We start from the raw sequence: 72089 nt of genomic DNA, 5'->3' as shown, positions 1-72089 counted from the left end.
TGCAAAATAAGGCAATGAGAAAACCATCAAAGTACTTTTTCACTTGTGAAAAATAAATATCATCAATAGCATATAGTTTGAAGGAACAGAAATAGGGAAACCCACTTGACATCCACAGGATGTACTGAGTAACTTACACTCAAAATGCACCATAGAACTTTGGGCCATTTTTAAAATTTTTAAAGGTGTTTTGTTGTTGGGATATCCACTTTATTCGGAGAGGAAGATCATCCACAATATCACAGCAGCAGTCAAACTGGTGCCCTGGGGGTTGGTCCTAGAGAAACATGCAACCCCCAAAGGCCTCCATGGGGTTCTTTGCCACTTCTGTGAAATTGTCACATGCCAATACATGCTCAATATTCATTGTTAGAAATTACCAGATTATTTTCATTCCTCCTTACCATCTCTATCTCAATTTCTTTGGTCAGTTAGGTAACTGGTTTGTTCCACAGATTAAATCTATTGAGTGCTTACTTTATGCTGGATACTAATCATAGGATCTTCCTCCAGCCACCCACAGAGTGTCAGGGCTGCTGGCTAGGTAAAGAGGTGGATGCTGAGAGAATGCAGTTAACTCTAATGGGGAACAGGGGGAAACAGGAAAGGCTTTGTGAGGGAAAGACTAAAAAGGCCTTTAAAGGAAGTAAAAATTCACCAGATAAATAAAAGAACTCCAATTTAACCATGAAAGGTTGTAAGCCATTACTTTGAAAGTGCCAAAAGATTGACAGAAATGAAGATCTTGTCCTTTGTACATGTGCCACAAAGGCCAAATGTATAGTTATCTCATATTCTGATATTCACATGCAAATGTATTTTTTAAATGCCTAAATCAGCACAAAATTTGGGATTCTTAATTAACTAAAACTAGTCATCCTAACTTCTATGTCAGTTTTTTCATTTCAAAAATAGGGAAAACTGAGTGACACAGAGCATACTATAAAATGTGTGTTATGAAGCTGTTTGGAAACGCAGAGTATTCTATTTATAGTTGACAAAGCTAGGCTTTCTCAAAGCTTTTGTGGAGGAATTGGGGGGAAAAAAAAGAAGAGAAAGGTTTTCATTTACTAAATGGTGGAAAGATACAAGTAATACTATAATTAACTAAGTGATGCCCCTCTCCACCTGGCTCTCAGGAGAACAGGAGGTGTTTTTTGTGTAATACTTCCATTGATGAATCATCAACTTACCTCCCTTTTAGCCACACATACACATACACACACACATACACAAAATATCATTTAACTTCACTTGTTTTCAAATTATATTCATGTGGAACATTAATATTTAACTGTCATACATTTGTCATCAAGCAGCTATAATTGTAAGTAGAGGAGTAGTTTCAAATAAAAATGCTTAAATGTTAGTTTAAGCCTAATAATGATAGGTTTATCATTATTAGTTTAGGCCTAATTAGTTAGTTTAGGCCTAATAATGATAGATTTATCATTATTGGATTACATTCCCAAGACAAGACCAGACAGATAAGAGGCTGTATAGAAGAGCAAACCCATTTAGGTAAGCTTTCTTCTTCTCTTTCTCCCTTTTTAGGCTTGTTTATTGTTTTACTAAGAGGTTGATGGTGTCCAAAGCTAAGAAAATATGCATTAGTGGCGCTTTAAACCAAGTCACAATGTCACCACACATCTGGTTTTAGATTTTTTTTTTTTTTTCTTTTTTGAGATGAAGTCTCACTGTGTTGCCTCAACTGGCTTTGGACCTCAAGTCTCAAGTGATCCTCCTTCCTCAGTCTCCTGAGTAACTGGTACTATAGGCGCATGTCACTGTGCACAGCTTGATTTCAAATTCCTTTAACAAATAACAACAAAAACAAAAACCAGAAATCTAGTGATATAGGACCCTTGCCCCGAAGTTCTGATCATCAAGGACCAGTGAATTAATTTGGTTCCATGCCACCGTTGGACACACATAGATGTCATTTGGCAAATAAGGTCATTGGACTTAAGTGGATCATAACCAAAGAAATGTGATTGGACCATCTATACATCTAATTTTTGCTGGGGTGAAATGCAAACAGATGTTGTACTGATGAAAGTGCAATGGTAGCAATCTCATTTCTAGAAGATGTTTTTAACTATAGCAAATTTCTGTGACAGTAGAGTCTGCATGATACTATAGTTAATAAAAGCTGAATAAAGATCCCTGACCTCCAGCCAGATTATCCAATGGAAGAAAAAATATGCTTATACATTATAAATTTTTTTATCAGAAAGGTCTGGTTGGCCACACTGAGCCTCTACGAATTTGGGGTCATTCCAAATTGTGTAAAGTTTTAGAAGAAAACTATTTGCAATAATGAGAACACAATTTGAGTTTCATATTCCAGGATTATTGGATTCTCTTATCCAAAAAGAGAGAATAATAATTTGAAGAAAATAAAATGAGTTCATCATATCCCATGAACTGAAGTCCATTGTTGTCAGTGCTTAATTCCTTTTGAGGACATGGAGATCTAAAGAGTTATGGGGCTAGAAATTTTTTTAGCCTGAGAAAAAGTGGAAAGTATATTATATTTTAAATGAAATAGATTTGGTCAGGAAACTTTCCCGTCTGAACTTCAATCTTAGTAATTTATGAGTTCAAGGTTATTTTGTCCTAGTTGTTTTCCTTATATATTCTGACTTCAAAACAGGCCTATTATTCACATAGATCACATCATGTGAACATCTCAAGGATACATTAAGTGCTTACTGTGATAACCAGTTCTGTAAGAGTTCCTCTTTTATTTGTGGTGTATGTCCAAGGCCACATATCAAGTGAGAAACAAAATGAGATAAAAGGTCAAAAGTCGCCGTTATTCAAGTTTTTACTCAACTGCTAAACTTTGAAATAATCCATAAATAGTTTTCTTATAAGATTGTTTCAAATATTTAGCACTTCAGATAAAACACAAGATACAGTCTGGGTAGTTAGGCAATATGAATAATTTAGTACTCTAAAAATATACCAATCAGACAGTTGCTGCTTGTCCCTTCACTTAGGGCTAAGTGCAGCAAACCTTTAAGTCACGTTTGAACAGCAAACCAAGATAATCAACCTTACTCCTTTGTATAAAAAAGGTTCCATTGAAGCTACCAGCAGTGCCTAAGAATTCACACACTTTTGTGCTCAAAGAGCACTACAAAAAAAATCATTCAGAATATTACATAGAAAATTCACTATCCTGAGGAACATAAGAATTTGAAGCTATTTTTTTAAAAGACATACAAGAGTAATTTGAGAAAAGACTCATTTTTCTTGTCTAAGAGTTCTAACGTTAATTTCAGGGCTAATTTAATTACACCACACAGCCCTTCTCAGGGTGTATAATTGCTATGAAAATCAGTAGTATGAAGCATAATTAACAATCCAGAGCATAACAGAAAGCAAAATTTATTTCTGCTCAAATATTTATGAAAGGTCAAGTCACTTTAAGGACTTATATTCCAGAAGGAAGAGCCAAAAATATAAGCATCTATTTATGATACTTTTTGATACATTTCAGGATTAGAAAGTGTGTTTCAGGACTGTAGGTGAACAAAGAGGGAGGATCACCTGGTCCTGGGGTGGAGGAGGGGGAATGAGGCCCCAGGAGAGGCAGTCAGGAAGTAGAACCTTAGGAAAGCGTGGCAGGCTAAGGGACAGAGATCAGGAAGATAAATACACTGTTTATTTGTGTTTTACTGGTTTAGATAGCATTTAGCAAGAGTATGAGTAGTATCATCTACATGCCTGTTTATTTTTTAAGACACGTGTTTTTTGTCCTTCTCATCACTGTGGCCATTGCGAACAATTTTGAATTGTTCAACAAATTTAAGTGAGTTTCATCTTTATTGTATCTTTTTGCGCATGTACAAGAGTCATTGGTCTTATTTGATAACACAAATAATCCTTACACCTTCCTCTTTCTCCATTCCAGGATTATAATGCCTTTTGTAAAGACCTGCCTAATGGTTCTACCTTCAGTGCAGACAATATGGAAGAGTGTGACAGATGTTATCATTGCCCCATTGTATACAAGCATAGGACGCTGCTTCTCTTCTGTCAATGTGCAACTGAGCAAGGACTGAGCACTTAGACTGCTGTCTGGAGATTTGGATACTGTAATACTTCTTTGTTTTTGTAACATAAAAGCACTACTGTTCTCTTCATTTCTCAACTGTTCTAATTAAGAAAACTATTAAGATGGGCACCGGCATTTGGAAACAGTTTATGGACAGATCTTTTCAAGTAATAGTTTTTTAATTAACGGCCAAGAATTTCATGTCTAACTTTATAACCAGAATCATACAGTAGGTTGACATCATTTAATTTTAAAGGGAGACAGTTCTTGCTTTAGTAAAAAAAATACACATTTTATACTGATGAGCTTATAATTAAGGAACACATCTCTCAAAACACTACAATACCTTTGTACACAACTGCTCATAAAATGTGGAATTTCTTATATACATATATATATATTTTTTTTTTTTTACTCTGGGAGTAATGCTTTTTCTATTACTTTTACAGATATAAGGTTACCTAGAGATAACAAATAGCAAGATCCTAGAAACTGAAATAGCAAAGTATATAGTGATAACTATCACTATCAAATATAATAAATAAATGTGAAAATAGATTCACAACAATGTGTTCCTTTCAGATATTGTTAACCTATGGACCTATTTAACAAGTTGTTTCATTTTACTGTATATTTTGTACTTAATGTAAATGTTGCTCTAATCAAATTGCTTTAAAGCATTTTTATTATATTTGTTATCTTGTTGAACTAATATATAGAAAAAGTAAATGTATCTCCCACAAAGTAACTTTATTGATAAAATTGTACTGTCTTGATTATGTAAACATTTATATAGCTCTTTGGGAATGGAATGTAAATGAATGGAATTTGAGATTCTTCTTTCTAACTTTTCTAAGCAAAATCCTGAAACATTTTATGACTGATACTGATCTTAAGATAATTTATATCTAATTGCTATCTTGTCTAGAAGATGCTTTCTCTCTTATAGTTGCAAAATTAATCTTATAACTGCAAATTTAATTCTGCTTTCCTATGAATGTTTCATTTTACTTTCAAATAATGTTGGTGCTATTTAATAACATTTTATGATAAAGGCTATTTCTGACCCTACAATAAATTTCTACTAAATGATTCATATAGAGAGATTTACAGGAGGGTTGTGAAATTTGGGGGTCTATGCTGTGGAACTACATGCATTAATTAAAAACAGCTATAAATTTTTAAGATATTCTCTAATATAGATTTTGTAATACCATATATCATTATTGGTTTTGAACTATAGAGTCCTATTTTAGTTTTACAAGCTACTATGACTTTAGAAATCTCATTCCAGAATGATAAATGTACAATAAATGTCTACAGTGTGAGTAACTACTATAATTTACATATCTTAAAAGTGTATAAATACTCAAATTTCAGAACTACCATTGAAATTGAAATAAGTCTTTTGAATATCCTCCTAGATGACAAATCTTTCCAAAATTACCAGTTCTGATGAGTATAAAGGATAATTGAACTGGAATACTATTGGGAAGCAAATCAAGAAAATGATTAAATTATGGAGCGCATATCATTTTGAAGGTAGTGACATAAAAGACATTTCAAAACCATGTTAGAACTTTGTAGCATTCTTAGAAAAGACTTATGATCATGACTTTAAAGCACTGTCACTCATTTGGCTATATAGATTTTACTATGTTAATTTAAAAGGTCAATCAGTCTCATGACTTTATAGTTATACTTTGTATTTAAAAAATTTTTTAAACATTTAGATATGTTGACTAGCCCAAAATAATTGATTAATTGAATATCTATTTTAATAAATCAAATATTTTTGGCAAGTTTTAAAGCCAAAATATATACAAAAGTATGTAATTATAATAATGTATAAGTGATAAACATGATTTCTTTATTTCTGAATAGTATTGTTTACTTTCAAAATGAATTTTTATTGAGAGTTTTCATGAAAATAAAAAATTCAAATTTTGGATAAAGCTGGGAAAGATGACATACATCTACCATGCCAGTGACTCAGGAGGTTGAGACAGAAGGGTAACAAGTTTGATACCAGCCTCCAAAATTTAGCAAGACCCTGTCTCAAAATGAAAAATAAAAAGATCTGGGAATGTAGCTCAGTAGTAAAGCACCTCTGGGTTCAATCCCTAGTTCCGAAACAAAAAACAACTTTTGGATAAAGTGAATCAAAGTTTCAAATGCAAACACGTCATTTCTTTTATTTGGGGCAAGAGGAAGACATGAGTCTTCCTCATTATCCGTAATAAACTTTCTAAAAACTCATAAATGTGTTCATTGGTTTTATTTTATTTTAGCCTGATTGTTGCTTTTATTGCATTAAATATGTAATTGATCAATAAGAAGCATTTCAGGGCTGGGGATATAGTTCAGTTGGTAGAGTGCTTGCCTCGCATGCACAGGCCCTGGGTTCAATCCCCAGCACCGCAAAAAAAAAAAGAATAAAAACATTTCAAACTAGTTTTAACTTATTAAAAACTCAACATTGATAAATACATGAGTTATTGCTTGTTCAGAAATGTATTTTTTAAAAATATGAGATGGGGATTTATTCTTTGTTTTTCTAGCACTTACAGAGGTGCCACATAAATTTTTCTATCACTTGATAAGTAGCATGAAATCACTTTTTCATAAACCCAACATCCTTCATCTTCTTCATATTCTCTTTTTTCTAATGCTAAAAAAACTAATATTTCTGTTTCTAAGTTTTCAAGTATGAAAGTATTAACAATATAAATCACATGGACTTACATACCTGTACCTTGAAGCCAGACTTAAGTCCAAAATTATTTTTGGAACATGTGTGACTTGCTGATATTGGCATAGATTTTCTTGTGGTCAGTTAATCTGGGAAAATGACCAACCTCTAATAATAAAGCAGGTGTTTGGCTTCTTAAAATGTCTTGATAGTTTCAAAGAACTTTAAAACTTGCTCTTTTTAATGGTCATTTGCATCCTACTTACTTATTTTAATGTCTTGTTTTGGAAGTTTTGGGATGGTAATGAAGAAAGCCCTGCACAGTCAGGCCTCTGGATTCCAATCCAAGATGTGTCACTCCTGAAAATGCTTTAACCTTTGGGTCTCAGTTTCCTTATCTCTAGCAAAATGACTGGATCAAATGATCTCTCAAGAACTTCCCATCTCATTGTTTTCTATGACTTCAATAGGTACAGATTCGGCTATGCTCTTCTAACCAATCTAGCTGCTCAGTTCAGGAACTAAAAAAAAAAAAAAAAAAAAAAAAGCAATGAATTTCCTGTCAATTACAGGGTTGGTGTGCTATGAATATATTAAATAATACATGTATTTTTCTCTCTTCCATTGACTGTTACAGGTATATGTGACTTTTTCTCTTTATGACAGTAATTCCTAGATTTTTGTCGGTTCTAGATTTAAAAAAAAAAAAACACACACACGTTATCCTATATTTTAAATTAGATTAGGATATATTCAAAGATATTTCTACCAAAATTGTTGCTATACCACTGTTTTGGTTTGGATCTTAAATGTCCCCTGAAGACTCATATATTAAAGTCTTAATTGCCAGTCTGGGACACTTTTGGGAGGTGGTGGAAGTGGGGCCTAGGGGAAGGAAATTGGGTCATTGGGGGTGCATCTTGAAGGAGATTTTGGGACCTTGGCCTCTTTCTCTCTTTTTGTTTCTTTACCATCATGAAGTGAGTAGCTTCCTCCACCACCTGCTTCCACCATGATGTTCTGCCTTGCCCCAGGCCCAGTGGCAATAAGACTAAGTGACCGTGGACTGGAACCTCTAAAACTGTGCGCCAAAATAAATCTTTGCTCCTTTAAGTTGATTATTTCAGGTATTTTGTTACAGCAAAAGCTGACGCAACTACCATGCCCAACACCATCTTCATCTTTGGCCTGTCTACTTGCCAGAACCTCCTAAAAGCCTCACTTGCTACCTTTAATATGATCTACAGTCCCTCTTTGTCTTCAAAAAATAAAGTGATCCTATCAGAACTGCCAGTCTTTTCCCTTAAAATGATCATCCAAACTCTAGAGCAACATACACAAGACCTTCACTATCAGTCCACTGTCACTGTTAGTGATTCTTCTACAGCTTTATTGAAAACCTGTGCTACTCTTCTCTAACCCCATTCTGTCCTTCCACATGCCAACAACTCTTCCCGTCAAGGCCTACCCAACTCCCCCATGTTTCCAAACTCCTCCACATTTAGTGCCTTTTTTTTGTCTTCCTATAAATTTTTATAATGCCTATTATCTGTTAACCCTGTTAACTAACCCTATAGACTACTAAAGTCTTTAAAATCCAAAAAAATCCTCATCTCCTGAGATCCAGAATGGTGCCCAGTACTTAATAAGCTCAATTAATAATTTCTGAATGAATAATGAAATAAATAACTACTTTAGAAAACTTGGAATGATTGCAGAAGTAGGGGTATGAATGACAACTTTTTTTTTTCATCTGTAAAACTGTTCTGAAATACACTTTTTGAATACAGTTTTCCTTCTCACCATGAAGCTGGGAAAATGAAACTTCTGTAAAGTATACAGGTGTATTTCACCCTCTGGATTGATGCCTTTCTTTAGGCTCCAATCTCTTATCCAAAACCTACTTTCAGAGCTCCAGGGTTAGGAAAACCTGGCACTTAAAAAATTATTTGGTAACATAACTTGCATGCTTTTAAGAATATTGCCATTTCTTTTACTGTCCTGTTTCTCCCTTTGAAATGTATGCTATTGAAATGTTTCTGTAGTGTTTTACATTTCAGAAAACAGAGGCTAGTACCTTGTCTCATTTGAATTCCAGGACAAATTAAATCACAGTAGAGAAACAATACAAATAATGGGACAGTTCTTTAGTTTACAATGTTATCATTGTAGAATGTTTAAGGTAATAAGACAGATTTTTTACAGGGTTACACACTGCCTTAAAAATAAGGGATGTGGAGTTTCAATGAAAACCACCAGTAATGTAATTTATCCTAAGTCAGGATTTGATTTCAAGGTGTGTATGTGTGTGGAGGACAGGTGAGGCTGACAAAGGAGGAGGCAAAGGACACTGGTCTACTGGATATTCAGATACACAGGTATACTAGATATTCAGACTATGTATTTTAGAAATAAACATAATCTGTACTCCTATAATGTCTTCTTTCTCTTCACCCCCAAATACCAAAATGAGCAAAATCTCCATCATATTTCAGATCATTTTTTTTACCCACTCTCTAGCTTCTTTCTTTGGATTATATCCAAAATGCCATCACAGAAAGCTTCTGCCTTGATGATTTTTAAGTGCAAAGTACCCTTGAGTGGGGTAACATTTCAATTGATCAGCAGTCGTCTTTTACTTTAGTGTGAATGGATGGCCTGAAGGGGATACTGAACCTCTATGGGGACCCGTCGGGGGGCGCTGAGCACAGTGTGAGGGCACCACACAGATGAAAAGAGATGCCACCCAGGGGAAAGCTGGGACAGAGAATGGAAAACAGGAGGCTCCAATGACATGACCTTCACCCTTCACAGCTTTGCTTTTGGACACCCCTGCCTCGAATCCCTAGAGCAGGGGTCACCACAAACTGAACAGGCATGGAGGGAGTTGAAGTCAGCAAAGACTTCTTTATCTCCACAGAGGAGAGTGGCTTTTGTCTTATTGAACGAAAAGGACCCTGGGAGGGGGCACGAGAGCTCTGCTGGAACCATGTACCCTAAAGACAGCTCAGAGAGCAAAACTGAAGCTGAAAACTGTGACCACCTGTGTCTCTTTCACCTTGTCCCTCTCTGCTATTGACTGCTGCTGTGTCCGTGGCAAAGAAAGGAGACCGCAGAGCAGTCAGAAAAATCAGAGGACACCACTTCAACAATTATCCAAAAATAGGACAGGGACACCTATCTGCCTGCACTTGGACGCGTTAGGTCACTCAGCTTGGCTGCACGGCTGGAGAAGTCATTTTGCCATTATAGGAAAAGGTAGGGGTGGGGAATGATGAGAGAAAGGAAGAGACATGACTCAGAGTGGGAAACAGCACGTAGCCAAGGGCAAATACTTTCGCTCAGAACCATAATGGATCAGGAAGAGAAAGAGCAACAAACAGGTCCGCTTGGGAGCATTCTTTCTTCCTGCCTCCAGCCACTTGTCACTGGACACCGACCAGTAAACAAAAGGGGCCGAGAAGGCCAGAAAGCAGGTCCCTGCTTCTCTGAAGTGAATGGCAAAAATCAGTTCCAGCCACTGCTGGTCTCCGTTAACTGGGACAGTTGAAACAAGGAGTCATTTGGAAAGTGTGCAGGAATGCGCATGCCATTTCTCAAGGGAGGCAAATGGCAAAGATTAGCACACTTCTGTTACGGATGAGGAAACTGATTGTGATCTTTCGTGGATCATACAGCCGGACCATTCTGAGCTCAGTACCAAAAAGGGGACATGGGCATTTGGGGAGCACTGCTGACCTGCTGGCGCTTATTTAATCTGCATGGGCAACCCTACACTGGGGAGTTTTACATCCCCACTTCTTAGACAATAAAACCGATGCCCTGGAATTGACCATGTTGCCCAAGGTCACACTAGGAGACAGGATTTGAGCAAAAAACAATCTGTCACCAGAGCCCATAGGCTTAGTCCTGTGGGGGTCATTTTCTACTTTCCCTAGAAAGTGTGCCCAACTTCTTCTCCCTCCAGGTCAAATCTTTTTCTCATTATCACTCAATCACATCCACTTTCTGTATCTGAGAAGCATCTTGTTTTTAGTCTCCCATCAATGAAGCCAATTCCATGACTCAAGAAGTAAGATCTCCCCAAGCTGGCATCTGGGCTCCCTGGACTCTCCTCACTTCGGCATTTCTAGTCCCGAAGCCCTGCCCTAGCTTTCCAGGCACATCCTCTCTTTCCCTTACCATCTCAGCTCTACACCTTACATACGTTTGCAGCTAATGTCAGAAAAATATTTTCCAAATGCTAATATTCCCATTTTTTATGAATTTCATAAAATTTCACTACATCACATATTCTTCTCTAATATGTCACAAGGACAATGATTTTCCTCCTCATTACTAGACACTTTGATACAGAAAATGTTAATAATACACGAATGCTTTCTGTTTAGCATTCTGTTAGACTAAACATAGCTCTTTCAAGATAGAACCTATATTGTGTCTTTCTTCCTCTGGTTAAAAGGTCTTTTCAATCTGTATATCCTTAATGTTTCCCAATCCTGCAGTTATGTTACATTGTAAATCCCCAGGAAGTCATTCATGAATTGTTTTTTCTCACTGTAGAATATTCAACTATGATAACACTTCAAAGCAGAGCTGAATTGTCGTACACAAGCAATATTAGTGGCTTAGCTGTGTATTGTCACTGCTTTTCTTTAAAATATTTGGTAGCTGTAGATGGAAAATATGCCTTTATTTTATATGTTTATTTTTAGCAGTGCTGAGGATCGAACCTAGTGTCTCACACATGCTAGGCAAGCGCTCTGCAACTGAGCTGCAGTCCCAACCCCAGTCACGGTGCTTTTCAACAGGTGTGTACAATTTAGAATTGCAACAGCAATTTATGTATGATAGTTTCACTACATATAATTGATATTGGTATGTATAAGTGTACATCAGTAAGATTTAATATATATGTAATTTTTATTAAGGTATTAGGTATTATAGTATCCCTTTTACATATATAAAAGTTTAATGAGCATTTTTCTACAGTGATAATGAATATTATAATTTCCATAATTATCTCTTACTCTAATTTAATCACATGTAGTACAGTAATGCTGTGCTTTGCAATAATGATTATGCTGGACTTCTATTATTATGGTTTGGATGTGAGGTGTCCCCCAAAAGTTCATGTGTGAGACAATGCAAGAAGGTTCAGAGGAGAAATGATTGGGTTGTGAGAGTCTTAACCCAATCCATGATTTAATCCCCTGATAGGGATTAACTGAGTGGTAACTGAAATGGTAGGGTGTGGCTGGAGGAGATGGGAATGGGGCATGGCTTTGTGTATATATCTGGAATCTGCAAGTGGACTCTTTTTCTGCTTCTGATCATCAGGTGAGTTGTTTCTCTTTGCCACACTCTTCCACCATATTGTTCCTTTCTCACTTGGAGCCCTGAGGAAGGGAGCCGGCCTCTATGGACCAAGACCTCTGAACCGGTGAGCCCTCAAATAAACCTTTCCTCCTAAAATTGTTCTGGTTGGGTCCTTTAATTGCAGCAGTGAAAAAGCTCACTAAAAACACTTATTGATAAGAATAGTCATTGGTCAGCAGTTAGTAGTGATAGGCTCCAATTGAAATCCTTGGTCAAATGCAGAAACCACACCAAGAGGCTAACCTGTAGAAATGTTGATGGTCACTATCAAGGCCTATTTCTAATATAAAAGACCATGTTTAGTGTTACCTGTGGGAACACTACCAGGCCAGCTCCTTTGTTCCAGAAGTGGGAAAATGGGAGGTAGGAGTGAACCCAGATGGGAGTTACACCAAGGATTAAAACAAGCTAAAGGACACAGCCAATACTTTTTCAATACCTGTTTAACATAGATTTTGCTCCATGTCCTACCCCAAACCATATATAAGCCCCTAAGCTAGCACACCAAAGTGGGTTTTCCTGCTACGTGGTCCCCTCTGGCATGTCAGGAGTTCTACCTTCTCTCACTTAAACAAATACTACTCTGTTTGTTTCTTCCCTTCGTGATTGTCCATGGATTTTATTTCAAACTTGTGAAATAAAAACCCAGAAAGAAATAGGCACTGAGTTACTGGGGTTTGCTGCGACACCAAGAACTGCAACACACTGCTTGATAGTAGCAGGAAAAGACAAGTTTTAAGGGCTGTGACACTTAGGCTGATGCTTGGTAGCTATCTCCTGGTGTGTGTAGCCCTTAACACTAAAAGCTACGATTTCAGCTGCAAAGTTCTGCCACTACCCAAACTCCATCCACCACAGAAGTGGAGAAGCCCGCCTATCTCAAACCTCCGGGTTTCACTGTCATAGAGCAGATTATATTTCCAATACTGTCATGACTAACGCAGATCCATGCACTCCTCTCTTCCTTTCGTTCTCCTCATCCCCTTCTCACCCAGTCCTACAAATTGAATATTTTAGATGACTTTGAAGGATGAGGGTTTATAGTATTGTGCTACAAGACAAAGAAAAACTAACTGGAGCACACAATATGATCTTTTTTTTTTTTAATATTGTTTAGTAGCCAATGGAACTTTATTATATTTATTTATTTATCTATGGTGCTGAGAATTGAACCCAGTGCCTCAGGCATGCCAGGCAAGCACTGTACCAGTGTGCCACAACCCCAGCCCCACAATATGATCTTGATTTCTTTAGAACTTTGTCTTAAACTATCTAACAATGGTTAATTTTTTTTTTCTAATTCAAGTTTGTAGGCTACCATACTCCAAAATAAAGAAATCACAATATGAATATATCTATGAGAGCAAATAATTTTTACCCACATATTTTCTCACAAAGTGATAGCAGTAAACGGGACAATACCAAAGAAGAGAATGTTTAATGTGGGAAATCATGACACCAGAATACATGAAAAGATGCATAAGCTGCAACCAACGCTTTCTCTCCAGGTTGACACCAGCATTTTGGGCAACAGGAACAGCACATATTAGGGTTAGATATCACATGTTGCAAGTGCAGGGGCCCTGCAGGGGACAGAACGGGATGGGGTGTTGGAAGGGGGAAGAAGCTAAGCACTGATGATAAAACCAGAGAATCCATTATCATCTAGAGAAACACATATGCAATCAATTGAATCACTCATACAATAGAATGTGTAAATCATACAAATTCTATTTAGACAAGAAAAAGATCCTATGATTACAAAGATTTGAAAATAAAATCCCTGAAAAAGAGAGAGAGTTGTTGGCATTATTTGTTCTAGAGGTTACTGAAGGGTAACATGAAACATGAAAAAGTGCAAAGAATGGTTTATATTAAAACTATTTTTCCTCCCTAAAGGTAGAGAAAACCTATTAGAGTAGGCACATGTGAGTGTGTGCACGCACGCACACACACACACACACACACACACAGAGTGAATGTAAGCATATTCAAATAAGAGGAAAAAGCAAAAAGAAGTTTGTAAAATAATTTTCCTGGAAGAACTTTGGCAATGGTCAGCATTAATCTACCTGGGACAGGTACGATGCAGCCCGTGCTCCATGCTACACAATGAACTGGGGATTGATTCAGAGATTTCCATGAAGAAATATTCAGAATTGAAAAGGAAAATCTCCCAGCCCTCAAGTCTGCAATGATGTTCACAAAGCATGAGACTCTCTAAGGTACAGAATGAGTTTGGGCTACTTTGAAAAGTCTGTAAGAAATTACTTTGTCTATTTAAAAAAATTAGTTGACTGATGCTTCCTAAACTCTTTGAATCACCAATACCTTTTAAGTATGGCTAATGGGAATATTCGACATAGTTCAGACCCTTTTGTAAAAAAAAAAAAAAAAAAAAAAAAAATCATCTTGGCCGCTACCCAGTCTGTAATTCCTGATTTCACATTCCAAGAAGACTTCAGTTTATAGAAATGGAAAGAACTGCCAGTTCCCTGCAAGCAACTTGGCCAACTTATCCTGTAGGGTTCTCCCCCGTAAATGATGCTTCCTTCAATTTGCTTACAAATACTTTAATAGTAGGTTATTTCCTTTTGTTGAGTGGGATTCCCTGTAAGTCATCCAGGCTGCAGTTATTGTCCTTCCCATAATTTAAAGGCCCTTTTGTGCATGTTTTTGTGAGTTTTTTTCCCTTCATTCATGGTTCTTATATAGGAGAGTGGTGTTTGCTGCCATAACTTCTGCCTTTTTAAACCCCTTCAAGTTTAATGTTTTCAAGTTTCCCCTATATCACTTCTTCTCAAAGATAGCATGCATATGAATTACCCTGGGTTCTTGCTAAAAGGTCAAGTTGGAATCAGTAAATCTGGGATTGTTCCTGAGAGTATGTATTTCTAACAATTTCCCAGGTGATGCCCAGGCTGCAAGTCCCTGGGCTGCCCTTTGAGGCTATAGCAGGGCCCTAATAAGTAGCTTAAGTCAGATGTGGAAGGAGAGAAGATGAGAGAGAACAGAAGAGTATTCACTTGTTTGAGTGACCTTGTAAAAAATTTTTTCAGGCTGTTCAAAAATTCCAATTCCTTACACTGGCTTTAAAACACATCCACATTCCCTCTGATGTAAGCAGAGCTGATTACAGGTAAAAACCAGTAGTGCAGAATTAAACCCCAGCCTCCAGGATGAACAAAAGCTGACATTGCAAAGGCATATTTTTTCTGAAATTAAATATAAACTTATATGTAAGAAAGTAAAGTTCTCTGGAAAGGCCAGACCACTTAATGGCCAATAGGAAGAAATGTGTGTATACACACTTATATATGTGTGTGTGTGTATACACACTTATATATACTTATACTTTTTTAAGAGTGAAATTCTTTGTGATTAAGCATTATTACTGAAAAAAAAGTAGTATAGAGATAAATTTCCCCTAGGTAAAATCAACTCCTGGTAAATCGTTTATTTACTAGGGAAAGGACCAAAAGGAAAGAGAATTTCCTTTGTTAAATAATGGAGCTCTGACTTCAAGCCAGATGGGTTACAAAACAAAGGGCTTTTATAGAGGACTCCTCCCAAATATTTACATTAGCTTAAGAAAAATATAGAAGTATATATAATGTCTCCCTACAATTTGTGGTAGTGTTCAGGAACTCATGTTGTTTTATTCTTTATCATTTATTATGATCAAAATGGAATTTTAAACTCAATCATTTATTATAGAATGTGTGGTTTTCTAGCATGTTATTAAGAAGCTCTGCTAATATACTATAAAATGAGTAGATCTCAGATACAAATTTAATTATACTGTGTTATGTTATATTACATTTCATTATATCATATATTACATTATGTTTTGTTCTCCTGTTAGGTTGGAGAGCCATAGTTTGGATAACATTTATGGGGTATCCATATATTCAAAGGGTTGTCATATTTATTTTGATTAAATAGGAATAAATGTAGTTGCTATTACATATATAAATATTCTACATTTCTCAATCAGATGTAATGTACTAATTTGCTACACCTCTTACCCCCAATTTTTCTGAAAATTGCCATGCCCAGGCTTACTTATAGTAAATATTTTCAATCTTGAGTTGCATGAAACTGTTTTATTTTTATTATCGATATAAATCTATTCAGATGAAAGAATGAGTCAAATATTTATTTTCCTCTCCTTTCATGCTTTCCAAATACATTGCCCTTTGATTACATTAGTATTTGACTCTAAGTTTGGACTAACACTTTCTATCTTAAAGAGTAGTAGAACTCTTTGGGAAGGGCTATTACACTCCAGTTATTAAAATAGATTAAATCGAGAACCCAATCTCATGGCAGCTTGTTTGATTTCTTATATGTCATCATGAGGAGATCATGAATCTAGAATTTTGCATGGAGTTCAAGCACGAATAAAAGAATTCAATTTGGGTTGCTTATCATTTAGCATTTTTTCGGTATTTAGATTTTCTTTCATGTTGATAAGTCGGATTGCCTCTATGATTTCATCTTAAATAAAATTTGTGAAAGAAAATATCTCAAAGAATAAAAACTTGCAGATTAAAAAAGCAAGACTGAAAATCTTGAGATGCCTACTTTTAGAAAAATATTTGCTAGATTTTCAAAGATAGTACAAGCTTCATCAAACATTGTTCTAAATCCAGAATAATTCCAGAATAGCAACAATGACATTTCATAGCACCTGTACCAATGGAAGTGGTGCAGGAAGTTTCTGTCACTGGGTGTTTGTTTCTTGGCTCGAGTTTCAGTCAGTGTCCCCACAGAGCCTAATTTCAAATGTGAAGAAGTAGCAGGCAGACACGAGAATTTTCTGTGGCACCACTCAGTTTTGTCCCTGGACATGCACCTTGCTCTGCCAATTAACCTTTGAAAGGCAGGGAGGAGAAAAATAATTTTTTAATAATTTTATTTATTGATATGTGATGCTGAGCATCAAACCCAGTGCCTCATACTGGGTGCTAGGCAAGCATTCTACCACTGAGCCACAAACCCAGCCCGGGAAAAATAAATTTGAAACAATCATGTTAGTCAGAAAATAGTGAAATATTAAAGTTGACATTCAAAATGTTAGCTCTCAGCTAACATGAACCAAACAGTCCTTTAGGTTTCACCAACCACGATTTCTAAGGGAAGTTGATGGCTAGTTTTTAAAAAGCAGCATAAATTTTCAAATTCTTGAAAACCACTTTGTGTTTTAAGGCAAGCCAATGGATGGTTGACCTATCTGAGTCCTCCTCCTGCCTCCTGAAAGCCCTCTGTCAAGCATCATATTAGGGAATCTTCTAAAAGAAGTTTGCAGTGAATTGAAGATCAGGAATTTTTTTTTAGTGTGTTACCAATTATTTAAAGGAAACATTTCTAATATACTACAAAAAGCTTTCTGAGGAGTAAGAAAAAATGGAAAAAAGGTGTATCAACAATTAGATTAAAACTTGGAAAAACCAAAGCCAAAACCAATCTCTAATGACCACTTACCTTTGATATAACCTTGAGCTCTTCATACGTCACGTCTTTCACACCCTTACCATCTCTCAATGAGAGTGGAAATTTCCTCCCCACCCTTTGACTTAGCCTGGGCCACATGGTTCACATTGACCAAGGAAACAGAGCAAAAATGACAGTGTGCCATTCCAATTCTAGGCTTTTAGAAGCCTTGCATATTTTTTCTTGTCCCTTGTGCCTTGGCTAGTTCTTGGAGCATGAGAAGAACATGACCTGTGTTTGCTTGTCCAAAGAGGATGAAGGATACACAAAGCAGTGAGCAGTGAAGCTCCTCCAGCCAAAGTCAGTCAAGCTTCAGTCCACTCAAGCCAAAGGTCTGAGAGAATAAATGATGTTTTTTTTTTTTAAAGCTACTGAGTTTTGTAGTAGTATACTTACTCAGTATTACCATAGCAATAATTGATGGATATACACTAAAATTTAGTTTTCTATATGTGTTAAATATATGATAACAAAAACCACATTGGTTCATTTCAACTTTCATTTTCAATTAGCTGTTGTGATATCATGTAGGCAGGACCATGAGGCCACATCTGGACTAACAACCTTGTGATCCATGTCACATACCTCCACCAATTTCCACAAAAAAAGAATTTCACTTTCTACATAGGATTTGCTACTCAAAAATTTTCCAAAAAATTGACTTTATTTCCATCACAGGAAATAGCCAGACAAATAATTTGGAAATATAAAGCAAAATATTTATAAGAAAATTGTAAACTAAAATAGGGAAAGCTAGAAGATGAACATCTTATTCCATTATCAGCATTGTGAGTTAATAGGAAAGATAAAAAGCCTTAATGTGTTGCTATCAAAGAATTAAATATTGGTAGAAGTTCTAAAATTATTTAGTTGGAATTTGAATTCAAGGGTTGGCTATAATTCAGAAACACTACATAGATCCTAGAGACATTACTGGCAAAATCTGGGCAGGATTTGGTTAGAAGAAAATTATGGAGAGGTCCTACTTTTGAAATTTATGCTGATGTCCTTTTCTGATTGTCCCTGAGCTTTCCCCTGCCCCATCTACCCTTGCACATAAGGGAAGGATTATTATAGCTGAAAAGGCTCCTCTCCATTCCAAAAGCCTTGGTCCTGGAAATTGAGGGCACATATTGTTGGGTGATATAAGAACAAGATTGCCTACTGAAGGGTAATGAACACAGGAAAAAAAGCAAAGCAATATTGGACAAGTGTGTGCCTGTAAGCATGGTTCCAGATAAATTAGGAGGCTCAGAGATTGGAGATACTAATGCCTCAGTTTTAGGCAGCTTCTGGATGCTGTGACTGAGAGACCTGTGAAGAAAAATTAGAGAAGTTTGGGGCTTAGTCTATAGACTGCTGGCTCCATTCTTTGGGGCCAGAGGTGAGGCAGAACATCATAGCAGAAGAGTTGGCAGAGGAAAGTGACTCAAGACATGGAGCCAGGAAGCAGAGGGAGAGACTTCCCTCACCAAGGACAAAATATATCCCTCAAACCCAAAGCCCCAGTGATCCACCTCCTCCAGTCCCACCATACCTGCCTACAGTTACCACCCAGTTAATCCCTATCAGTGGATTAATGCAACTGATTAGGTTAAGGGTCTCACAACCCAATCATTTCACCTCTAAGCTTTTTTGCATTGTCTCACACATAAGCTTTTGGGGGATACCTCATATGTAAGTCATAACCACCTCATATTTCTGGGTAGGCCCCACTCAAGTAGCAACACCCTAGAGTTTCTCTGTACCATGGCAGTTCCTGGGGAGTGGCTGCTCTCTCTATCACACTAGCCATGGGAAGCTCCATGATATTGTATCAGATCTGCCCACCCAGGTTCATCAGATTTCCATAGAGCCCCAAGCAAGGGACAAGACCAAGAAAGCATCTCTGGTCCTGTGTTAGTCTGCTTTTCATCACTGTTACAAATACCTGGGATAATCAACTTACAAAGAGAAAAGGTTTAATTTGGCTCACTAATTTGGAGGTTTCCATCCCTGATTAGTTGGCCCCATTGCTTCTGGACCTGTGGTAAAGCAGCACATCATGGTGAGAGAGCTTGGCAGAGCAAAACTACTTGCCTCATGACCAAGGAGTGAAAGAGAGAGACAGACAGACAGACAGAGAGTGGGGATAGCACAATTCCCTTCAAGGACATAACCCCAAAGACCTAAAAGCCTCCCACTAGTCTCCACCTCTTAAAGTTTCTACCACCTCCCAAGAGCACCACACTGGGGACTAAGCCTTTAGCACATGGGTCTCTGTAGGACAATCTAGTTCCAGCTATAGTAGGGTCTAAAGGACCTATCAAAGGAGCATGAAGGACAGTGCAGTGGTCTCCAAATGAACTAAGACATGAGGACCGACAGGGTGATATACTTATCAGTAGATGCCAAGCTGCAAAGTGAAAGAAGAAACTCTTCCTCTACAGACTCATCCTGCGGTCCCTTGGAATGTAGACGCAACCTTGGAAAAATAGAAGAAACTGGGAATTGACTGACTTGAAAATTCTGCCACACGAAAAAAATGAGGATGTAGAAAAGAAAGCAGGTTCTGTTACAGAAACAGAGAGTTAGAGTCATAAAGGACTTTGAGAGCTATGAAAACACTAAGAAAGTAAGAAATAAGGCAAAATGATTGTGTCTGATCAGGCTTGATGGTGGATATTTCTCCTACTATTTGCTATATTTTGGATGTTAAACTCTTTCATGATTCAAAAATACTGTGATATATATATATTTATTCATGTCCTAAATTTGTGGACTAAAATGTGTTTCCGTAGCACTAGCATTTATCATGATTAAGGCGGTACTTCAGTGCTTTAACTGTATCAGCTCATTAAATAATGCTCACAGTGCCCCAAATGGACAGATAGCAATTACATTTCCCATTTTAAATAAGGAAAATTAAGCTAGTTTAAAGAAATTGTATGGACATATTATACTCTAAGCATCTTGATCAGAAAGATTCTTTTTAAATAGAGATATAGTTGCTTATATGCTTTTGGAAGAAAATAGAAAAAAAATTAAATATTCAAAGTGGGAAGGCCCAACAAAAGGAAGATTTCATCTGTGCCTTTAAATCAGACAAGTGTAGGAAGGACTCAGGTGATGTGGCAACTCTTCTTTCCGAAAATCATTACTCTCCATGTATACAATGGTGAGATATGGGAAGAAGACCTCTGTGGAATTTTGTGGGGTGATGGTGATAAACAGAATGAATATTCAGTTGAACACACAAGTCGTAAAAATATTGACACATTCATGCACTTGTATGTAAACACTCAATTTTCTGACATGTACCCTCGCCCTTTCTTGCCCTTCTTCTGAGGGAACCCAACTTCCTGATGATTCAGCACTAACCAGAGTATTCCAAGGGAAGTCACAGTGCTGCCTTAGATGGTGATGGCTTTGCCGTACTGGTTGTTAGAAAATAAAATAAAATTTATATCGTTCTTGGACATAGCCTGTATTATAACCCACCCAAGAATCCCTTTCTGGCTGGGCACAGTGGTGCACACCTGTAATCCCAGTGGCTCAGAGACTAAGGTAGGAGGCTTCCAAGTTTGAGGCCAGCCTCAGCAACTTAGTGAGGCCCTAAGGATTTAATGAGACCCTGTCTCAAAATAAAAAATAAAAAAAAAATAGGGCTGGAGATATGGCTCAGTGGTAAAGTGTCTCTGAGTTCAATCCCCAGTAGCAAAAACAAACAAACAAAAAAAGGAATCCTTTGTCTAAACTCACTCACTTTGGGGGGGGGGGGGGGCCCAGGCTTCTGAATGTTGGGAAGTGTTGAAAAGATGCCTGCTTCCTAAAGGCATTGATAGCATTATAAGTGGTCAGATGGTAGGCTCCTAATCCTAAAGTAAGAATAAGACAAAGCTATCTAAGAAATGAAAAGAACCAAGGTAGTAGAGATGGGAAGAGGAAACAGTGCCAAACGAAGAGGACAAGGAGGAGGAAATGAGAAAAAACAAAAAGCAACCAAGTTCACCATTTTGCCACAAAGCAAATTCTGACTAGCCTACTTAAGAGTCCCATGTCTCAGAAGGTAATAGGTGTATCAGTTATTTATCAACTTTAAAATGTTCCATTATTCAACAAAACTTCTTAGGAACAGATATTTTTAGTGTATATAAACCTTAGTTGTTGTGTTTGTTTTTTTTTTTTTTTTTTTTTTTTTTTTTTTTTTTTTTTTAATCTCTAAGAGAGTTGGCTTAGATAATATGGGTCCTGTTTCTTTCTCTATATTTCTAGCCACATGTACTCCATGGGCTGACTTTTAATTCTGATTTTGAAAAGAAAAAAAAAAAATTAGAGGGAAAACAAGTTGCCACCTCTCCATTTTAGTAAATGATTTGGAGAAAGTTATTGACTTGCCTTCAAGCCTAAAATTATCTATGTGAGTATCAAAGAAAAAAATTGTTTACATTCTCTATTCATTTCAAATCTTGTATCTATGCTAACAAAGTTCTTCATCTTTATTTTTCATAAAGTTGGACCTCTCTCCAAGTCAACTATTATATCCAGAACAGGATGTGTTTCTTTTTGGTGCCAGCTTCTTGTTGAGGCAGGTTACTTAAACAGTTTGTGGTTTTTCCATTCATTAGGAATTCATTTTGGCATTGACAACGCTTCACTGATCATTATGATTACATGTGCTGCTGTTGATTCCATTGACATGGGCTTCCCTAGCAAGGTTGCTTTCCCTCTGCCCAGTACTAGTTAAGCATTCACCCAAGGGCCTCCCCAGAAAGTCCTTTCCTTACTGGAATGCAGAACTAGTTCTCCCTACATTCCTGTTGACTTTCTCAGTTAAGATTACTCATCATAGCTGAAAACTGAATAACAATAGATGGGAAATGGTGTTCTCATTTTTCCGTAGCACAGACACCAACTCTTTGCAGTACATATTTATAAAGGAAGATTTATATGAACAGGAATCTTTGAACAATCTTCAGAGGTGAACAAGACTCTGCACAACACATCGAACTTGCTCAAATCCTTTGGGAACACACAATGTGTTCAAAGAATTTAGAAAGGCAATTTGGAAGAAATATAATTAAGAAAACTCAATTTTTGGAAAAGCTTTGGTCTTCTAACAGTGGATAGCCAGCATAAAGTCTTCCAACAGTTGTGACATTTTCCCTGCCATTCCAAGTTGAAACTGATCCTTTTCTTTTTTAAGGAAACTTAATGCTAATTACCCTGACTTGGTCAGTGCATGGGGTATGCATGTGTTGAACTGTCACACTGCACCCCATTAATTCATATAATTGTTATATGTTAAACAAAAGTAATTAATTTAAAAATGAATTGACTTTTTTTGCTATCAACAATAGTTCTGTCCTTAATAGTTCCCTCATTTTTATGTCTTCTTTCCAGCTAGATAATGAATATTTTTGGTGTTAAAGTCTCTATTCTTTCTCATCTCCTTTTTCCCATTTCATATTCCCCTTCTTGGACAGCCAGTATTTTAAATTTAACCTGGGAGACTTCATGTGCACCCAGTTTTTTTTTTTTTTTTAATTTCAAGTGATTGCATATGAATCCTTAGGTAAATACTTTCCATTGATTAGAGAATTTCCTGACGTTTTATAGTAAGAAAGTAAAATCGCTGATCACTATTCAATTTTTCTTGTGGTGCTTCTTAATAAAGTAAAAAGAGAGGCCCCAAATTCAGAAACAGACATTCTAATTGCTAATACATTTTTAAAATCTAGTCAATTTGTAGAAAAATCAAATCTCTTACATCCAAGCACATTTCTAAAAACAAACCCTCTCTACTAATAAACTTGGGGCTCTAATTAAATTTTATACAAATGTAAATATTCAATGTGTTTTATAAATATGGTATAACCTGTTAGTATGAACTTCTTTTGTTCCAGAAGAAGTCAGTAATAAAATTATAGCAAAGTTAAACATTCCCACTTCTTATTTCGAAGAGTTCCGAAGAAGAGAATTGGACACGATCAATTCTGCATGCCTGCAAATGTCTCCAAGTTTCCATCCACACCGACTGGATGTAAACGAATATCACCAAAAGCATACCACACACACAGGCACCCCCACAGATTGCTTCCTCGTGTTTAGGTGTGAAATGTACCTAAAGGCTCTGAGCCATTTTTCATCCCTTCCTCTGTGAAACAGGATGGCAGAAGTGTCTTAGAAGGCAATGAAATGTGGGCAGGGGGAAGGGCTTTAACACAGGGCAAAAAGCAATCTGCCGCCCGGGTTGCTCACGCTGGGTATCTCCGTAGACTACTGGGCTCCTCCTCCACCCCTGCTGAGATGATGCACTGTGAAAATATTCGCTCTCCCCAGGACGCCTCTCGGTGGTTCATAGCTGGGAAGATGTTGCCCCAGGTCTAAAATATCTGCCCAAACAGCCTGGCGCTAGTGAAAGGCTTTCTCACTTGCTCTGGGCTCGCTGTGGGCGCTCCCCGCCCTTTGCTGCCAGAACCTTGGGGATGTGCCTAGACCCGGCGCAGCGCACGTCCCGGCCAACTGCTAGCAGAACAAACCCCTGGCCGGCGGCCAGGAGGCTCCCTCCCAGCCACCGCCCCCCCGCCAGCGCCTTTCCCCCCCATACAATACAAGATCTTCCTTCCTTAGTTCCCTTAAATCACAGCTCAGGGAAACCTCCTCACAGCCTGCATCCAGCCACGAGCCAGCATGTCGGGGGGCAAATACGTAGACTCCGAGGTAGGCTTGGGTGGGGGCGCGCCGCCCTGAGTGCGCGAGGAGTGCCTGCTTCTGCTATCTCCCACTCCAAATATTCCGACTGCTTTCCTCGCCCCAGCCCTCTCTCCACTTCGGAGCACTCCTCTCTCGTTGGCACCGCCAAGGAATGGGCCTGGGCGGGGAGGTGAAAAGAATCCAGGAATGTTTTATGTTTTCCTATGGGGGAGGGCATCAGGGGAGCCCCTGAGTAAGGAGACCACGGAAAAGGGGGTCGCGGTCCTGGAGCTGGATCTGCCGGGCCGAATACGAGTTTTCTGGTTGGATCCAGGGTGTTCCCTTGTCACGGGGCCCCGGCAATCCATCCCCTACTGGGTGGAAGGCGGGGAACTGGAGAGCAGGGTGGGGGGTCATTTACTCTCAGTGCCTGGGACAGTCCCCGCCAGGCGCCTGGACCGGCTGGCCCGGACTGCGACGCGGACGCGTGAGTGTTTGCACTCTCCGAAGTTCTTGGGCCATCTCAAGAACTCTCCCGCATCGCCAAGGCTTCCGGGGTGTTCCGAGGTGCGCGTTGGAGGTGGCGGGGATCTCCCTTCCCCCAGCTACCACCACCCGCAATCATCTCTGCGCACTCCGGCTCAGCCCGGGGGGGGGGAGACCTCGTTTTCCCCAAAGCAGCCTCTGTTCAGCCACCCACCGGCAGCCTAAGAGGGACCTGAGGGTGGGTCAGGGGAGCTGCGCAGGTGAGACAGAGTTGTAGGGAGTTTAGGGAATTTGGCACATGGCTCTGCCCAGAGGTGGGTGTATGTGGGATTTTGACTTCACTGCAGTGCGGGGAGCCATGAAGGGACAAAGTGCGTAGAGGAGTGAGGAACACCGGCAGGTGCTAGGGGGACGCGGCCAAGAAGCAATGAAAACGGGAACACTTCATGGGTCAGGAGGTTCCAGTTGGATCTTAGGGATAAAGCTGGAGGGAATTGTGGGGGGCAGGGGTGATGGGCCCGGGACAGGAAAATGAAGCAGGTGAAGTAGTAGGGGCGAGGGTGAAGTGGCGGAGGAAAGGGCAGGGGAGAAGGCAGAGATGGGTCCCCTCCTCTCCGGGGGTCCCCGCGGGTTCCGCAGGCAAGGCGGGCGCGGACCAGGGCTCGCCCTGACCCCTGGTGGCGGGCGGGGGAGGCAGGCGCTCCCCTGCCTGGTACCGAGGGGTGTGGTGTCCTCTTCTGGATCCTCTTAAAAAGCTTGCAGCGCGCAGGAGTTTTCTGTGAACGAAGCCGTAACTCTGGAAGCGGTTCGTTCGATTTTAAGCTCCTTTTACCCCGCCGCCAGTCTGAGTTCTGACGTTTGGTTTTCCTTTTGATTTTTTTTCTTCCCACTGCGATTGCCACCCTCCCCCTTCTGGCCGTCTGCCCTCCGCAGGGACATCTCTACACTGTTCCCATCCGGGAGCAGGGCAACATCTACAAGCCCAACAACAAGGCCATGGCAGACGAGATGAACGAGAAGCAAGTGTACGATGCGCACACCAAGGAGATCGACCTGGTCAACCGCGACCCCAAGCATCTCAACGACGACGTGGTCAAGGTAAGCCCAGGCAGCCAGAGAGGACGGGACGTGCCCGCGGGGCCGCTGTCAGGGCCCACAGCCCTTCTCTGGCAAGCAACTGTGCATCCTTCTTTAACTTACAACACACACACACACACACACACACACACACACACACACACACACACACTTGCCGTTTTCTCGGCTTGGTTTGTGGGAACTCCTGCGGTCGTCAGAAATGTCACATTTCCTCCCCTCCTCCTGCTGGTTAGGTTCACTTGGAATTTAGCTAAAAGTTTTGTAGGAGTTCATATAACTACACATTTCTCCTGACGAATAAACCTCCTGGCCTCAATCACAGAGGGGCCCACACTTCTTGGCAGGTAGAATGCAGTGCACTCCCGGGTTGAAATTCTACTGATGGGTCCCCTTTGCACATTGGATTAAGGCAATAAAATAATTGTTTAAAGTTTTGTGTCACAGGCAAGTCAGAATGGGCATGTTATCCCCGCTAAAATAAACTGAAGCGATTCTCTTAAAAACAACAAAATGGTAGACAAGTGGAAGACTGACAAAGATTATATATTTATAAATTTTATGTGCTATGTATGTACATGTGAAAGATATGTTAACTAGAAATTTTAACTAGAAAGATTTTAATTAGAAAATATGGCATTTGTGCAAAGGTTATCCAATTTATAAAACCAAAAACAATGCCCACCTCTTGATTTCTCCTCTGATACCTCGAGCTTGGTGTGGAAAGTTGCCTATGTAGTGACAACCTAGGTCAGTCTGCCCTGAGCTAACGGGACTTTGAAATTCCAGTTCCTTGTTATACTTTCAGGATGTGCTTGGAGGCATTGAAAATAGATTAATTGTCTGGATTATTGGCCAAACTTAAATCTGACACAGTGGTCAGTTTTTAATTATCATGATGTTATTCAACTTTGACCCTTTTAACAAATTTAATTGGAAGAATTTATTGTCTGAACCCATTTGGATTGGGAAATCATGGACTTGAGCCATCCCTGGCAGAGGATTTCTTTGAGGGGCCAGGGAAGGCCAAGGAAAATCCTGTCCTCCAGGGAGAATATGAAGTCGCAGTTGTGAACAATCTCAGAGCAACCAATGAGGTGGGTGAGCAATTTCCACCCACCCACCTGCTTCCCATCTATGGATGGGAGGAGCTGCAGAGACTGTTCACAGCTATGAATAATGCATTTCAAAAGGGGGAACAGTTTCATCTGTAACTGGAAGGAAAGTATAGCTGTCAGAATTGACTTGCTTGGCTTGCTGGTAGAGGAAAAAGGAAAATTGGAACATTCCCAGATTTTTCTACTAGCCAGATTATGGAATATTTAAAAGCAACAGCAACAACAAAAGTACCTTATAAACTGGGAGTTAGAATTGCTAAAAACTATTTGCTAATCACATTACCTTAAAGGGGAAAGGGCATTTTTGCTTTTTTCCCTTCTCATATAGCTTTGGACAAGAAGGAGAGTTGCCAGGAAAAGAGGCAGATTTCAGAAAGGGCTCACTTCACTGGATCCTTCCCTGTTGTTCCACTGCACTGTGAACGGGATTCCCTGGAGCAAACCAACCTCCCGGGATGAGTCAGAGAGGCCAGCAGTGTGGATGTGGGTCTCCACACATAGCATGACTAAGTTGAGAAAGAAAGGCCCCACTGGGAAAAGAGCCTTCAACACAGATGGAAAAAAAGCATAACAGGCTTGGAGGAAATAGCAGTTTACAAAACAGCATTTCAAAGAGCAAGTGTGGGGATCCTCAAATTAAAGAAATTAAAATAAGAGCTAGAGCAAGCTCCTGCTGGCCTAAAGAAACCAAACCCCTCCCACTTGCTCATAGAACTATGAGCAAAACAAGAAAGTCAGACAAGAAAAATCCACCTTGAGAGAAGTATTTGGCAGAACCATTAACTGAGATGCCCCGCCTAGGAGGATTGACTTCAGTGAATGCCCTGCAGAGAGATCAAGGCCACAAATGCAAACCATGCACCATATGGAGACTTCTGTTTTATAAAGTCCAAGCTCAAATGTAATGATAAAACAGGGAGGATCCTCTCCCTGTTACCGTGACAATAAATAATACATTTCTCTAAATTTTACTTTTGACAACAATTTCTTAAATAATAGAGAATTATTCTTAATGACATCTAAAACTTTACTGCAAATGAATGGTAGCTCATAACCTCACATAATAATAAAGAGACAGTATTAACGGAGTCTACTTACTTACCAACCAGAAAGAAAAGTTCTGTTGTAGAAGCAAACAGCCTTGTAAAAACTGCCCTGTCCAATATTGTAGTCACGAGCCACTTGTGGCTATTTCAATTTGAATTTCATGTATTAATATTAAGTGAAATGTAAAATTCAATTCCTTGGTCATATTAGCTGCATTTCAAGGGCCCAGAATGTGAGACTAGAGGCATAGATGTGTTACATTTCTGTATTAGTTGGTCACAAGATGTAGAACATGCCCATCAACACAGAAATCTCTATTGGACAGTACCCTGCTAAAGTGTAACATGTATTTTAAGTTTCCCCATATTAGGTTAAGAAAAAGAAAACAACTCTAGATGTACAAGAAATGAACCCTGGATGTAAAATATAAAGAACAACATAGTGTGTCTGTACATATCCTTTCAGGCCCATAAAACAACTATTTAGGAAGGAAAAAAGAATCTCAGAAACTTGTGTATGTCATAAGTTTATATTTCAAGATGGTGGAGTACTATCGCTAATTCCCCTAGAAATAATAATACAAATTAAAATATACAGTTTATTTCCAATGAAATTATTTTGTTATTTTACAAAAGTTTGCTGCTCCACATTATGATATACAAACATTTATCTAAAAATATTGTGATTGTGAATATTTTCTTAAATTTCCACTGATTGAAGTGGGAACAATCTCAGATTCTTCATTTTCTTTCTGAGATTTCCAGTTTTGGGGTTGTTTTTTATGTTCACATTTTCATTTCTATGTTCATTATGTACTTATTTTGAATTTCTAGGTAAAGAAAATGGCTTCAAATTAATGATTCCTCTTTTTTTTTTTTTTTTTTTTGCGGTGCTGGGGATTGAACCCAGGGCCTTGTGCTTGCAAGGCAAGCACAATGATTCTTATGTCACATTAATCATCAATGAATTTATTCATCAAACTGTTAGGATATCTTATGATATCTAGACTAGATATCACATGCTTTGCCATGTGATTTCTAAAATAAAACCCAGCAATCGCAAATATCACAGTTAGTGAGACGAGATGTATACAGCTAAAAAGTCTTAAAAAATGCAGATACCCCCAATCACAATGGTGAATCTCTGCCAAATTACTGTGGTTCCTTTAGTTTTGCCTTGACTGCCAGGAAACACAGCTAGATTTAAATTTTTATTAGCCCATGTTACTAACTCTCTCCCACACCTGGTTTTGTATTTTCATTTCTTTTTATAACTGGCATACTATTTTATTATATCTTGATTGTAAGCCTTCACATCATTATTTTGGAAATAGACCAGAGAAATACTACAATAAGTCAAAAGTAAATAATACCAAGTATTGCATAATATTCAGTATTGATATTCAGTGAATGGTATTATAGTAAATGTTAGACTCTACTGTGGTCAGGGCAACAGGTGCAGAGAAGCCAGATGCATTGTCCATGGTATCACGGAGAAGGGCACAAAGGAGGTGTGATCTGAGTTGGGTTGTGGGGAACAGATGGAATGCAAATAGCTGAGCCAATCAGAGGAGGCCATTCTAAGTGAGCAAGGCATGGCAACAGGAATGTCTCACCAGGGAGGTTTCTATAGTTCATTTTGATTGGATTTTGGGAATTTATGTGACAGAGGGGTAGGTGATAAAACTAAAAGGTCTGATCATGGACAAATGGCAGAGTCCTGAGCCCTTCTCACATCAGACATAGGAATCTCTGGAACACATGAGGCCTGGGCTTGGCATAATGAAGATGGGCTTTTTGGAAGATGACGCTCATGAAGGCAAAAGACATGACAAAATATTGCCATTCTGGATGAGCAAAGGAGTCAAGATGTACAGATGGTTCCTGACTTAACAATAGTTCAACATGATTATCCGACTTTACGATGGTGCGAAAGCAACACGCATTCGGTAGAAAGTGTACTTTGAATTTTGACCTTTTCCCAGGCTGGCAAAATGTAGTACAATGCTCTCTTGTAATATTGGGTGATGGCAATGAGCCATAGCTCCCGGTCAGCCCGTAGGATCACAAGGAGAAATGACAGATATCCTACAGTGTACTGTGTAGCTAAAAAAGCATGATATTTGGTAGGTTACATGTGTTAAATATACTTTGAACTTATGATACTTTGGACTTAACAATGAATTTATGTAACCTTATGGTAATTGGAGGAGCATCTGTAATTGTACCAGGTCCAGATGTGAAATGAAAAAGTTAGTGCATGCATTGGGGATTGAACCATATAAGCATTTTAAGACTTTTAGAGAACATAATGGGTACCAGTCGACCTCCAGTTCCTCCTTTTTGACCTTCATAGAAGTAAAGAGCTAATGCAGCTTAAAAAATTTAGCCCCTTTTTTTTCAAATTGTTACTGCTCAAAACAGTTATGCCAAAGTATACCATGAAAGAAGAATAGACAAGATGATGTGATTCATCATGGATTATTGTTGTGGGGAGAAATGAGTTTAGATGAGTATGATATTAGTACTGAGACAAATCAGAACATCTGGAAGGAGGTCTTTGTTGAAAAATAAAAATGTGTCATTTCTCTTATAAAACTTGAATGATTCCTAAGTATACAGACAAAAAATATATATATATTTTTTCACTTTCTTCTTTTTCTTTTTGTATTGGGGATTAAACCCAGAGGTTCTTTACCATTGAGCTACATCTACAGCCCTTTTTATTTTTTGAGACAGGGTCTCACTAAGGTGCTTAGAGCTTCTCTAAGTTACTGAGGTTGACTTTGAACTTGTGATCCTCCTGTCTCAGCCTCCTGAGTTGCTGGGTTTACAGTGTGAGCCATCGCACCAGGCCCAAAATATATCCCTTAAGCATGGAGGAAAGGTAATTAGATCAGTTTGGGTTTTAACATAATGACCTAATGCTTCTATGCTTCCTTTCAACTGAAGCATGTTCTACAGCATTTGGGGATTAATGTCAGCATTATCATCACCTATATAATTATGGGGTTTTTTTATACTTATCCCCAAAGCATATGATTTAAAATATGAAACTGTGTCAAAGTCCTTGGCATCATGTTAACATTTTCTTTTGTTGGAATTGGCATTTGTTTTGTTTGTTTGTTTGTTTGTTTAGGAGATAGCTTCACAAGATGGTGATTGATATTCTTCCACGGAAGAAATCATGCATGGAATTCAGAATCCCCGGCCTGTAAAATAGCATCATGGTCATCTTTAGTGGGAAATTTTTCTCACATTACTAAGCAAAGAATGACATTACAATGGGAGACATCATTAATTCTTAAGCAGTCAACATGATTTCAGGTTTAGTCAATAATGACATGCATCTGTGTTTGCTAAAAGAAAAAAAATTTTTTTCTCTATCTCTTAACTGTGGTCAAAAACAGGAATTAGCTCAACTTTGATTTTTAACTAAGTATAATTGCATACTATTTATTAAAATTTAAGGCAAGGTACACCAAATATCCTTCAATTATGAAAAGTTTTATGATGCAAGATATTATTTCAATTAACAGGCATATTGGCTACATTTTTAAGAGGGCTAAAGTATGAACAACTGCAATAGTGAGTGGCACCTGGAAAGTCCAGTAATGTCAAAAGCTGCCTGCTTAAGCATCCTGCCCACTCAAGTTCACAAAATAGCCAACACTTTCGTACTCCAAACGAGACTGCTTTTTAGTTTGTCCTACTTTAAAAATCAGTTTTCTATAGTGAAATGCCAGAGATAGCTTGTCCCTGGGAGAAGAGGCCATGTGCACTGACCCATGATCCTTCAGCCTGTGTTTGCAGTAGGGAAAGAGCAGAGCTTAGAAGATGGTTTATGCCAGTGAACAAGGCAAAATAAGGAACCTCCATTATTTTAAACAATTTGCTCCTATTTTAATTCTATAAAAATTGTAATTAAATTATAGGAAACATTTGAGTTCCTCTAATATTTTCTCTTCCCATATTAGCTCTCAACTTTGACAATTGACATTTTGAAATTTGCAGCCTTTTTAAACCCCATAACCTCTGTACAAACCCAAGAGTCTTGGAATCAGAATGGTCAGAGGTGTTTTTAAAAATTTTAATGTCTGGGCCCACCCCAGATCTATTAAATTGGAAGATCTAGAGTGGACCCTGATTAGCTGTATTTTTCAGTTTCAAATAATCATTCTTTCATTTAGATTTAGAAATGTTTGTACCAAGGTTGGTTTAAAGATACACACCCTGGTGGATTCCACTCTAAGAGAACCTATGAGTCATATGGTAGAGATCTATCCATATCGCCTGCCAGAACACTGCTTGAGGGTTGGATCATTTTACATCCTCCAGAGAGTTTTGAAACACCATGAAGAGCTCTCAAATCAACCTTGCTCAATGGTTCTCCATCTTTTGAGGCCATTTGGGCTTAGAGCCAGCTGTAAGCTTGGAGCCTCAGGGCAACTTAGGAGTAGGGTGGCCATATGTTCTAGGTTGTTCCATATCAGCTAACAGAGATCAGCACCAACTAACGCCTATAGTGCCCCTTTCACGCTCTGAAGTGTCACAGTTTGGAAGAAAAAATAATGGTCACCAGTGCATTAGCAGTGACCCGTTACTGATTCCTGAACTTGGAATACACCAGAAATCCCCACTCACAATCTTTTTTAGCAAGAAGTTACAGAATCTCCACATACCGGGCATGTCATGGCTCTTCCCTCCCCATCTCCATTCTCTACTGCTACCCTGTCCTGCCCTTCATCACCATAGTCAGGCTACACTAGAACCCAGAGGTGGAACGCTGAAACTCCAGTCTATTCTCCAACCTTAGCTTCTTTCCCCGAATCACAGGGTAAATAAGACATGACATCCTTCCATCTCATATTTTGTCAGCTTCTCAGTCAAAGATTAAAATGTTTAAAATAGTTTTAATATTTTTTTCAGCAAGTCCAGGAAACATAAAATGGCATGCTTTCATATGAACCATTGTTTAGAGTAGGGGAAGTGTTCTGTCTTAAAGGAAATCTGCATGTTCCATGTACTATGCAACTACCAAGGGAATCAGCTGGTAGAACAGATTTACACCTGCACAGAGTACATATTTCCTGCCTCTCACGGGAAATGTGTTGATGTTTCAGATATAAAATACATCTTGTTTTCCTTATTGAACCTTGAGACGTTGTCTCTTGTTTGGTCATTATTTCATGACAGGGGAAGCAAATATTTCAAAAGACACAACCAAGTTTTCTCTTAACTATTGTTAGTTGTTTTGGCAATTAAGAGTCAGGCATTCTTAATTTGAGGTGGTTTAAGTGAATTTTGATGGCGAATGTTTGCGCTTAATATTTCCTAGCAACTTAAAAATGAAATTTTTAAAAACTGAATTCAATAAACATTTACAGATCAAAAGTAAGGACATTACAATATAATAATGTCAAGTAAGGACATTACAATACAGATGGACATTGATAGCTTTTATGTTAGATAAATTGCATCTAGAGATTGCACTGGGTGATGTATGTCGCAGTTATCAAACACCATTACATTTTTTCATTTACAATGAATAATGAAAAGATGCTGAGCCCAAACTATAAAAGGTAAGAGATTGGGAGGAAAAGAAGCAAAAATTAAGAAAGTTCCATGAGGGCCCTGGTCCCTGGCCTTTCATCTGCTCTGTGCTGGTCTGGACTGTGTACATCCCAACTCCAGGATTCCCTTCATTCATTTCTTTGCACACTACTATCATGTCCAAAGACCTGATTAGACTCAGGTATAGACTGAGTAGTCAAGTCACAGTTCTTGATCCCCAGGGAGTTTAGAATTTAGGGGAAACATGCATGTAAATAAATCTGAATGAGATCATATAACTGAAGGATAGGCTCCAGTTGGGCACAATGCAGAGTTCTCAGCTTCTCCAAAGCAAAACACACATCCACAAAGAAAGGGGTCCCAGTGGAAAGAGAAGCAAGAGCAACCAGAAAGATAAGAGTGCCTGACACTTTCTGAGTACTAGCACTAGGTCCATGTGGCGAGGGCCAGGGACACAAGTGGGAGCCAGATCAGCAAGGCCTCCTTTGCCCAGCCATGGCATTTGTCTCTTTGTAGGCAACAGTGACCCACTGAGAGGTTTTGGGTCAGGGAGTGTCCAGAAGGGATGCAGCCTTTCAGTGGCCAGTTTTAGTGCACCGATGCTAGACATGCAAGAGGAGTGAGACAGGATGTGGGAGGCTTCCTCCAACACTACCTGCAGGCTGGGTTGGTAGCACAGGTTATTTTACTTACTCCTCCAATGGCCCCAGTCTGGCAGCTACTATTATTAGCATCACCATCACATTCATTTTGCAGGTTTGGAAACTTGGGCTTAGCAAGTTGCTCAATTACACAGGTAGAAAGTAGGAGAATCAGGGTTTGAACCGAGATGGTGACATTTGAAAGCCTGACTTCTTGACCACTGTGCTCCCGTACCTCCCTGTAATAAGTCACAGTCCAGATTGCTGAAAGAGGTACTGGTGTCCTCACATGTGGCAGGCAGCATATGGCAACAGGGATTCCAGCTGTGGTTTGTGTTGGGGAAAACAGGTTCATGGGCCTAGGATCAGACTCCACATCCTGGCAGGTGGGTGGGGAAGGAGGAAAAAGACCAAGATGAAACCCCAGATGTCAAGGAAAATAGACTGGAAAGATAAGTCCCAAAGACCAAAAAGGGCCATACAACTGAAGGATAGGCCCCAGGTGGACACAATGCAGAGTTCTCAGCTTCTCCAAAGCAAACCACACATCCACAAAGAAAGGGGTCCCAGTGGAAAGAGCAGCAGAAAAGGGGACATAGTAGGGGTGTGTTTCAGTGATGAGAAGAGGAACCAGACAAGTTGCAATGCTAACTGACATTGAATTACCTGTCTCTTTAAAGTGCCCAGATCACCCTACTTGTTCAGAGTATCTGGGGTGGGGCTGATCCTACCGGTTGCAGGGAGGGTAAGTGTGAGAGAGCACAGCAGGTCCTGACAGGAACTAACCAGCTTCTTTGAAGATGCTCAGTTTGTCTGTTCAATTTCTACAGACATTTGTGCCACCAAGCCTTCCATTGTAAAAACAGGAAGCAATTGGGGGAAACCTTAGTTTTATGCTGGTGAGAGAAATGCCTATTGAATCCCTCAAACAGTTTCTCTGAGACTTCCTCCAAAGGAATTACATATTTGTTCTAAAAAACAAACACCAGAAGCGAAAACAGACAGAATAGTGTATTTCACAAAGCATCATGAATCTCTCAGAAGAACAATTGAAATGTTGCGTCAATCATAACTCACTGCTGGCCTTTTCTACATTATTAGCAGCAATATAGGGCTAGAAATGGGTGTACCAAAATATGTCAAGGAATGGGAATTGTATCCATCAGATTGCATGACTTTTTTTGTTACCTCAGCAACAGTTTCTTCTTCACTTGATCCTGAGAATCAGGTTCTTTAATAGGAAGAGAAATTGTCTAGAACTGTTAGGTGCCACTGATCCACTGAACCACTTTGGGTTAGCCCTTCTATTATTTCTCTAGTTATGAAGGTCAGAGAATGTGGGTCATTCACATGCACTGTGCTCTCCAGAAAGTACACTCCACCAGTATTTAAGAAGCACAAATTCCTTGCCAGTCACAGAGCAGGTCATGAGTCTTACTGTTGTAGTCTTGGCCATCTGCTAGGCTGGCCTCCGCTATCTGGGCCTTCTCAGAATCAGCCATTTCTTCTGTTTTCTCCCACTATGTTTGGATTTTATCCTGACCATAGCATTTGTCACAACCTTCCAACTATTCTGCTTTGCTGTCCTTCATTATCCACTCTCCTCTTTCCCCTTCCTCCACCCCACTTCTGCCCAAGTCCTTCATGGTGGGACAATTTTCCTTCACTCTGTAGCTGCCCAGTGCCCACAGAGGGACCCAAGTTCCCACATGGAAGCAGCCATCAGAAAATGGAGGCTGAATGAATCAACATTCTGAAATCGCTTTTTAAATGATTTCGTGTCTGCTGTGAATGAAAGGGCTCAGTAGACTACATTATTGAATGGTCTCCTTTGCTTCTTTTCTCTCCATTGGCCATATTTAAAGAATTTTTTAAAAATCTAAAAAATGAATAAAATATAAAGAATATTCACTCTACTTACATAAGGGAAAAAGCATGTATGTATATGTGTGTGTGTGTGTTTGTGTGTGTGTGTGTGTATGTGTTATATTTAGAATATTCATTTTTAAAATTGTTTTTAAATCTCCAGTCTTAAAAAGACCCAAGTACATCTCTATTGAGCCTTCCAATAATAAGCTCCTGGGTTCCTGGAAGATAAGGCTAATCTCTTGAGTATTTGTGGTAAATTCCCAGGATGCCATTAGCTGCTGCTTGGCATTGCCCATCAAGTGAGAATAGAATGAGTGTAGCTGGGGTTGGATCTCAGGTCACCTGAGAACTCACTTGTCACAAAGGGATGGAAGGACTCCCTAGGGGATCCACTATCTACTCCTTCAAAATGACAGGTTTCAGAGTAATGACTAGATTAGGTGACAGCCCTAAAGAAAATTCCAAACCCTTCCATACCTGGAGGAGATAACAGCTTTGGGAGATGCAAGCTTCTTCCTTCTGTTTTGGCTTTACTACTTCTCTATGCTTAGTACACAGAGATCTGAGATTTTACTTGCTGGGAGGCTTCTTTCTACTTCCAAGGTGGTCCCTTACAGATCTCAGGGAAAAAAGACAAGAAAAACAGGGCAGGAAAAACATTTAAATGTCTCTAGAAGGGATCAGATAACTTTCATTTATTACTGATGTCTGTGCCAACTGAAGAGAATGTTAGCTCTTTTCCCAGAAGACTCCTGTCTCTATTCCCCTGTTATAGAGATGGATTTACTATAATGTGTATAAAAGACTCAGAAATTTGACCCCAAATAGTCTCCCTATCAACAGGCTAAGTATAAATATCTGGATTGTTATTCAGTTAAGAATAGGCAGGACTAGGAAGCAGTCATTAAAAAAGAGTGATGATGTGTAATGTCAATTTTAGGTGTGACTCGGTTTCTAACATACAGCCAGGACCACAGTTCCAACACATTTAATATTTTATCAGAGACTGGAGTGAACAAGTTAAGAGGACTCTCAACTTACAAATGACACCAATTAACATGACCTTGTTCACATCTATGATAAAAACAATATCAAAGTGACTGATGAATTATAAATAGCCCATTAAAACTAAGATAAAGACCCATACAGATTGCAGTAATTTTAGAGTATAAGAAATAAAATATATAGATACTAAGAAACAAATAGATAAACATATAAAAATAAGAAAATATCAGGAGATGAATGTCATTTTGGAGAGAGTCTGTAATGCGGTAAGCCAAGATGCCTTGTAAGCATAAAAGAAAAGGAAACTCCTTGTAATAATTCCACAGCCCCCAAGGGACCAAGATCTCTGGGTTGAAAATCACTATTGTAAATACATCCTTAGATGAATCCACACTGCACAGTACTTAGACAATGAGAAGCCCAAACTAAGTCTGTCATTGCTCTAGAACATTAGCTTCTATAATGGAATGATATTTTATTTGTTTAATTCATTCATTCATTCATTTTTACAGTACTGGGATTGGACCCAGAGGTGCTGTCCCACTGAACTACATGCCCAGCATTTTTTATTTTATTTCGAGACAGGATCTCACTAAGTTGCTGGCCTCAAATTTGTGATCCTTCTGCCTCAGCATTCTGCTTAGCTGTTACAGGCATGTGCTACAGAGCCCTGCTACTGATATTTTAAAGAAAACAATGAAGAATCTCAAAAGTATCATAACACACAAGATGCTCCAACTTATTTACTATCTTCAGACTCATTATAAATGGGCTTCTGCTTTGAACTTAAGACAACAGGAGGCCAAGATTCTGGAGAAGCCCCCCGGGAGAGCAAAATACAGGTGATAAAGAGAGAAATCCCCAGGTGGCACTGGGGTGACACTGCTTGTCTAGATGAGTTGTCCCAAGTGTTGCAAAGAAACGTGGACCAGACCATGGATCAGACTGGCAACTATCTTTGGTTATTGCCAGGTTGTGAGACTTATAAGAAAACATTGCTCCAACACAGCCACCATTCAGGACAAGAACTAAAGGGGCGGACTAGTATGCTCAGCTTAAAAAAAAAGTACTGTTATGTGGGGGAAATCTTTTCAAGTAACAACAGTTGTTAATCCCAGGAAGTCATAAGAGGTTGTTTGGTAATTGTTGTGTATTAACTTCCTTACTGTTCTATATAGCTCCCAAATGTTTCTACCTGTACAGTTATAATTCAGTGTACAGTAACCCTTACACACACCCTCCTCATGAAACACAGGCACACATAGGAATACTTTCCTTTAATCCAGCAGGATACCTGGTTTGTAGGGGGGCAAAGGAGAGTTGATGTGGCACTGTTTTAATCAGTGGTTCAGAATGCAAGTGGTAAACATCTGCAACCAGAACACTGAAAAATGCATGCATTGTATGTATTGAAAGGTCAGCATGAAACATTATCTTTATGGCAAGCCTGCCCATCCACTCCCTCCTACACATTGCATATTCACAGGACTCTGCAGCTTGTATAAACCCCATTGTGATATAAACTCGTGTGAGACCGTGGTTTCGGCAAAGGGTGGTGGTTCTGCAAATTTAGATTAGTGGTTCCTCATCCTGCCTGCACATCATCTGGGGAACATTTTCAAATACTGCTGTGCATCCCTATCCCCAGAAACTCTGATGTAATTAGTCTATGGTGGGACCCAGGACCACATATTCTTATTTTTTTTAGCTCCCAGGTACTGCAAATATAAGGCCAGAATTCAATCTGATTTAGACTCTGTCAGAATTTCCTAATAATAAAACAGGGTATCATGATAAGAACTTCAGGACCATAAGAGTCAAAGTGGGTTGTGTAATTATTACTTCTTCATTAGGTCCTCATGGCGGGGTCTTAGCATTTTTTGCTGGTATTTGATACTTGTCACACAAATTCCTATTGAAAAATAATTTCTGGAACTCTACTATAGCAACTGCATAAAGTATACTTTATACATAGTGTAAAGCTCATCACTTTGTGATCCAGCTTTGTTGTTTCTCCCTTTCCTTTGCCTATTCTTTTTATTCTCCGCAAGAAAAAGTTCTGCTGGTTCAACCAGACTGTCATCCCCCCCTCTTTGAATACCTGTGCTCGTGGCTCAGGCATACTGGGAATGAAGTTTGCAATAGGTGCTGGTTTTTCTCCTAATGGTGCTGCAAAATCCTCACAGTGCCAGCAGTCACGGGGAACTCAGGGACAGACAGGTGTCACTCATTTGTCCAGCACCTGGCAGAGAAGAGACTCCAAGTCACTGAGAAGTACTTTATTGATGTCAATCACTCCTCAGAGCAGATGGGGAAACTGAGCCTCAGTTTAAAATCTGAATTCTAGTCCTCTCTTGGGCCAGATCCCAGGATTACCTGGGGCCTCAAAAAGTCACATGTACTGTCTGGACAGCAGTGTCTTCACTCACAGGAATCAAAATGTAGAGGTAGACAATCTCCAAGTTGCTTTCATTTCTAGAACTGATTCCATTGGACCAGTATTCATAAAAGATGGAAGCATAGAGGTGCACAGTGGCCCACACAGGGAGAATGGCAGGACTTCTCCTCAATGGCATTTTTATTACTCTTTTCCTAGATTTTACGGGTTGGCATCCTCACTGTTCAGACTGTGGGATTTAATGAAATCATCTTTGAAATACTGAGCTTACAAATGGCCCACTGCATGCTAATGTACCACAAGTGAGCACTTGGCACTAAGGAAGATCAAGTGCCAGAGTTCATTTCCCCTCTGATCTGAGCTCAGTGTTCTGTGGTCTTTCCTTTTATTGCCCTTGCCTCCAAATTGAAGGTTTAAGTTCCAAGATGGACCAGAAAGTCAATTCCAAAGTTGGCTACAAACATGCAGTATTTTTATTTTTTCGCAACCAGCCAATTCACCTTAATTCACATAACAGAGAAATGTGTAGTTACTTGCAACTTTAATTACAGCAACAGTTTGAAAAAAGTCTAGCTAATAGAGAATGCTCATGTGTGCCGACAGTTGTCAAATTCACCTGGATCATGTGGCCATGTTCATGAAGTTCTTTTAACAGTCCATCTGTGAGCAATAGGATCAGATGACTAGAGCGACCAGGCACAATGTTACTTTGAGTCACATTTTCCCATTATCCAGCTGTAAAGTTTGTTTTTCTCTGACCCATACAAAGTTTGGCATTTAGGGCTCTGTATGGTTTTAATCTCATCGCATAGCACCCCAACTGTGTGATTCTGAAGGTAAACATGATGTTTGAATTCCAGGCCTCCTGAACACTTCTCGGAAACTATCTTCTCTTAGAGCGAAGCTATGTCAAAATCTGTAGGTTTGAATACAAATTTTATGATAAACAAAAATTGTAGTCTATCTTCCCTGTGATTCATCACCCTTTTTAGACTTTTATGAAAATTGTGCCTGGGTTAGACAAAAAATGAATACAATCAAGGAAGGAAATTATTAACCCTTGGGCCAGAGAAGAACACATTCAGAGCTCTCTTCCCAAAGGAGATATTATTAGGATGGTGCTCTTTCTTGTAAATAGGAGAGAGAGGGAGAGATAACTTAGAAAATGGCCACATTCACTAAGCCATTCATTTATTCAGCAATATTTGTTTAGTACTCCTACATTTCGGAAGCATTTAGTCAGTAGCAAGAATAATAACCACACACAATCAAAATTATATCATATAAATTATGATAGGCTGGATGAAGAAAAGATCCAGGTGAGATAAAAGCATGGGGGTTAGAAAAAAAAAATCTTTGAAGAATGAACGTTTAGGTTAAGACATTACAAATAACTCAGAATTATCTAGGTGAGGAGAAATGGAAGGCGTGTTCCAAGCCAAACCAGGAACAAGTGGGCAACTCTGAGGCGAAAGGTTTTGTGGCACTGTCCTGGGAGAAACTATTCAAGATTCCAGTCAAAATTCTAGAAGGTAGTGATTTGTGAAGGCAGGCAAGAAAATGACTCTATCTCTTAGATTAAAGATAAGGGAATGCAGCTGGGGTTGTAGCTCAGTGGTAGAGCACTTGCCTGGTTACATGTGAGGCACTGAGTTTGATCCTCAGCATCACATAAAAATAAATGAATAAAATAAAATCATTGTGTCCATCTACACTAAAAATATTTTTTAAAAAATAAATAAGTGAATGCATCCCAAACCTAGGAACCTGCCCTCCATTATAATGATTCCCGAGCGAGCTTGAACAGCCAAAGGTCATCTTTGTTTTATTTGCAGTGTCCTGTGAAAACATAGCCATCACCAGCCCTTCAACCTTAACCTGGTCCTCAAAGAGTAGGTATCTCCCAAATATTGAATGAATGAATGAATGAATGAATGAATGAATGAACGAAGCCACAAGGCCACTGTAGTGTAAACCCAAGGTCCCTGCAAAACCAAAGCAAAGCATTCTAGGATCCAGGTATTTCAAAACTTAGGGTCCTGTCTAATTACATCGTATTATGATTTTCTAGAGCAGAGTTTTTAACCACATGCAATTTTGCCTCCCCTCCTGGAAGACATTTGACAATGTCTGGAGACATTTTTAGTTGTCATAATTTGGGGGATGCTACTGACATTCAGTGAGTAGAGACCATTGACGCTGATAATCATCTTAGAGTCCCCAGCATAGTGACCCTGCTTATGCCCCATCAACGAAGGATTGTCTGGCCCCAAATGCCAGTAGTGACCAGGTTAAGAAACTCTATTGTGGAAGTTGGGGACTTTGTCCTGATAGCCACCTTCCATGGAATATGAGACAGTCCTGTACAATGGGCCAAGCATATCCTTGCTTAGACATGGCAAGAGCCCTGGTGTATATCCTATCCCCCATTTTCCAAGCAGTGCTCAGAGATTTATTTCATTCATTTTCTATTTGTTTAATAAACAGACTCGAAGCACTGCAGGGAAAAATATCCCAGCAGTGAGGTAAGATGCAACCCTGGTTTGATTTAACTGAATGGTCAGAAGCAACCTCTGCCCCCAGCAAGTGTATTGTAGAAACTAAAAAGAAGTTAATGGTGTTGAAAAAGCTCTAGTTCAAAGAAAGGTGATTGTGGACCAATGGGTAGCTTGAAAATGGTGAAGATATTTCTGTTTCTTGTGTCTCTGATAAAACAGAAAGAGCTTTTATTTTCTTTAGTGTGGTAATCATTCATATCTGTCCCATGACACTCCCAGAGGGTTAAAGAATAATGAACTCCTAAGTGTAAACACAAAATTCAGTAAGCAAGCCAGACTTCTGGATGAATCTTTTAATTGCATGTTTGGAAAAAAATAAGATTTCTGTGCATTAAATGAGGCAGAATTTTTCTCTCTGGGACAGAAACTTCAACACTCTGAAGGGCCACAGTTATTCCTCTTCTAGGATGGCAAGGACAAGTGCCACTTCTCTCTCTCCAAGTTCACTGACTCGTCACTGAGTCTCCGTGCTCCTATCGCTGGCCCTCACTCGGCCTATTTTTACACTGTTCTCTGTTCTATGTCACTTGTTTGATGACACTCAACATCAACAAGTGCCACCAAATAGATACCAGAAGGCTGTGGAGTTAAAAAAAAAAAGGAAAAGGAAGCCAGAGATGTGCAGCCTGCTTTGTACTGAGTCATCTACAACTGGACATTTTTTGTGATAATGAAAATGCAAAGTTGTGTGGACAAGAGGGACCAAGTTTCCAAAGAAGGCTCCGGCCCAGCTCGTCTCCAGTACACCACGTTTAACTTTAGGTTCCCACCGGGAACATCCTAAGAAAGGGTGGGCAGCCTGCACAAAGAGTTATAAAAATACCTTGAAACCCCCAAATCCGTTTATTACAGATAGTTTCAAGCACGTACAAAGGTGGCGTTTCTGCATCACCTGGGGCTTCCCTCCAAAATCACATGCTGGGTGGCTTGGAGCAACAGAGTCTTACCAGCTCATCATTCTGATGCCTAGAACTCCAAAAATCATGGTGTCAGTATGGCTACCTCCCTCTGGAACCCCTGGGGGACTCTTCCTTGTCTCCTCACAATTTCTGGTGTTTGCTGGCAACCTTTGGCATTCCTTGGATCACTACTCCAGTCTCTGCCTGTCACATGGCTTTCTCCTGTGTGTTTTTACATGCCATCTTCTCATAAGGATGCCAATTATATTAGATGAGGGCCCACCTTACTCAGTATAATTTTGTCTTAACAAATGACATCTGCACTGACCTTGTGAACAGATAAGGTCACATGTTAAGATAGGTACTAGGGATTAAGACTTCAACAGAGCTTGTGGAGAGAACAAAATTCAGTGCAAAAAAGGATGTAAACTAGGAGGATGTGCCCATGCTTTCAGAGCAGGGAGATTCAGCTTCAATTTTCAAAGTGTGTTCTGAACCCCAGAATAAACCATACTCCCTCCTAAGAAAAGCAAAAGATGGAGAAGTCTCATGTGTGCCTGCAAAGGAAAAGGAAAGAGGAATAAGATAAAAACAAAGAGAGAGAGAGAGAAATAATCCAAAAGAAAGAGAGCCCCTGAACTTGGTATTACTGTCACTTTCTCTGACACATCTCTGCACTCATTCCTCTGGGGCATCTTTTGCCCTGCAGTATTTATGGTCACTGTGTGCCTCATGGTAATGAACTCCAAGAGGGCAAATTGACTTGTTGGTGATAAGCTGATCCTTCATTCTCATTTCACAGCATAACACAAAATAAGAGCCACCTATGTGGAAGAATTTTAAGAATACCAAAACGTTCTTTTCCACAATATCTTCTCCATCTTCCCAGTACTGTTACTGAAGGTCCTGACATTTCCCCACTAGTCCTGGCCAGGGCTCTTGGGCCAAAGCTCCTGGTGTAGCAGACATTGTCCTAAACATTTTACATAAGTTAACACATTGAATATTCAGTGCAGCCCTAGGAGCCTGGTACCATTTTATCCACATTTTACAAATAAGAAACCAAGGCACAAAAATGGTTAGACATTTATGAGATAGCACTGCAGAGCAGGGATTCAAACTCAGCCTCTGCACTGTTAACCAGGAGATGATCATACTGCGTTTCTAAGTACTTTCAAATGTACAATGAATCAAAATAAAATAAAATAAAATTTAAAAAGCAATGCAGTAATGTATCACAGTCACTTAGATCTGAGTGTCAGACTTAATAGATGCTTTTGCCTAACAGAGAATGAAACCTAAGTCAAATTTCATTTCTCAAAGTGTCCTTCCCAGACTGCTTGCCTCAAAATGGGAAAATGCGTTAGTTAGTTCTCCATCACTGTGACAAAATACCTGAGATAAACAACTTAAAAGAGGAAAGGTTTATTTTTGGCTCACATTTCATTGATTTCACTCCATGGTCACTTGGCCTTGTGGCTTTGGGGCTGTGGCAGAACAGCATATCCTGATGAGGAGCATGTGATAAAGGAGGCTGTTCACCTCATGGTGGTCATGAGGCAAAGAAAGAGAGGAAAGGAGTGGGGTTCCACATCTTCAAGGGCCAGTCCCCAATGACCTACCTTTCTCCCATTAGCCTCCACCTCCTAAAGTTTCCACCAATCCCAATAGCACTACAAGCTGGCCACAAAGCCTTTAGCCTGTGGGCCTTAGTGGTCATTGAAGATCCAAACCATAACAGGGAAGGAGAGACAGATGGACCCTATCCTCAGACCATTGTTTCAAACTCAAGATTCAGGAATCTATATTTTAAAAAGTATGTCCACGAAATTCTTAAATATGATAATGTTTAAGAACCATTGGCCCAAAGAAAAAGGTCAAAGTAAATGTCCAACAGTACTGGCTACAGAAGAGTGAAGTTGTGGGGGAATGAGGGTAAAACTGAAAGTGAAGGTTTAGGGCAGCCCCTTCTTCCTGTATGATCACACACCCTTTCCTTTTGGAAACAGTCAGTTGCAGAGTCAGGGGATGCATTTCTGTCAGTTTGGATGGAAAGTCTGGGTGCAAGTAATGGAACAACATTTTTGGGTTTTGTCCATTTTATAAAATGGGCCTACCTTCTAGGTCTTCACATACAGGATGTGATGTGAATCTTGGAGACACTTAATGCTTAATAATGTGAATTACTGCAATTCCAAGACCTCTGAAAAACTCTCCTGCCCCCGGATATATGCACCACACTGATGCCTATAGCCTGTTAATGACACAAAAAGACAACTAGAGAGGATGCTCCCCTTGCCCTGCACAAGACTGAAAACAGGCACCTAAATTCGTTCTAAAGTACAAGTTCCCTATGTGCCTCTCTTCCCACACTGGGTCACATACACACAGACGTGCCTTCATGCACACACACAAACACACACACACACACACACACACACACACACACACACAAAAACACACATTTACAAGAGAAAAAATATGAAGAAAAGTGGAGGCTAAAGGCACCAAATGACAAGGTCACTGTCTTTCCCCAGCCCTTCCCCAACAGGGCTGTGCCTGGCTGCTTCTCCTACCTCCTCCCAGGGGCTCCATCCTCCTCACAATCCAGCAAGTTCCCCCTACTTTCAGGCCAGGGCTACATAATTATAGTTATTCAGATCACTGGGACAGAACCTAACCAAGTGAAAAATGTATTAATCTATATTTTCAAAATAATTTTTCCTTGAAGGTGAACACTTATAGCTTAAATTGCCTCTTCTTCTATGTGTGGGCTTCCCTGGCTAACCAAGACTCTTAAATGATAATCAACCTCTATCACCTGTTGAAAATGGTGATAGTATAGAACTATGGTAAATGAGAAAGTTATTTGGAATAAAAAAGGAACCAAATAAATAAATAAATAAGTGCATTTGTGATACCAAAGAATTCATAAGAGATATTATGGCTCTTGAAGTGCCATGTATCCCTTCTTCCTTTCACTAGATGCTTATGGCTCCTTTAAAATACGATGCAACCAAGAAATGTATATTTGCTAATTCCCATGTACATGGCACTGCTAGGCATTATGAAAGACAGCAGATGGTTGCAATAGACAGGCCCTGCCCTAAGTCCTGGTCTTGGTTCAGTCACTTATTAGTTGTGACCTTTCCATAGTCTTAGTGGGAAATAATAGTACATGATTCATATTGTGAAGATAACCTAGAACTTCCTAAGTTTGTAATGAGAAACAGACAAGTGAGATTGGGCACTGTAAATGTAAAATATTATTCCAAGGCCACCATGATGACAGAGAAGCAACACTAAGCAGGTCAGTCCAAAGGTAGACATTCTTGGCCCAAATAGGAGGCCAAGGCCTGTGACTGCAGGCTCCTCCACACCCCATAACTTTTCACTCACTTACAGAGGTAGATAAATACCCACCTTTCTGCCCTCTTCCACTGAAGCCCTGATTAGCAATGGATCCTTCTCCTTCCCCCCTGAGAAGCAATCTTGTGTAAGATGAAGTAGCCTAGTATCTGCCACTCTAAGGGAGCCAGCCTTCAAGTCCAAGAACACATGTCAATATTCCTACCCCAGGTTTACAGTCTTCCTAAAACTATGGATGGGTCACCCTGAGATTCCTGTACTCACAGGCACTTACAATTCAATCCAGGCCTCCTGCTTTCAGTATGAGCTGTAAGAACACAACAGCCTCTTCCCCAGCAGTGCCAGCTTGGCCCAGTGAAGCTTATCCCTGAGAACACATGGGTTTTAGAGCAAAGTTCCTGTGTTCTGGTAACATTTAATTGTACTGTTTCTCAATCTCCCTGCACCCACACACTCATGCACAATATTTATTCCATCAGCTTCAAAGGCAGCTCAACATGTTGGAAATATGTGTGGAAACAGAGAAAGGAGTTGGAAATTGGTCTAAACCCTCTCCATTTGACTCAGTTTGGTACATACATTAGGATTTTAGAAATATGTATTTGATTTCTTAAAACATGCATTTGTTTATAATGCTTGTAGAATAATGAAAATAAATTATTATTTATTTTAGAAATTCTATTGTTTGAGTGTTTTTCATAATAAATAATGGTAATTTATCCTTGTCCAATAACAAACATTTGTAGATTTAAAAAAAGGAAAAGCTTTTCCAAAAGCACTTCCATTCCTTTATCCATTAGAGTCCAGAGGCCACCCAGCATACAACCATCTCCCAGGAAGAAGCAGGAAGCAACCCAGGGCTGTGAGGCACGAAGTAGAGAGAGTGCCATGGACAAAAAGGAGCTGTCATTAAATCCCAAGAATCATGGCATACACTAGCATAGTCTATTGCATGAGAAAGGGAGAAAGGGGAGAAATGGTGTTAAAAATATAGATCCACAGGCCACACCCCAGAAAGTCTGAGCTGTCGCAAGTTGGACCTGAGAATCTGCATTTTAACATGCATTCTTCCCTGGCTGGTTCTTATGCCACACGGTTCTCCTGTCAAGAATTCCTGAGAAGTGAGAACCCAACACTATGCATTCAGGAGCAACATATTTAAGAATCTAGATTTGGTGATAGATTTTCTTAGATGGAAGTGGCTCTTAATCCTTGAAACATATCTGGTTATAAAACCAAGCCGTTTGGGATGTATGGATGAGCAGTGCTACACAAATACTAGCAATAGCCTAAATTTTTTCTAATATTTTGTTTGGTGTGAATCATAGAAAGTTGAAAATGCTATGTTTCCTTTTATTTCTGGACTTTGCTTCAGACCACAGGAATTCTAAGACATTTGTTGTACACATTGTTCTGTAAGCACATAAAATAGAAAATAAGAAATGATAATCAAAATCAAAGTGATTTGTTTTGAAATTCCATTTTTTGTCTACAGCAGCATAACAAGTTTATCCCCCAAATTTTGTGACATAGAATGACAAACATTCATCACCTTATATGTTTCGTGTGTCAAGAATCTTCATGACTTAGCTGAATAGTTGCTTGGGGTCTCTCATAGGCTACAATCCAAGTGTCAGGGCTGGTGTCCTCTCAAAGGATAGCTGCGAGAGGACCCACATCAGAGCTAGATTCAGCTCCTGTTCAGCTGTAGCACTGAGGGCCTTGGTGATTCCATGGCTGTTGGCTTCCTTTGCTTCCTTTCCACCTGGGCCTCTCCACAGGGCAATGCACATCATGGCAGCTGGCTTCCAGCAGAATAAATTGGACAACAAGAAAGGCAAGCAGGATAGATACCAGACATTCACAACTTCATCTCACAGGTTGCATTTGTCATGTTTTATTATTTAGAAGCAAATCACAAATTCTAACCTGCATTCATGGGGTGGGCTTTATGCAAGGGCATGAATTCCAGGAAAGGGAATCATTGAAACACTTCTTAGATACTGCCGAACACATCTAAATGGAATATTCTAGAAGAAAAAAAAGATATATTAAACAGTTTCATGCATAGTTTGTCATCCTACTTATGCTTTCCTAAAAGCAAACATGTTCTGATACGGGTTAGGCAGCATATTGTGGGGATAGGGTCTAGTAGTGTTGGAAGGAAATGGTGAAATTAGAAACGGAACCCATATTTCTACCCAGGGAGATGTGCACCCACTATGTTAACCAATGGAAAGGGTGCTCTAGTAATAGTCCCAGCCACAGGTCACTGAAAACAAGTGTGTATGCATCACAAAAGAAGTCAGGGGACCAACACTGTTGCATCATTTCAGGGTCTTGATAATTGCAAAATCTGTGTCTTTTCTAATCTCTTGTCTTTTTAATCATACAAGTCACCTTATGGTCACAAGATGACTCTCTTCATCTAGGCAGCACACCCAATTCTAAGCAGAGGCACAAGACCTCTGTCTCCTTTCATAAGGAAGCAAGTCCCGCCCAGCAGACTTGCTCTGAAATCTCACTGGTCAGAACCAAGTCACATGTCTATGCTGAATCAGTCATTCACCAAAAAGACTAATGTGACAATGTTAAGTGTAAACCAACCATGACTTCCTGTGAGATAAAAGGATTATTCCAATTACCCAAATCAATTAGGATTCTGTGGCACAGAAATGGGACTGTGAATGCTGGGCAGATAACAGAAAATAATTACCTTTAATATTTTTAAAATATGTTCTATATATTCAGTACAGTCCAGCAATGTTTAATAATGTTTTAATACAATACTTTTATATGTTCCAATACAATCACAGTTTTCACTAAGAGTCCAAAAAGATATTTTTCTATAGAAACAGAATATGTAAGCATCATTGTGGATGAAATCCTAGATTTATTTAAAATCTCCTTCTTGAAAATTCCTTATTCGGAAATAAAATGTCCATATTTTGAGACAAAAAATGACTGTGCTTCTTTTAATCATGTGTACATATGAACTGTTTTAAAATATTGCCTTCAGATAACATTTAACAGGCTGAAATCTTCTGAGATTTACTGCATCAGCCAAGTATTATCAAAACACAACAAGACAGATTGCTTTTCTTGACATCTGCTGCTAGATTTTTTGTTAACTTATGTTTCCGAAATTGAAGCATCATAAGCCAATGCTGTATAAAGGTATTTGACATCATTTATAAAAATCTAGTAATATAAACCGCTGACTCCTTATAAAGCATCTATTGAGACAGAAATATCACTGAAGCACATGCATGCTTTTGGTCTTAAGGTCGGCATAATGATTCTTGCCAGAAGGGCTCTTGTTCCATATATTATGGAACAGAAAATCAGTTACGGGAGGAATAGCTCAGCTTCATCGGAGGCATCTCATGCCCATTCTAAGAAACTATAGGACACCTACACCTGTTGATTTTTTTGTTTTTTTTTTAACAAATTTCTAATTCTTGTGCTTCTCCAAATCTAAGCGAACAGAAAAAGTGCTGCTCCAGGCAAAGTCCTCATAGGCAGCTGGAATAAATCCCCTATGAAGCAGGACTCATCACGATTGTTTTGATGAGAGATTCATCAAGCTGATGTTGCATGTGAGCAATGAACACACTGGGAACTGGCAGGAAGAGGCACTATCATTCACTCAACGGATAGGTCTGTGGGGTCTCTTGAGAGCAAGAATGTTAAGGTCAGATGCAAGCCTAGCTGCCTTTCACATTGTCCACAGAACACAGCAGCCAGACTGATGGGGGACAGTGACAGCAGCCATAATGGGAAAGCAGAGGACAGTTCCTGAGTCTGAGTTCCAATCCTGGGTCTGACTTTAAATGGAAAGGTATTCTTAACCTAGGCATCTGACAGCTGAAGCCATCAATTTCTCTGTCTCCAACAGGACTCCACTTCTTTAAGGATCCTTTAGCTTTTCATATCTATGAACCTGTTGAAATAACTGTGCTTTGATTTTGTGGAATTTTGAACTGCCTTCAATGACATGCATGTTGCAGAACTTTACTGAATACCAATCAAAAGGTAAAATGCATTTTGAATACAAATCAAAAGGTACAATGAAAATATTTCTAAAACTATTGCTCCCAGTTTTCTTCACTGTAGATGATTTATAAATATGTTTGTGTTTACTTTGTTAAAAGGGTAATACTCCTAAGCTTATGCAGTGATACCTTTCAAGTCCATGCCTTGGAAGACAATGCATGTATAAGAAAGTAGAAAAATGAGTGGGATAGGCAGAGAAGGTACAGAGAGAGGGTAGAATAAGTTCCTAAGGAAACAATGTGGTGCAGAGGCTGGACGTGGGCCTGGGAATTGTGAGTTCTAATTTCAGCTTTTCCACTGACTCACTTGGGACCTTGAAAATGTCTGGCCCATTTTAATCATCCAGTGCCTCAGTTTCCATATCTGCCAATTAGAGTGAGAGTCCCTGGCTCATTGCCCAGGATTGTGAGTACATACTGTTCAGAGCCATAAAAATATGATCAGTACCCAAACTGCAAAACATCCTAGTTACTAGATGTCCTGACTTAAAGTGGAAACTTTAGCAAGAGTCATTCTTTTAATAATCAAAAATGTGATGTTTTAGGAAGTCCGTCTAACTGGGTGAAATTTATGCCACTGAGATCATTGTAAGGGCCCTAGGGATACAGAACAGAAGCAAAAGGTGCAGACTTGAAATATGCCAAGTCCCAGCTTTGCTGCTTAGCATCCGAGTGACCTTGAGCAATTTCTTAACCTCCCTCTGTACCTCATCTGTATAAGGGGGTTAATGACAGGTGCCTCAGAGACTGTAATGAAGATGATTGCAAATGTAAGTTAGTTGTCTTGAGACAGTGGTGGGGTTGAATTCACAGCCATTGTGTGCTTTGCAATTGAGAATCTCTCCTATTATAGTTGTCCATTAAAAAGCCTAGGCACCCAGGGCAAGGAAGTTAACACTACTACTCATTGGGCATTGAGTATACTGCAGGCTCTGTGCCCATATCGAGTAGTTTATATGCATTGTCTTGTGCACTTTTCACAGAAACCTAGTGTGCTACTGATGTGGAACTAGAGATAGTGTAACCAAGTTTTCCCTCTGTCTCCATTGTGTCTCTTCAGACTGCCTTGCTTTCTTTTCCCAGTTGTACTTCATTGGCTGTACTTTTAGTATTGTTTTAAGTCACCTTAAATTTTCAAGGCTTAAGCAGCAACTAACCGAATATATTTATATAACATGTTATTTTGGTCTCATTGCTGTCTACCCATGGAGACCAGCTCTCAATTCACTTGGATGTGTGAGGTTAAATGATGCTCACTAACCCTTTCTAGAAAGTACTGAAAATACAGACTCCCAGAAGTTTACCAAGTAACTTAGAAGAAAGCATTTGAATTTCCAACATGATCATTAAAGGAAGTATTTATATTTATGTTTGGAAAAATTATTGTCAAGAAATTCTTTGTGCACTCATGTTCATAGATATGAACATGAACTGAATATGCTTATATGAAATGGATCATCTGTGTATGTGATATAACAGTGACCTCACAGTCCATGCTAGGAGGATTATTAGTTACCAGAGGGTTAAATTTAGCAAAATCTTTTTTATTAATGTGCCTTTTTATTACTATGAAATACTATGAAAATATGGAAAAATATTTTTGTCAAGTGTGGTATTAAAGAAAGCATTGGTGTATTTTAGACCAGATTCAAGCCTCTTATTTGCCTGTGTGATTCATTAACATTTCGAAACCTCATATTTTTTATGAAATGGAAATAATTTATTATAGAGTTGCTGTGAGTTATATGAGAACAGTTGATTATAATAGCCAGTCAGTAAATGTTAGGAACGATTCCTTTCCTTGGAAGAGACTCTCAAGGCAGACTTGCTGAGAGCCTGCTTTGTAGAAGCCAGGAATTGCCTCTCCCCAGTAAACCACTTCTTATCCTTCTTTGGTAATAGACTTTATTCTCTAATAAAAGTGATGATCACTTTCACTTTGTACTCTGAAAACTCATATACCAATCTCAGGGTATTCATGGGCCACCATTGTTCATCCTTTGACCCCAGGTCAAGACTGCTCCTCTAATGTACTAATTTTGGCTTTATCGAATTCTCTTACAAAATAAGTTCATCTTTAAAAAATGAAAGTGTGGGGTATCTTGCAGTGGAATAAAGGAAAATCATAAGTTTATTGTCTAAAACCTTGGGAAGAATGCAGCGTCAGAACAAAATCTCATTACAGATAATTAACTAAGTTGTACAAAAATGTCATTAAAATATTGATCCAATTTGCCACATGTGTTTTAAAAAACACAAGTAAACATTTACCTCTGAGTCTCAATCAAAATGGACAAAAAATATTAGAATGACAATAACTCTATTTAACTTCATGTACAGAATTGTAACTATACCATTTTTGCATATTACACTATTAAGAAATTGGGCAATAGATCAAGAAACAAAATGTTCTAGAAAATAAACTTTCAAAATTGGTAAGCATCATGTACTTTTTCCAAAAGACTTTTTATTGTGTTGAATTAAAGGTGACTCTTTGGCACTGAGCAGCTGTGTAGAATCATCCAAGTCCTCATTCCCTAATCCTGTGCTTGGCTGGATCTCTACTGGTAGTCATTGACTTGTTTGGATTCTAGTTACATTAGATCCCTTCCTATAACTGCCACCCCCAAGCAAGTGATCTGGTTCTGCCCCACATTTCTGTTGATAATTTTTTTTTTTTAATTCTATGCCATAGGCTGGTTTTTTTAAATCCTAAAAACTAACTGTGTTGGTAAACAGGTGCCTATAAGAGAATACTATTGGAAAAGTTTGTATTCTGGTTCCTCCTTTGCTATGTGCTTAAGTGGCCTTCGACTTTCTTCTTTTGCAAAATTACAATAACCTACCATCCCTGATGGGTTTGAAACCCCAGAAGACATACATGCAGATGACACATTCGAGAAGAATTTACTGGCTCTAAGTGCTGTGACTGCAAGCTCATTTCATTACTTCCTAACGTCCACCCAAAGGGACTTCTATGGGATTCATTAGGTGTAGAACACTGATAATTATATCTGTCATTATCCAAAACTTCACTCTCAATTTATTTAATTTAAAAGTAAAGCTCTGGTTAATTGTCTTTTTTTTTAACTACCTTCTTTTTCTACTTTTACTTTCTTTTACTCCTTAATGTCACCTCTGTCCTCAGATCAGAAGCTCAAAGCTCATGAAGAGTTTCTTTATCTCTCTCTCTTTGGAGGAACCAAGTCCTGTGAATTCTTCCCTCAATATCCCTGGAATCCCTTCTTTTCTTTCCTTTGTTTTTTGGCTCTATTTGTTTGTTTGTTTTTATGACCATTTTCCAGCTCCGCTTTACAGTCTCCAACTTGGGCTGGAGCCTCAGTCCCTGCCTTGCAGTGACTGTGGCGTACTACCCTGCTCCAACATTCTCAGTAGATCCCCACCGTATGGAAAATGATCTCTAGTCCTGCCTCAGCCTGTCTTTCCAGCCTTGGCCACACCAGTCTAGATCTACTCTGCTCACTGTCCTCACTCTTGCTAGTTTCTGGATTTTGCCCCCCAACATTTCCAAGACCCTTCTTCCTTCCTTTCCAAGTCATACCCCACTTTCTAAGCCCTGCTCAACTCTCACCATCCCATGAGGTCTTCTCAGTGCCTCACAGCTCACAATGATTGAATTTCCTGAAGTGACTGCAAATTGTGTTTGAAGGGTCATTAATCAATTCCAAACTAACTACTCATGTTCTTCCTATTTTACTGAGTTCCCAGTGTCCTTATTCATGTTGCTGGGTTTGAATTTTAGGCAAGATATTTAATCACAGCCACTTTGTTGTCCCTAGAGCAGAAGTTTTCAACCTTTGGCTTGGTAAAATAACACCTGGGGAACATATTAAAATTCTTTAGAGCTCCACCCTATAGCTACAATAAGGTCAAAGTGGAGCCCAAATATGTTTTCCCCATGAGTTCTAAAGGATGCTGCTGCTGCTGTTTGCTTTCAAACATCTTACGAAGGACTAGTTCATAACTGATATATGTGTATAAATTCTGAGCAGTGTTCCCCCGCCTCTTTTTTCCTGTTCCATGCTCATATTCTTTCACTTCTTTCTTTTAGATTGACTTTGAAGATGTGATTGCAGAACCAGAAGGGACCCACAGTTTCGACGGCATCTGGAAAGCCAGCTTCACCACCTTCACCGTGACAAAATACTGGTTTTACCGCTTACTGTCCACCCTTTTTGGCATCCCGATGGCGCTCATCTGGGGCATTTACTTTGCCATTCTCTCTTTCCTGCACATCTGGGCAGTTGTACCGTGCATTAAGAGTTTCCTGATTGAGATTCAGTGCATCAGCCGTGTTTATTCCATCTACGTCCACACCTTCTGTGATCCACTCTTTGAAGCCATTGGCAAAATATTCAGCAATATCCGCATCAACACGCAGAAAGAAATATAAATGACATTTCAAGAATAGAAGTATTCCTGATTCTTTTTTTTTTTTTTTCTTTTAATTTTCCTGGTGCCAATTCCAAGTTTCAAGTTACTAGTACAGCAACAATTTATGAGTGATTTATCATGGTTCAGAACAAAGAAATCACTTTCTCAGTTTTTATAACTGTTATTTGTCTCTTCTGAGCTATGTCATCTATTTTTGGTGATCTGAATTTTTTAAAACCATTCCAGTTTTTTCTTACCTTTTGATTTGCATATGGATCATTAGTTTACTGGCTGAGATATGAACATATTGTTGAAAGATAATTTGACAGAAATAGGAAGAACTGAGGAGAGAAAAAAGAAAACCAATAACCTCAAGTGCCTATTCATAAAATATCAATCATTTTATAGGAAGGGAAGAATTCCAGGCTATGGCCATGTGTGTACAGTATGTGGGCAGTACTTTAAGCACACTTTTCCCCCATTATGTGAGGGTTAGTGAATTGCCTCCATTCACTTTAATAATCCAGTGGGATCTATGATCCCTAAAGCATAATCTGCATTGGCATGACCCCACTTATTCCTTCTTCTTGAAATTTTCTGTGACTCAGTATTTGTTTTAGAGATAACAAAACCTAACTAAGTGCCTTTCTATTTTTCACATGTCCCTTTACAAGTAGGATCTAACTCATCAACTGTCATTAGGTCAGCAGCCTCCCTGAAGGCCAAAATAGAAAACCCATTACCCAGCATCCTACTCTTGTTTCTGACTCTGAGATGCAGAACCTGGGGAAGCTCCGATCTGCATTTGATCATGTAGCATCTTTATCCATATCGACTATGGTCAACATTAGCCTGATACAATGAACGAAAGTGGACGAATGGGGCTGAGCCCTCTCTGGGCTGGCAGGAGTAGACGCCAGCTTTCCCTGCCTCTCATCAGCTGAATGAGGTCAGCATGTCTATTCAGCTTCGTTTATTTCAAGAATAATCACGCTTTCCTGAATCCAAGCTAATCCATCACCAGGGTGGTTTAGTGGCTCAACATTGTGTTCCCTTTTCAGCTGATCAGTGGGCCTCTGGGGAAGGGCTGTCAAAATGGAGGCCATTGTGTGAGACTGTCAGGGCTGCTGCAAACATGACCCCTTCTGAGTAAAGCCCTTACAATCATCTGCTACGCTGTGACACTCCGCCCCTCCCCCTGCCAGGAGCCTTGGGCCTAATCCAAGCATCATTTTGCTCAGAGAGAAGATGGGGGAGGAGGCAGTAATAAAAGATTGAGGTAATTTCGCTGGAATAAGTTCAAGTTCTTCTGAACTCAAACTGAGGAATTTCACCTGTAAACCTGACTCATTCAGAAAGCTGCCTGGTACAACCAAAAGCTTTTTATTCCTCCTTCTCATATTGCAATTCTGCTGCTGGGAATTTTTTTAACCTCCAGTTATGCTTTTATTTTTATTTTCATACACTTATTAGAACTCTGCTTAATTTTGTGCCTCTTCCAGTTTTCTTGACACTTTTATTTCCAACCTGTTACCTACTTTGATTGTTTGCATTTAAAACAGACACTGGCGTGGACATAGTATTTTTTTTTTCTTTTAAACAGTGTACATAACTGAAAAATGTACTATACTGCATACTTTTTAAGTGTAAAGATATTTTTATCTTTATATGAGGAAAATCACTTGGGAAACGGCTTTGTGATTCAGTTTGTATACTGTATATCCCAAGACATGTCTGTTCTGTATAGACGCTTAGTCCCTCATGCACATCAATTGCTGGTCCAAAAGATTGCTGAAATTTTATATGCTAACTGATATATTTTACACTTTTTTTATCCTGCATGTCCAATAAAAGTTACAAATCTGCACAATAAAAACATTTAACAGTTAAACCATCAACTTTATTTTTTTCCTCAAAACAGGTTTTTATGTGTCAGTGTGTTTGTGTTTGTATGTAGTGTGCATGTATGTCGCAGGTGTGCACATGTTTGTACTGTGTTGGGGTGCAAGCAATGGTCTTCTACTTTTCAATTATTACCAAGTCATTTAGTTGGGATCTTTTTGCTAAAGTCATTGCCATTCATGAGTTACTTCAGATAAAATTGTAATTAATAACAAAGGCTTTTTAGCAGTTGGTCCAATGTTTTATTATCTACTATCTAATCTGAGCCCTCAACAACCTTATGTGATGGATATCAATGCAGTCATTTGGTTAAGGACACAGTTTGCATTCAGGAGGTAAAACCTTGAACTTTGCCAGGCCTTAACTGGGATTTATCAAAAGGTAATCATTTATTTTGGTCCTTGGCAAAGTTTATATTCAGGATTTCTGCACTAGTCAAATTCTCTGGAAAAATAAAACCCACAGGACTTAGAGATAGAGACAATAGAGATAAAATAAGAGAGCAAGATATTTATTATAAAGACTTGGTTCCACGATTATAGAAGCTGACAAACTGCAAAATCTATAGTGTGAGCCAGCAAGCTGGAGATTCAAGACAGCCGACATTGAAGGTCCAGGCTAAAGGCCAGTAGGCTCAAGACCCAGAAAAACCCTATTTTTCACTTTGAATCCAATAGGAAAAAACTCATGTTCCAATTTGAAGGCGATCAAGAATAAGTTCTGACATGGGAGGGGACTGGTCTTTTTTTCTTCTCTGACCTTCAACTTGACTAGGTGAAGCCTGCCCACTTTAGGTGAGGCATTTGCTTTACTCAGTCTACAATTTCAATGTAACTATCATTCAAAAACACACTCAAAGAAATATCCAGAATAATGTTTTCCAAACCAAATTTTGCAAAGGAGATCTAATTTCTCTCATCCTGAAATTCATTTCATAAAGTTTACATAGTTCATCTTTTATTTTATTTATTTTTTTCTTTTTGGACTTCCAAGGAGGTATTGAGACTGCCTCACTCTGGGATTTGTTTTTACCCAACAATTCCTTTTCCAGATGCATACGAAGACACAACACTGAGCTTCTGGTCACAGCAGCATTTGAGATCCAGGCTGAAGTTGCATCTCCAGGTCGAGCAGAATAAGTGAAGTGAATTAAAACAAGTATTCTCTTTCTCTTGGTTTTAGATAAAATTATCTTGAGTCTCCAAATGAATGTGCATTAACAAAATGAAGACTTATTTATATTGTGATTTAGCCACAAAGAGGAAACAGTTCCATTTCTGGATACACAAATGATTAGGTGATTTTGGAAGACTTTGACTCTATATTGGTGATCACAAATACATAATTCACACATTCAGTAAATGTCAGTTACATAATAATACACATCAGCCCAGTGGAGTGGGGCTCTATCTGAATAACTGGTTTTCACTTTCCCAGGTATGGACACTGATATTCAAATGTTGTGGTTTCTAAATTATCCATACTGCTAGAATTGGAGTGGATGAGTGTAAAGAGAGACTTTCTTAATATAATACAGAAGGGTGAAACCATTAAAAAAATTCATTTTATGAAGACATTAAAATACTGAACTTATATATCAAAAACTGTAGAAACAAATATAAAAGAAATGATAAAAGGTGCTAAAAGAAAGCATTTGAGATACATATATAAGGAAAAACATTATAATATACTTGAAATATAAAGACCTTTCATAAGTTAAGAAAAAGATGTTGTTGATAGAAAAATAGGAAAATATATAAAAAGATAATTTACAAAAGAACATGCATGGCAATCACATGAAAAATTTGTTAGGAGGTAAAAACAGCAGAGCAATGAGATAGCATTTTCACCTAACTAGGCAGAGATTGAAATAAAAAAAATGTTCATATTGATGAGGATTTAGGTAGGCAACACCCTTATCCACTCCTGCTGTGAGGGTCTTTGGTGGACAGTTAAATATGCATATGATTAATCCCACAATTTTATTTACTAAATAAAAATAACAGGCATCCACAACTCATCATCATAGCTATTTGTTATTTGATTGCCAATAGTATAATAAGTTGGAAGCAACATAAGTACACAAACACAGGGAGGCAGTTAAATTTGGGTATATAAATTTAATAGGCTATTTTTAGCATTTCAATATTTTATGAAATAGAATGACATGAAAATATATTCTTGATAATGTTAACTAAAAAAAAAGATAAAAATTATATGTGAACTATGCTACTAATTTTTTTGTTTTTAAAAAATGGGGAGGAAGAATGGTATGAATCTACATCATGCACAACCATAGAAATGAAATGATGTACCCCATTTGTGTATAATGAATCAAAATGCAGTCTGTAAAAAATTACAAAAAAAAGGGGAAAGGGGAGGAGTTTCAAATTATTGCATTGTTTCTGAATTTCTGTCAGATAATTTATAGGCATTATTGCATGTGTGTGAAATTTCAAAACAGGTTTTGATGTCCTCACTTTACAAATAAGATTTAATGTTGCATTGCATCACCAGTGCTCATAACTGAGAAGTCTTGGAGCTCTTGTCTAAACCTTGCTTGTTGGGCATCCGTGCTCCTCTCCGTCCACTCCTCCACCTGACTCTGTATGGCTTCTGAGCCCTTAGCCTTCCTCATCTTTATGGAGGTTCCTATTCCCATAGATTTGTAGAATTATTTCATCCACTTTGAAATATATAATAAGAAAGTAGTGTGAGCAGAGTTGGAATGAACTTTCTCAACAGTTAAGTAATAGTAACTAAAACTTATAATATTCTCTAAGTGCCAAGTTTGTGCACTTTAAATATATTAGTTTACATAATCCTCCCAGTAACCTCGAATGATATGTATTATCATTAACATCCCAACTTTACCGATTAAGAAACAGGCTCAGAGGAATCCAGTAATTTACCCAAAGTCACATAGCCAATAAAGTCTGAGTTTTGAATCTGTGGAGTCTGACTCCAGGGTCTAGGAGCTGAACCAGGACACCAAATCATGTAGTTAGTGGTAATACCAAAAGAGCAGAGAACAATGAGCGTTTCTACTAAGAACAAGTAATGGTTAAAAACATAGGTGGTAATTAAAATGCAAATCAAAACATTTTACATTTAACATATAAAACTAAAACTGCTCTCACAAATTTACAAAATCAATGACTTAAAGATTTAAATAAAAGTTTTTACAATATAAAATTGTTTCATAATAGAGTATATTCTGTCACATAGCTTAATGACTTCAGAGAGCATAAAATGACTAAGTTTAGTTGATGTACAAACTCCAGGAGAGATATTTCACTGACACCCATTTTGAACTGAACCATAATGTTTATATTTATTTAGACAAAAAAAATCAGATAACTGATAAAACCATTTTATCATTAATATTCAGAACTGCTTTTTTTCCCCTCTGGAAATCTCCATTGTTTACTCAACTTTTGTATTTCAAAACTGCCAATTTCTCTAGGTGTTAGTCACTACCCAACTTGCTTGAATCAGTAATGCAACATCATTGCAAACTCTCTCCTCCCAGAATTCACAACCATCTATTTATATTTGCTCCTATCTTCTCTTTTCATTCTGCTAAATTGGATGATTCCCTCTCACATGAAAAGTCAATTCTTCCATTTGCGTCCTGAGTCCTATTCCTCATTTCCCCAAATCTTTTCTTCCTTTGTTATCTCCTTTAACTCCTTTACTATCAACCCCTCCCTGTGTTCTGAATTATCCCCATTATCCTACAAACATCATATGTCTGTCTTTCTCTTAAAAACAACAAAAAACCCACTTCTCTTGTCCTCAGATCTTCCTCTGATCAACTATTTCCTTTACTTTCTTTTATAGTCAAACTTATTAGAAGAATTGTCTATAGACGTTATCTAAGCATCATTAAATTACTCTAGCTAGCATCATATTTTTAAGCCAACTAGGTTTTTAAAATAACATTTTACTCCAGGTGTCCAGACATAGGTGTAGTCATTAATCAATACCATCATTGTTCCTCAGGAAGCTGTCTTTGATTTGATTTCATTTACTTTGTTATGTAGTTATCCTTAACACCTATGAATTCATCCACAAATCAAAGAACTAGAATGGTCACACACACATATATATGCACACACATGAACACACACACACACACACGTGTGTGTGTGTGTGTGTGTGTGTGTGTGTGTGTGTATATATATATATATATGTATATAGAATATATAAACTACTTCATTTGGTGCCTAGTCAGAAATACTGTATCTAACTGAGGAATCTTTTTGATTAGTGAGTCTTTCAATCTTTAATAAATTGCTTTTTCCTAAAGTTTAGTTTGCTAGATATTTATGTGACTATACCAGCTTACTCACAGTCACACCAGCACTGTTCTGATGTACTTTTTTTTCCCAGTATTTTACCCCTAAGGCTGCCATGCACAGCAGTACTGGCAGTAAACTCTACCACTACACGCTGAATCACTCAGTGTGACAACAGAGACACTGCCACATGAATGGCATTTCCTGGGTTCTGCACAACTTTCCACACTTCCTTATGCTTTGTGTATTGTGTCTTTTATAAATGACACAAAGTTGGAGATTTTTTTTTTTTTTTTTTTTTTTTTTTTTTTGGTACTGAAGATTGAACTCAGGGGCACTTAACCACTGAGCCACATCCCTTATTTTGTATTTTATTTAGAGACAAGATTTCACTGAATTGTTTAATGCCTCACTAAGTGGCTGAGGCTGCCTTGGAACTCGTGATCCTCCTGCCTCAGCCCCCCCTGCTTCAGCCCCCCAAGCCATTGGGATTACAGGCATGCGCCACTACTCCCAGCTGGTGTATTTTTACCCTGATAGTCTGTTCTTTAAGTAGCAAATTCAATTTATTATAAATAAATTCATTAAGGTTGTTGATGTATTTTTTCTTTTTTCTATTTTCTTATTTTTATTGCCAGTGTTCTAGTTGCGTTTTTTTTTTGTTTGTTTATTTTTGATACTTTCTGATTATATATCTTACTCTAATTAGACGAGAATTTTAGAAACATTTATGACACTGGCCTCCCCACACCAGCAATGCCAATCATGCTGACACTATCCAGAAGTTTAATTGAGAGATATTCTGAACATACTAAATGGGGGGGGGGGGTGTATTCTTTTTTCATTTCCTTAATATTAACTTCTTCTCCCTTCAGAAAATAGCAAGTCTACCAAGGTTTCCTGAGTTAACTGATGTAATTTCTCTTCTTTTCTTCCCCTCATTCATTCTCTCTCTCTCTCTCTCTCTCTCTTTCTCTCTCTCTCTCTCTCTCTCTCTCTCCTTTTTTTTTTAACACTTCCTTTAACAGTGTTTTCAATATGAGTCTTTTTATGGGAAAGCTTTGTATGACTGGTAATATTTTTATTGCCATCACACATTTGAATGACAAATTAGTTACTTGTAAAATTCTATCTTCAAATTTCTTTTCTTTAGTATTTAAAAAAGATTATTGCGCTACCTCTGGCATTCAGTATTCCTACTGAATAGTCTGAGGTCATTTGTGTCATTTATCATTTTCTCCTTGTCTGTGATATTTTTAAGTCTTAGTGTAAGATTTAAAAATGTATCTGTGTGTGAGTTTTAAAAAAAGAGATATATATTTCCCATTTGATCCTCTGTAGTTCATTTCAATCTATAGTTGTTCTTCTTGTATAAATTTTTCTCCATATTTTTTTCTTCAAATATTTTCTTCTCTTCATTTTTATATTTTCTCCTTCAGTGGTTCCCAAAGTATCCAAAAACTGGTACTTCTTGAGAGGTAGCCTCAGCAACTTAGCAAGGCATCAGTAAACATGGTCCAGAGCAACTTGGTAAGACTCTGCCACAAAATAAAAAATAAAAAGGGCTGGAGATGTAGCCTAGTGGTTAAGTGTACCTGGGTTCAATTTGGTGTTTCAGTGAACTAATTCATCCTTAAACTGCTTTTATGTCAATATTTATGCCATCTATTAGGTAACTTCAACTTTTGTGCTTTTTACTCTATATTAGAATAAAACATGCAAAATTTTCTGCATTATTTTAAATTGTTCAGCCATGTATGCAGTTACTCCAGCAAAAAACCTAGCAGTTTCCCTGAAATATTCTTACCACAATCCCTATAGTCAACCCAGAAGATTCCATCAGTTCCCTCCCCATGATACATCTTGCTTTGGCATTCTGGCCTAATTTCTACAGCTATTACCTCAGTGTAAACATGCATCATTCAAATCTGGTCTGTGCTAGCAGTCTGTTTCCACTCTTGCTCTGTGCCCAACTCATTTGGTCCTCTTTACTTTGTTACCTTTTTCTTGTCCTTTAGGCCCAGCCTCAATGTCACCTCTTAGGGAGTTCTTTCAGGTCTTCCCTACTTGAAGCAAGTCATTCCTTCTTAATCTCCATCTTAGCCTTTTTTTTTTTTTCCCATCACAGCATATACCAATTATTTTATTTGACTGTTCACAGTTTTTAGTCTAGTCCCCCTTTAGGATTTAAGCTCCATGAGGCAGAGATTTTACCATAGCTGACAATTAATATTTGTTAAACAGAAGCATATATGAATAGTCAGACCACCCTGGGGTCTATGCAAGCACAAACTGTCAAATTTCAACTTTACCTCTAATAATTTCACAAAGAAAGTCACCTAACCAGTTCTGAAATAAGTTGCAGCATTATCAACCGCACACTACCCCTTGTTTTTCTTCTTCCGCTTCACAGAATTTCTCCATGATTTTGTTATTCAACAGAGCTTTCTCTATTGTACCCATCTGAACATTTTGTTATTGTCAAAGCATGAGTTTCTCTAATGAAAATTCTAGTAAGGACTACCATGGATGTTTGATATATGTATTTTTCTTACTTGAATAATAGCAAACACATGTTGATACAGTTATTAAGGAAAAAGATGTTTTTTTCCAGCAGCTGTTGACTTCATCAATTCCACTATGCAATGAGTCACTCTAACGTCCACAGAGCTAGAAAGTTACAACTAAGGAAGTAGGGATTTTTTTTTTTTTTTTTTTTTTATTGTGATGAGAGAGGAATGGGAACAGTTAGACATGGAGCAAGTTGAAAATTAAATCCACTCAGAGGAGAGATTTGAAAGTTAAATAATATACATGTCAAAGGGAAAAAACTAGATACCTACCTAGAATTTCAGTGAAACAACTGGAAAACATGTGAAAATTGACAATAAGGGGTGGGTATTTGCAACAGGAAGAAGGCAGTCATAAAAAAAGCAACAGCTGCCAGTGTGAGCTGCTCTATGAATGACCAACACAGAAGCCTACTCCTTGCCTGCAGTTATTATGTGATGCCAACTATTAATAAGATAATAACTATCCCAGGCATTAGTCAACATTCTTTCTAGAGGAAATTTCTTAAATCCCCTATCACATTGCACAATCTCTGGGAAAAGGTAAGATTTAATTACCTGAAAACTCTAAAACAGAAAGCTGTGTTGACTATATAGCACAAGTAATCACCGTGACTGCATAGCACAATATGGACATTGATGGATATAACTTAACTTTTTAGAAACTTGGCATTTTATCACTGATTTTTTTTTCTTTTGCTTCATTACCTTTCATATTGCTCTCAAAATGATAAAAGTTTTCATTTATTGAGCTCAGACCATATACCAGGCTAAACATTTAACAAATATTACTAACTATATCCTTATGTCCTATATGTTATTTTCTAGGTCAAGTGGATACTATTGCTCTGTTCTAGAGATTAGGAAATAGAAGTTAAGAGAGATAAAATAACATATTCTAGGTTACCTAATGAGTATAACACCTGGGTTTATTAGCTTCAAATCTCCTCTTCATGAGGACGCTCACTAGGCGCTCAGGATGGCACCATGTGGCAGTATTACACCATCAGCATATGTCTTCAGTGAGGAAAAAAAGAAGAGTAAATGCTTAACAGTCATGTAAATAATGTATTTTCCAGTCTGTGGGGCTGTTAACAAAGTTGTTCATGTAATTCCTCCAACATGGAGCAATTACTATAGGGAATATAAAAATAAGGCAAAGATGAGCAAATGAAGGCCTCTGCTTTTGTGGAGGTCAGTGAAGCATCTATGAAGCAACTTCAAGATGGACTTCATATTCTGCTATTTTATTCTGAGAAAATGATTTATTAAATAAAAAATATTGGCAGCAAATTTTATAGTTTAAAACAGTGACTTTAAAACTGTGCCTACAGAATCCCCTAAGATGGCAGGGGTGGAGTAGAGGTAAAGATCAAAGGAATGGTGTCCACCATTTTTCCTCAAGTAGACAAGTTCTTGTTTTACTTCTTCTCTTATTAATTTTCAGCATTAAATTTTATTTGACTAAACAGTTCCATTGCCAAACAAATTTGAAAGCCACTGATTGGGGGAAATAAGTACATATTTTATACCGGCTTGGATCTTAAACAAAATGTTGGTGCTTGCTTTCATCATTACCACTCAAATTCACATTAATAATATTTTTTGAAGATACAGGCTTAACAGAGTAGATGACCAAACACAAAAAATATCTATCAAAACCATGAGTAAATACCAATTAAAATACATGATAGTCTTGCAAACTCTCACACTCTTGTTCTAACAGAAGTGAGTAATGACTTGAGTGGGAAGAGTAGAGGAAACATGGTAGTGTCATTTACATTCCAGAGGAAAAAATAAATTTAACAGCAAGCCCACTGGCATTCAGACAGATATCTGGAATGCTATTAAACATTGCTCAGGCAAATTACAAATGAACTATCAGCTTTCCATCCTTACATTGGACTAGAACAGTTTCTTCAGATCTTCTTATTTCACTTTCAAACTTCAACCTTAAACAATAATAAAAGCAGACAATAAGCCATTGTACAGCAGAAAAGACTTTGAACTTGGAAGCAGGAACCTATCATCAAATGCCCAACCAACTTAAGAACCAGCTGTGTGCTCCCAAATAAGACCTAGAACTATGTTCTCCAACTCAGTGACCATAATGCCTCCACCTCATCAGACCAGTGCCAGTGAAAAGACTTAAAATAAACTGGGACCTCATGGGAATTAGAACATTTCAGGCAGCCCTTTACTCCTTGACCCTAACTCACTGCCTAGAGTCACCGGGTCACTTTTCTGCTTTTCTTAACACATCCAAGTCTTTCTTATGCCTCCCTTTGCAGACCTGATTTCTTCTTGTGCCCATCAATATGGATGATAAGCACAAATAAAAAAATTCTCAAAATCTGCATGAGCTTTTACCTCAGGGACCCTCATTGTCTGGCTTCCATCTCTGTGTTCTTACTTCAGGAACCCCAGGAGGACATCTGATTGACTTGGACTAGATTAAATATTGACTCCTACATTTGCTGTTCATCCTTGTTTCAGTCAGTGACAGGTATGGGAGCACAGTCCATATGGTTTGAAGGATCACTCATTCAAGGGCACTGAGAGGATGGGGAAGTTAAATAGAAATAGGGGTGTGGCAAGAAAACTGCAAAACTTGTCTAATTACAGCCTAAATATCCACAATGGCCTTAATCTTCCAAATTCTCCCACATGCATCCTCCTATATTCCCATGGGATAGGAAGGGGGGCATTTTAGTCAGCTTTGTTGCTGCTTGGACAAAAAGACCTAAAAAGAATAATTAGAGGAGGAAGGAGTTTCATTGTGGGTTCACAGTTTCAGAGGTCTCAGTTCATAGACAGTCAACTCCATACTTTGGGGCCTAAAGTGAGCGAGAACATCATGGCTGAAAAAAGCAACTCCGGAAATGCCACCAGGAAGTAGAGACAGAGCTTCACTCTTCAAGGACAAATATATATACCCCAAAGGCATGACCCCAGGAACCCATCTCCTCCAGTCACACCTTACCTGCCTACAGTTATGTCATACTGGGGCTCAGGCCCAGTAAACAGATTCAGGATCTTGGAAGGTGAAAGAAGAGGCAAGACACAGTTGGGATAGTAGACACAGTTTATTTGGAGGCAGTAAGAATCCCTAGCCAGCCCCCGGCTCTAGCTTCAGCCCCCAGCCAGTTCCATTTAGCCCCAGCTTATTCCATCTAGTTCCCTGAGCCATTTCCATAGGTCTCTTTTATTTTCAGGTCAGACAAAGAAAGCATACTGCCTACAGGTTACATCTGTGCGTGCATGCTCATGAGCAAATGTTTATGACCTTGACTCCATATGCTAAATCAGTGTTTATGACCTTGACTACACACTAAAAACACAGTCTGCTGGAAGCTTCAGAAAAGGAGCATAACTACAGTCATTTTGGGCCTGCTCTACAAATTATCACCCAGTTAATCCCTATCAGAGGATCAATGCACTGATTAGGTTAAGGTTCTCCTAACTCAATCATTTCACCTCTAATCTTTCTTGCTTGCATTATCTCACACATCAGCTTTTGGGGGACATCTCATACCTAAATCATAACAGGAGCATACTCCTAATCCCCTTTATAGATGGAAAGAATAAGTCAACAGGGATAAATGACCTACCTACCCAGGGTCATTCATTGAGTCACTGGTAGAACGGGAATAATTTCAAGTTAAGATATCAAGCTTTCTGGTCTCTGTAACAACTAAGATTGCAAAATCTTGAAAACATATACCAAGTATGATAAATGCTGTGGCACAAATATAAAGAAAAGAAGAAACTATCCAAGGTCACTAGAATAGAAAAGAATCCAACTTAAAATAGACTTCTGTCTCCACAGAGTTTTGCTTTCACCCCTCAGCAACTTCCTCTCCATAGAGGTACATTTATGCTAGTGAGGAAGGAACCTGAGGGTTAAATCTTTGGCCCAGCCCCAATGACAATAGGGTCTCTCCCTCTTGACCCCATAATTCAGTCAATAAATAGATGTCTCTTTCATACAAGAAAACACAGTTAATATTCAGTCACTACTCACAAATAAATGAGATATCCTACTGTAAAGGACGTAACTATTTCATTATCTGTGCAATTCAAATGAAACACACTAAAGGGAGAAAAGACAGAAAATAGCTACTGCCAGAAGTTTCAGTAAAAGATTGCTGTTGGGCACCCTTAGAACTGTGGGACCATTATGAAGCATAAATGTCTCCTCCACCTGACCCGTGGTGGGGGCAGGGGCCGGAAGGGAGGTTCTCTTAGCTTTAAGCAAGAGAGTGCAGTGAGAAACATCATTGGCATGAGGTCTAATTGCCTGCCCTGTGATTAATGTTGCCAAGCAAATTTGGAAGTTGTCACGGTTCCCACCCTGTGGTCCACGCTCATTTGGAAAATAGAGCAAAGGGAGCCCAGTGCTTTGAGAATGTCCATGTGAAATTATAATAATTGCTTATTACATAATATAGTTATTAAAGTATTTTCTGTGTTGTTCAAGAAACAAGGCATGTATGTTGATACAGAAGAAGGAAGAAATGCGCATAATTATGTTTCCCTCTTATGACTTTCCCAGGCAAAGAAAGTTGCTCTGGCCCCCCAGGCCTTGAGACATTCTATTCTTATCTCAATTGAATTATAAATTCCCAGGGTGGAGAGACCAGAATTTGGGCATAATTGTATTCATAGAACTTAGTATAATGACTGGTAGAATAAATATCTGCTAAATTTATTGTAGAGTTTACCATTATATAGAAGGCACACTGTTACAACACTAAGTTCTGTCATAGGCAAACAATAATTACAAGTCTTTCAAATGGAAGGACCAAGTCCAGTTCCTTGAAATCTTTGTAACTCTGAAGTGGTGCTGTACAATAGAACTTCTTAAGATAATGGAGATGCTCTGTTGGTATTATAGGAAACAAAGTTTTTTGAAAAGTTAATTTCTTTAACACTATAAACATACAGTTCCATGGGAACCACCAGTTACGATGCATTTGAATTATGGCTGTGACTGAAGAAACAAATTTTATTTTATTTCAATTAATTTAAGTTTAAGTCACCCCTTGTGTCTCATGGCTACTATGTTGGACAGAATAGCAATAGTGTCTACGATGATGTTTGGCATATTGTAGCTTGAATGTTTCTGAATGAATGAATGACTACTAATGCTTAATACCTCCATAAACCTACATCCTGCCAAACAGCTCTCAGCTACAAAGCACTGGGACCTCATTTACACAGTTCTGTCAGCCCAAGTGAATTACGCTGTAGAGATCCTCTTCGCAGCCAGTATTGACGTATTGTTTTTCCCAGTCACCCTTCTGGAAGGAATGGTTCCCATTGTGTTTCTAAAGGCCCCTCAGAGAAATAGAAGGAATGGAAAAGCAAGACCAGAAAGCAATCTGGGGAGCATCCTCCAAGACTGGCAAGAGAGCAAAGTCGTGTGGGTTCCACAAGAACAGGCAGCCTGTGCCCTGATCCCTTTTTGTACCCTAAGATGCAAGGCCCCGGTAGGAAACAGTGACCTAGAGTCCCCATGGAGCCTTGGCAATGACCCCAGTGCTCTAGGATGGGAGCCCCAGCAGAGCCCCCATCCTTAAAGAAGAGTTCAGCTTTGAAGTCTGAGCATGTCAACAGTGGTCTTTGGGGACCCGATACTGGCATCCACATGGCACCATGAAAGACAGCACCATGATAAATCTTGACCTTTCCACCAGTCAGGCCAAATGAGGGTTTGCAGCATATTCAATTTATTTAGAGAAAGGAAAGAAATGTAATATTACTCATATCCTGTGTTTTAAAAGAAAAATCATATCGCTTGCCACTTGATGACTGATTCAAAGCAGGGCTGCCTTCCACTCTACATTTTTTACAGGAACCATTATGAGGTGGACTTTTGACTCACCATTTGTCACAACCCCCAACCCTGCAAAACCACAAGGGTGAAGTCTGGTTGCACTCATTAGGCTGTGTTCAAAAGACGAGCATTTCTCTCTAACTCTCAAGCATTTTCTTAGATCAAGGGAGTGTACCTAGTGAACTGACTAAAGCAAATTTTGCTATTCACAAATTTTAGGTTCCTCTGGCAGATGTTGATCATCTCTAGCAGATAGGAACAGAAGAGAATTAGAATTCTCCTCCTCCACAGTCTTATTACTGGTTAACATACTATCTGGAAGGCATATTTGAGACCAGGGATGCCATGTGTTCAATTACTCATTCAAAGTAGGCTCCAAAACAACTATGTACCCAGACAGTGAGCACAGTGGAGTCCCAGGCAACATCATGCATGAAAAGGTCCCTCAAGGCAGTGCGTCAATATCCCAATGAATTCAGCAAAGCTTCTGATCAGAAGTCAAATCTGAAGTGCACTCTGTTGCACTCGTGAATGAAGCCATGAACCAAAAATGCCCAGGTGAAGCGGGTAGCCAGGGGAGCTCTCTCTAGATTCATTCTCCCTGTTGTTTACACAAGGGCAGAAATGTCTATATTATATTTCCTGCTAATCTCCATGTGTTTATCACTATTCATGTCACCAATAAATATTTATTTCTAGCATCTGTGATTGTTACCCAGCAAACTTTCTGTGTCCATCGGAAGTGTGTTATAATCAGAAGTCTGGTTAAGGTCCTTCAGACGCTGGGTGAGGATCACTGGAGCTTGAATTTCTCGGCCAGCCATTATGAAAGGGGTTTACTCTAAAATGCACACACAGCCCTCTGTTACTGTGAAAGGATTATAAAATAGTTCACGGAGAATATAATAGGGCTGCTTTCCCTTCAGAAGAGTTCTTCCTGTGAACCGCTGAGAGGTTTGAACTCTTGCTTCTTACAGGATACAGAGGTTGACCTTGGAGTTCAGTGTTTCCCGTCATTGTCTTTCCTCCAGGTCTCCCAGATAAACAAGCCATGAAGCCGGCTTTAGATACCACACGTGCAAAATCATTGTGAGCACACAGTTTGCACACACCCAGCTCCTGGTTTTTCCAGACAGCCAGAACATGCACGCAACCATCCTTAAGAGTAACTATAGACCCAGGGGTGTCATTCCAAACCTTCAGAGTCCTCCAATCTGCCAATTTCTTTCCCCCAGAATGGGAACACTTGGAAAAATACCCATTTGGGAGCTGAACATCCTGGTACTGCAAGGTATTGACTTTTTTCTTTCTTCTAGGAGTAGAGAATAGTAGTAAAGCTCACGGGATGGCTGTCAGTACTATGCAGTAATATCTATGAGGGAAACAAATCATTCTTTTGCAAATCCCCTTTTTAAAATGTTCTTTCTTTGACATTTCTGTTTGTCTTCCCTGTTTTGTGTCTTCATCTAGTGTTGATCCAATTCAGAGTGTTGACCTATGGCCTTAGTCTGTTCAGGTGCTATGACAAAATATCATGGACTAGGTGGCTTATAAATAACAGGAACTTGTAAGAAGCTGAGAAGTCCAAGATTAAGGTACCAGGAGTTTGTCTGACAATGTCACTGTGAGGAAGGATGCTGGGTCCTCACATGGCAGAAGAGGGTGCAAGGGAGCTTTTTCGGGACATTTTTATAAGGGCACTAATCCATTTTGAGGTTCTCAAGACCTCATCACCTCTGAAAGTCTCCACTTCCTAACATCATTGTCTTGAGGGTTGAAATTTTAACATACAAATTTGGAGGGGACACAAACATTTAGATCACAGCATCTATTACGGAATTGTGAAAATTAAGATTTAGTGAGTAATGACTCTGAAAATGAGGAGAAGAGATTTAAAAAACAATGAGGAGGAGGCACAGGGGAGAGGAAAAGTATCTGAATAGATCCCAGCTAGCAAGGGTAATAGGATAAGTTTAATAAGGCTGGTTTCAGAGTGTGTGTAATATTGCAACATAAAACACATTTCTTATGAAAGATAATAACAAAAAAATTTAGACCACTACCATAATTTATTTGGAAATAAATTTTCTTTGAGTCCAAAGCAAAGTGTAATAAAATTCTAATGGGAAATACCACATATCTTTCACAACTAACTAGGAAGAAAAGTTGGGAGTAAATTTTATCATGATCCCAAAACATCCACCTGGGGAAATACTGAAGTGTCAGAATGATCCTCTCCTACTGTCCAGGCCATTTTCTGGAAAAGTGGAATCTTAGTGTGTATCCCCCTAGAAGCCAACCCTGAGGCAAGGATCCACAGGCCAAGAGGTTCATTTAAGAAGAGAAGGGAGTATTAGTTGGGAACTAGGAAAGTGATACATGAAGGGAAGCAGCTCTAGGGTAGTTATTAAGTCAGTTACCTACCACAATCAGCTCATATGCATGGGAAAACACAGGGAGAAACCACATATGGCAGAATTGTCCCACCCAAGGAACAAGAGAACAAGTACGCATGTCCAGCTCTCGAGTTGGTGGGTACCGCTGGGGTCAGGTGTTAATCCTTTGACACTTCTGGCCTGCCTGCTCTTAGGCAGAGAAGTTTCCAGGGCTGGGCTTTGGGCCCTGACATGCAGACACTGAAAGGTCTAAGAATATGGACAG

At 38.8% G+C, this 72089-nt stretch overlaps 2 protein-coding genes and 1 long non-coding RNA gene across 6 annotated transcripts in view; 2 read left to right on the top strand and 1 right to left on the bottom strand.

The window, feature by feature from the left end:
• Nucleotides 1-6329, top strand: part of CAV2 (caveolin 2) — a 7579-nt gene extending 1250 nt beyond the window's left edge. Inside the window, exon 3 of the mRNA XM_079150537.1 lies at nt 3923-6329. Within this exon, the coding sequence (XP_079006663.1) occupies nt 3923-4073 (151 nt within the window). The 3' untranslated portion in view covers nt 4074-6329. The remainder of the gene's footprint in view (nt 1-3922) is intronic.
• Nucleotides 6330-24179: 17850 nt separating this feature from the next.
• On the top strand, nt 24180-56707 carry CAV1 (caveolin 1). Of its 4 annotated transcripts, none has more exons than XM_079150534.1 (3): nt 24180-24335; nt 25728-25892; nt 54494-56707. In XM_079150534.1, the coding sequence occupies exons 1-3, from the start codon at nt 24306-24308 to the stop codon at nt 54833-54835; spliced, it is 537 nt and encodes a 178-aa protein (XP_079006660.1). In that variant the 5' UTR covers nt 24180-24305; the 3' UTR covers nt 54836-56707. The 4 variants fall into 4 exon arrangements, with proteins under 4 accessions (XP_079006660.1, XP_079006659.1, XP_079006658.1 ...); XM_079150533.1 differs by lacking the exons at nt 24180-24335; nt 54494-56707 and adding exons at nt 24360-24875; nt 37655-40493; XM_079150532.1 differs by lacking the exon at nt 24180-24335 and adding an exon at nt 24766-24875.
• Nucleotides 28404-39379, bottom strand: LOC306667774. Its single transcript, XR_013765640.1, has 2 exons — nt 39244-39379; nt 28404-36756 (listed from the first exon to the last, which is right to left on the bottom strand). It is a non-coding gene; the product is annotated as an uncharacterized lncRNA (long non-coding RNA).
• Nucleotides 56708-72089: the final 15382 nt, after the last annotated feature.

This window comes from Sciurus vulgaris (assembly GCF_902686455.1).
Source record: "Sciurus vulgaris genome assembly, chromosome: 8".
NCBI classification, from domain to species: Eukaryota; Metazoa; Chordata; class Mammalia; order Rodentia; family Sciuridae; genus Sciurus; species Sciurus vulgaris.
This window is presented reverse-complemented; position numbering and strand designations above follow the sequence as displayed.

Coding starts and splice junctions, on each gene's coding strand:
- CAV1 (XM_079150533.1), top strand. CDS start 24,516: ATGTTTTATGTTTTCCTATGGGGGAGGGCATCAGGGGAGCCCCTGAGT. Junction 24,876..25,727: donor GGCTTCCGGGGTGTTCCGAG/GTGCGCGTTGGA, acceptor TGCCCTCCGCAG/GGACATCTCTACACTGTTCC. Junction 25,893..37,654: donor TCAACGACGACGTGGTCAAG/GTAAGCCCAGGC, acceptor TCATTTTTACAG/TACTGGGATTGGACCCAGAG.